Source organism: Tenrec ecaudatus, chromosome X, assembly GCF_050624435.1.
Source record: "Tenrec ecaudatus isolate mTenEca1 chromosome X, mTenEca1.hap1, whole genome shotgun sequence".
NCBI lineage: Eukaryota > Metazoa > Chordata > Mammalia > Afrosoricida > Tenrecidae > Tenrec > Tenrec ecaudatus.
The window spans coordinates 73,341,719-73,413,807 of record NC_134548.1 but is presented as its reverse complement, the minus strand read 5'-3'; the positions used below and the strand labels follow the sequence as shown (position 1 = coordinate 73,413,807).

The 72,089-nt window shown below is 38.8% G+C and overlaps 1 non-coding gene and 1 pseudogene across 1 annotated transcript; one reads left to right on the top strand and one right to left on the bottom strand.

The window, feature by feature from the left end:
- Positions 1–35,606: 35,606 nt before the first annotated feature.
- On the bottom strand, positions 35,607–37,373 carry LOC142433426 (nucleolar and spindle-associated protein 1 pseudogene; annotated as a pseudogene).
- A 1,189-nt stretch (positions 37,374–38,562) lies between these two features.
- On the top strand, positions 38,563–38,694 carry LOC142435323 (small nucleolar RNA SNORA64/SNORA10 family). Its single transcript, XR_012781399.1, has one exon. It is a non-coding gene; the product is annotated as a small nucleolar RNA SNORA64/SNORA10 family (small nucleolar RNA).
- The last annotated feature ends 33,395 nt before the right edge of the window (positions 38,695–72,089 follow it).

Sequence of the window (72,089 nt, the reverse complement as noted above, 5' to 3'; positions counted from 1 at the left end):
GGCCAGGACGTGGCACCCCACCAGACTCATCCGGAAAACACTCCTAAAGGCCAACAAACAGACCTCGAACTACTAACAGAATTTTTTTTTTGCTGTTTTTTGCTTTTTTTTTCTTGTAAATTTTGTATGTCAGTGGCTTTTTTGTCTATCAGCATGTCGGTGTTGCTGCTGTTGATGCTGGACATCCCTTGCAGAGGGGTAGTGGGGAGGAGATGAGTCACTCAGGGTTCAGTGTAGCAACAATCAGACTCAAAACCTTCTTCTAGTTCTTGAACGCTTCCTCCCCCCCCCCCCAGTTATCATGATCCCAATTCGACCTTGCGGTGCAGTGGGGATCTGGAAACTCAGGGACTCTAGGACGGATGCACTCCTCAGGACCAGTGGTGAGAGTGGGGACACTGGGAGGGAAGGGGGTGTAGAAAGGGAGAACCGATCTAGGGGATCTACATGTAACCTCCTCTCTGGGGGATGAGCAAGGGGAAGGTGGGTGAGGGGAGACACTGGGCAGTGTGATAAGATAAAATAATAATTTATAAACTATTAAGGGTTCATGGGGGAAGGGGAAGTGGGGAGGGAAGGGGAGGGAAAAAATGAAAATGAGCTGATTCCAGGAACCCAAGTGGAAGACTAATTTTGAGAATGACGAGGGCAACAGATGTATAGGGGTGCTTTACTTAATCGATGTGTGTATGGATTGTGATAAGAGTTGCATGAGCCCCAATAAAATGACTTATTAAAAATAAATAAATACCTATGCTCCCAATTACAGACACACAAAATACATCAATTAAATTGCCAAAGAGGTGAAAAGAGAAACACTAGATGAACAATAATAGTAGGAAACTTCAATACACCACTCTCAAGTTAAGATAGACCAACAGGAAGGAAACTTAATAAAGAACTTGAATAGCTGAGCAATATAATCAAGCAGCTTGAGCTCCTAAGTATTTACAGAGTACCCCAAACAACAGCAAAACATACACGTTTTTTTCTGAAATGTACATGGTTCATATTCTAAACTATGTCATGTGCAAATCTTATGTGAAAGCAAACCTTAACAAATTCAAACACATGGAGACCATTCAAACCATCTTCTCAAACCACAGTGCTATGAAACTTGAAAACAAATTAGAAAATGCAAAAACATAATGACAAGCACATAAACATTCAGCAACACACTAATCAGAAGAGAGTGGATTTAGCTCAAATAAGAGATGAATTTAGGAGGTTCCAAAAAATAAATAAAAATAATGACACAAAATAGCAAAACCTAGGAGACACAACAAAATTAATTATTAGATGTAACTTTATAGTAACTAATTCTCACATGAAGAAAGAGGAGAAAATAATGTTCAACACAACATCAGCAATAATTAGAACCAGGACAGCAGCACAAACCTTCCAACAAGGGAACAAATAATATAAATTAGAGCAGAAATGAATGAGCTTGAATACAGAAAAACGGGGGGAAATCAACAAACAAGATTGTTATTTGAAAGGACCAACAAAATTGACAAACTGCTAGCAAACATAAAGGAAAAGAAAGAGCAGATGTAAATATTTGTAATTAGAGATGAAAACAGTGGCATCACAATAGATCCAAATGAATTAATAGAATAATAACACAGTATTAGGAAAGATTTATTAAAAATCCATACTCTAGATGACATGGAAAAACCTAGAAATACACCCTCTTTCCAGATTAATGCAGAGGGACATAAAGAGTTTGAAAAGACCCATAGGAAAAGAAGAATTAAACAAGGTCATCTAGAAACTCACAGCCCCCCTCAAAAAAACCCAGGACCAGATGACTTCATAGGAGTATTCTACCATGTATTCAGAGAAGAGTTTCACCAACTCCACAATATAGAAAGGAACACCAAACCAATTCCAAGAAGCCAGAAAAACTCTGATCCCAACACCAGGCAAATATCCAACAATGATACAAAAATGCAAACCAAAATGAAAAAAACCATCAACAAAATCCTGTCCAATAGAATCCAACAACATCAAAAATGCTCCATGAGCAAGTGCTATTCATATCAGGAATGTAATGATGATTCAACATTCGAAAAGCAATTAATGTAATCCATCGTATAAACAAGATAAATTATGAACCACATGATTATATCGATTGATGCAGAAAAAGCATTTGGCAATATCCAAAACCCATTCTTAATAAAAGCACTCAAGCAAATAGGAATAGAATAGAAATTCTGCAGCACAATAAAGACCATATATGCAAAAACAACAGCCAATATCACACTCAATGAGGAAAAGCTAAAAACATTCCAGGTGAAAATGGGAACCAAAAAAGTATGCCAATTAGCACCAGTCTTATTAAATTCTGTGCTGGGAATCCTAGCCACATTGTAATTGGGCAAAGTAGAAGTGAACCTCAGCCTATTGCAGAAGGTATGATTTTATATACAGAGAATTCCAAAGTCTTCAAAATAAGATGTTGGAAACAATTTAGGAATTTCATAAAGTTGCAGGATACAAGTTTGATGAGCAGAAGTCAATTGGATTCCCATATACCAATGAAGAAAACTCTGAAAAATAGATCAAGAAAACAGTACAATTAAAAATAGCAACACAAAAGTGGAACACCTGGGACAAATATAACCAAAGAAACAAAAGATCTGTAGAAAGAAAACCACAGAATATTAATACAATAAATCAACAGAGACCTGCACAAATGGAATATTCTGGTTTCATGGATAGGAAGTCTCAATATTGTGAAAATATCAATACTAATAAAAAATCTATAAATTCAATACAATTCCAATCCCAATCCCAACATCACTCTTTAAAGAAATTGAAAAAGTAGTTATCAACTTCATATGGAGCTAAAAGAGGTCCAGGATAAGCAATGGACTTCTCAAAATGAAGAGCAGAGTACCGTATATACTCATGTATAAACTGAATTTTTCAGCACATTTTTAATGAGGTTTTTGTGGTAAAATTAGGTGCCTCAGCTGATATTCGGGTCAACTTATACTCGAGTATATATGGTAGGTGATCTTGCAATACTGACCTCAAACCCTCTTACTCAGGCACAGTTGTCAAAACAGCCTAATGATAGATATATAGACTAATGGAACAGGACAGAAAAACTAGATATAAATGTGTCTGCCAACTGCCAACTAGTTTTTTGCAAGTAAACATTAATAAATGGAGTTGGAAAAACTGGATATCCCTCTGGAGAAGGATGAAACAGGACCCATACCTCACTTCGGGCACAAAAATGCACTCAAGGTGGATTGGGGACCTAAGTCTAAAACTCAAACCTATAACAATCATTAATGAGAAAATTGGGAGGGACCTCATGGATTTCCAGATATAGCAAAGGATTCACACACAGTGGAAAACAAATAGATGACTAGGAGCTCTAACACTTATGTACATCAAAATATTTCGTGAAAGAGTAAAATAAGAACCCAGTGATTGGGGAAAATATTTAGTAATGACATAAGAGAGCAAGGACTAATTACTGAAATCTACAGAATTCTTCAACACCACCAATTATAGGGATCTACATATGACCTCTTCCCTGGGGGACAGACAACAGAAAAGTGGGTGAAGGTAGACGTCAGACGGTGTAAGATGATAATTTATAAATAATCAAAAAATAATTTATAAATTATCACGGGTTCAGGAGGGAGGCAGGAGCGGGGAATTAGGTGATAAAAATGAGAAGCTGATGCCAGGGTCTTATGTGGAAGGCAAATGTTTTCGAGAATGATGTATATATGGATTGTGATAAGAGTTGTATGAGCCTCCAGTAAAGTGATTAAAAAAGAAAAAGCAACCAACAAGAAAAAAAAATAATCCCCTTAAAGGTGGGCTAAGGATCTTAATAGAAAATGTACAAATGATGGCATTTGAATGGCCAACAAGCACATGAGGAAATTCTCTTGTTCACTAGCTATCTGGGAAACTCAAATCAAATCAAGGAAATGATACTATTTAACACCCGCAACCATAGCCCAATTTAAAAAGAGAGAGAATGCTGAGGAGGGTGAGGAGAGATTTGAGCACTTATATAGTAATGGTGGGCTTGTAAATACATGCAACCTCTCTAGAAAGCGATATGGTGATTCCTAGAACAACTGGCAATAGAAATCCCATATGACCCAGTAATACAATTGCTGGAAATATAACCCAAAGAAATAAGAGACCACGAACAGACATATGTTCTCCATGTTCATTGCAGCACAATAACAATAACAATAAGTAGGAAATAACCTATATTCTCATCAGTATATTATGGACCTTAAAACTTTGATATATACCCACAATGAAAATACTATGCATCCCCCAAAACAATGATGTAACCATGAAACACCTTATGACATGGAGAGATCTGTAAATAACTATGCTGAGTAAAGTTAGTCAATCACAAAAGGACAAATAATGTATGAATCCACTGCTGTGAGGATAAGCACCTAGATGAACGCGAACTCATGCTTTTAGGGCATGCAATTTGATAAACAAGTCTGCCAAGCAACTTTGTAGAAAGTTGGACTAGTACCCATAAACCATGCTCCATCCTCTCTATATGTATATCTTGGAAAACCCTTTGAAAGAGGAGACTTCACTTCAACCAGGACCCTATTTTGAATCAGAGAAAATGATTTCAGTTTTTCTCAATTTAACATGATATTACCTGTTGGGTTTTCGTATGTGACCTATATTATGTTGAGGAATTTCCTTTCTTTTCCTAACTTATTGTTTTTATCAGAAATGGGTATTGGATATTGTCAAATGCTTTATCTATTGATATAATAATATTGTTCTTATATTTTGTCTTATTGATATGATCGATTACATCCTTTCTTTATGATGTTAAAATACCTTACATTCTTGGTATGAATCTCACTTGATCATTATGAGTTTACATATATATGTATATATACACACTATATATATAATATATACGTTATTTGATTCTATTGGCCAGAAATTCATTGAGAATTTTTTTGCAACTATATTCATGAGAGATTTGGGTCTGTAGTTTTCTGTCTTTGTAGGGCCTTTGCTTGTTTTTTTTTTAATATATTAGTGTAATGTTTGCTTCATAAGATGAATTTTAGAGTTCTTTGTCCCTTTCTGTATTTTAGAATAGTCTGTGTAAAATTGATAATAGTGCTTCCTTCAATGGTTGGTAGAAATCCCCAAGGAAGCCACCAGGTTCTGACCTTTCGTCAATTGGATATCCTTGGAAAACTTGTTGATTTTTCTTTTGTTATAGGTGTGTTCATGTTTTCTACATCAATCTTTGTTAATTTTAATCACTGGTATTTTCCCATTTCTTCTAGATTATCAAACTTGTTGGAGTGCAGACTATCATAGTAGTGTGCTGTTATTATTCATATTATTTCATTTGGAACACTTGTGATGTTGCTTTTTTATCTCTAATTCTAGATATTTATATGTTTTCTTCTTTTTTTAACAGTCTTGTTGGTACTCAATCTACATAACACATAATTCAATAGTTCAGTCATATTGAGAAGAATTATACAATCATTACAACGATCAATTTAAGAATATTTTCTTTATTTTTCTTCTCCCGGATTAAATCGCTGTTAATACGAGTTGTGTAATCACCTTCAGTTCTAGTGCTCACTCCCCTTCGCAACTTCATTGTTCACTCCTGAAAGCCACTCACCTTTCCCATATCTCCCCTGCCCCCTACATCCTCTACAAACCCTTGCATCAGTTATTGTCTCTATGCATCCACTCCTGTGTGTCACAAACTGGTAAACTGAACTGAAACAATAAAGAACAAAAAAGAAATGAAGTGGTAAGGATAAAACGACAGTAACATAAAGATAAAAATAAAAACAGTGAGAAAGGAGGACCATCATCAATATTTTTAAAAAACTAGGGAAGAAGTTTTTCTCATGGGAAAAGTTTGAGATCATTGCACCTAGAACAAATTCACATCGGGTCTAGAGGAGGGTCAATTGACCAAGTATAAAGTTTGTGCATCTTATTTCTCTTCCTATGTTTTCCAATTTTGTCAAACTTTTCAAAACATCAAATTTGTCTTAATGAATTTTTGTTATTGTTCTCTTTCCCAGTTAATTTATTTTTGCTTTAATCTTTTGGTTTTTCTGCTGTTGTGGGAAGTTTTAGGTTGTTGTCCTTGTTTTCATTGTTGGGAATATTGTGTTAAGATATAGATTTTAGATTTATCTTATTTTTTGTGTATTTGTTTATTACTATAAATTGCCCTCTGATAACAAAACTTTATGTTTTCAAAAGTCATGATATGATGAGTTACTTTTTCCTGATTGTTTTAAGAAATTTCTTAATTTCAGTCATTATTTCATCTATGACTCAGTCGTTGTTACATAGTGGGGTGTTCAGTATCCATGTGTTTTATTTTATGTCCTTATTTTTTGCATTGTTGATTTCTAGCTTATAATACTATGATGTGAGAAAATGGATTGTAGGATTGCAATGTTCCCTCCTTAATTTATTAAAGCTTGATTTTTGGCCTAATACTTATTCTGGTGAACAATAAAGAACAAAACGAAATGAATGGCACCTCAGGGGTCTATATCCATGTGTGGGCAGATTTTCCCCCCATGGCGTTGACTCACTCTGCCCTCCTGCACACATTGCTGAGCTGCTGCATTGTGTGGCCTGGTCCTCAGGCCACATGTGCCCGAATCACCCAACTGGGACTTTGTGCCACCTGTGGCCCTGCCCACCACTCACCAAGGCTGCCGCTTCCCGACCCAATGTCCCACCTCCCACCTATCACCCACACCAAATCTGTCAGCCCACACCCAAGCACTGCACATGTCCCTCCCACCAGCGACCCAGAACACTAGCAGTTGCCTGGCTGCCTCACTCCCGCAATCCAGCACTGTGCAGCTTTATCACAACAACACCCCTTGTGGAACATTCCGTGGTCCATGGCTCCCACTTCCAGTGTGATAAGACTGCCAAGTGCTACTCCCACTCTCTGAGGCCACACTGCCTGGGAGGGCCATATAAGCTGGCCTCCAATAGATAATCCCAGTTGCTTAAGGAATGAGAGAAACCGAGTGAGATAGAGATGCAGCCTGATCCAGCAATTCAGTGAGCTCCAGGAAGTCCTTAGAATCATTCTTATAAGGCACCCAGAGATAAAGCACTTGACTCCTGGTCTTCCAGGAAAATTCATCTAAGCTCTACAAAATGACATGCAGAGAACAACCCACATCAGCACCCACTACAAGAAATCAAAAGAAACATAGTGCAATGCCATAGGAGGACCAGAACCTCGTGGTTCAGGACCTGAACATAGAAAAATCAGACTTTGAACTGCCACAGAAAGAAGCCTTCAGAATGCTGCTTAGAGTCATACAGGATATGAGGCAGTCAGTACAGAAAAATATTTTTAAAATAGAGAGAATAGAGTACACTTATCAAATTGAAATTTAAAAAAATTAAAGGGCAAAGCAGAAGAAGGAAAGCAAATGGTAAAGGACTTTACCAACAGGCTGAAAGATGTGAAGAATCATACCAACAACCTTGAAGATTTCCACGCAGAATTAAACAAATGGGAAAGGCAATCAAGCAAGATAATAAAAAAAAAGCTGAAGAAACCCAGATAGCTGTGAGCGCTGCTAAGAAGAACAATATTCAGATACTTGGGATACCAGAACAAGAAATAACAAAGACATCAATAGCCAGAATAGTGAGGGAATTCCTAGAAGGGAACATCCACAATTTAATGAAAGAGAATCAGACAGTTATCCAGGACACAGAGAAGACATCAATCAGACTGAACCCCAAGAAGAATACACCAAGGCCTATAGTAGCAAATTATCCAACTTTTAGGAAAAGAAGAAAATCATAAATGCAGCTAGAGAAAAAGGAAAAGTCATCCATAAGGATACTCAGATAAGAATATGCTCAGACTTACCGGCAGAAGAAAAGGAGAGTGTGGTGTAGCATTTTCCAAAAGTTGAAGGAGAATAATGGTAACCCAAGAATCCTCTATCCTGCCAAACTATTCGGCAAATTAGATAGAGAGGTAAGAGTTTTCCCAGAAAGGAAAAATTTAAAGATTACAGAAATAGCACTACAAAAAATTCTTTCCAACCATAATTCATGCAGTACAAACATGAGACCACCACATAGTGCAACACTATCCAGAAGTCAATGCAATGAAAGCAATGACTAAGACAGCATTGACCCAACAGTGAGAATAAGGCAAGAATAAATCTCCCCACACATATACAGCACACAAAGGAGGGAGGTAGGAAAATATCTAACACTAATGATAAGAGATAACATCAAAGAATCCATATGGATGTGTTAACTCTAAACATTGATGGTCTGAATTCACCCATTAGAAGAAAAAGGCTGGCACACTGGGTTAGGAAACAGAATCCCTCAAACTTGTCTGCAAGATCCACATATCAAGCTAGCAAACAAAAACAAGTTGTAGATCAAAGGCTAGTGAAATGTATATCAAGCTAATGGCAATTTTTCATCCTCCAGGCTTGGTGGACCAGGATGCACTCCACTCTCTCTTCCTCTCCATTCATTTGCTCCTGTGTGCTCTTATCAGGCATGTCCCTCTCCCTGAGCTCCACAATTTTTTAGGGATAGCTATAGTTCCATTGCAGCACTGGTAGCGGAGTGGTTAGTATGTAGAGCAAGGTTTTTATTTGGAAACAACCATCCTTTCCGTGGGATAAAGATGGAGCTTTCTATTACCATAAAGAGTTACATTCTCCAAAATCCACCAAGGCAGTTCTATCCTTTCCTATATGGTCACTATGAGTAAGTATTGACTAAATGGCAGTGAGTTTGGTTTTAATTTGGTAATTCCATTGAAAATATTCAAGCCATAAAGACAGAGGGACTGAAACAGTTAGACCACTGTTAATAAAAATACTAGAAATATAACATAAATTAAGATTTAGCTTGCTAAAAATCCAAAATGTAAGATCCCTCTCCCTTTCAGTGAAATTTCTTTTAAACTTAGAATCAGTAAAGATGTTCTAACTCTGGAGGTAAGCAAGGCCTTTTAGATCATCATCAATGGAACCAATTCAGATCCCACAGTGCAGGGAAAAATGTAGATATTTATTACTGGTCTGATAATTCCCTGGGGAAATGTCAATCATTTTTCTCAGAAGCTTGTTGTATTATTTAGGGTCTTAGTCATAGTAAAACTTTTTAGTTATCTCCTGGGCCTGTTGTAAAACCTGTTAATTTTTCTCTCCACCAACCCCACCTGCTTCTTGCCACATTGAGAGAAAGACAAGACTTTCTATTCCTGTAAAGAGTTACAGTCTTAGAAATCCACAGGGGTCTTTCTACCCTGTCTTATAAAGATACTATGAGTCAAAATCAACTTGATGGCAGGGAGTTTTGTGTTTAATTTGCCACATAGTTTAAGGTATATAACTTGTTTGATTTTCATTTATCTTTAAAACTGTTTGGAGGTAACAAACCCCACTCTTTCCTTCTGTCTGCATTTGCAGAAATAAATTTGAAGTTTCTTGAATCAACCTGATCTCTGTCTTTGGCTAAAACATTTCCTTGCAACAATAATATACACTCCCAAACTACACAATAGTCATGTTTTTTTTTTCTTTCAAAAGGCCTTCCAGTTTTTCTTGGTTTCATAGGAATAAGTATTAATAATTATCAGTCCCAATATCTGCTTCCTCACGTATATGTGGTTCCTCTGGATGAACTCTTAAAAGCACTAGGATTGACAGGGGATGACTTGAAGAATCAATCTGATACTATATTATGATAGAAATATAATATAGTTAGAAGAAATTTATTTAAATGTAATTTAGCTAGAAATCTCCATAGTTGTAACCCTGAGCTAAAGCCCTCTATCTTGCTTTATAGAGTATCCTGTGATAGTGTCCAGGCACAAATTTTCTCTGGTATTAGCTATGTCAGTGACTTTATTCTTATCTGAGTGTTATGAACCTTCCAGACTTTTTCTCTCTCTTCACTGAGGGTCAGGGCCTGCATACTCAGCTTCTCTCCTTGAGATTTAGTGTCCGTACGTAAATAATGGAAGCTCTCTAACACAAGCTCTTTATTAAATCAAATTTTGCTTTCCTAGCTTGTATTTGCCATTCCAAAATTTGTGTCCAAAAGAACTGTATCCAAAAGCTTGTATTTGCCATTTCAAAATTTGTGTCCAAAATAACTTAATACACACACACACACACGTGCTCATCTTCTGTGAAGACAAAGAGACAAGAGACAGGAAGACTGGCATTTGGAGGAAGGACCCTGCCCTTCTCCTTTCCCCTTCATGTGAAAATAAAACAGAATCATTCAAATCTACCTTGTTTCTGTAATCTGGGAATGGTGACTGGGTAATGCAGGCCCTTTTGATAGCCACCCCACAAAGGAATAATTGCAGGAGCCTTCTGGTAAACTGAGAAATCCCAGGTGGGAAGCTCCTGTAAATTTCCAAGACTGAGAAGGCTGGGGACAGGAGACCAGAAAACCTCTAGTAATCTTCAAAGGGACATTAACCCTTGAGAGCTCTTCAGGCAGCTGATTCTCCATCTCCTGGTTGCCTTAACCCAGTATAAAAAATTCTAAGCCTCTGGTTTGGCCACTCTTCTTAGTAAGTGAACTCACTGTATCTGGTAAGTGAGCTTCTGATTCTATAAAGACCTCAAATCTGTCACAACTGGAGGGCTGAATCTGGGTGACATCATCGGTGTCATGGCAATCTGTTTAATAAATCTCATGTGTCTGTCAATCTGAGTACTGAATAAGTTAGTAATTCTAGTTTCTGGGGACAATCTACTGATATATATAGTAGAGGATCTGCAGGTTGAGGGCTATAGGGATGTGAGTTCATTAATGGTTATGCTTTGTGAGAAGAACCTTCAGTGTGTGAATTAGTCTAATAGTAACAATCTGTTTGGAGCCAGTTACTTTCATCTGACAAGCTGGTCCTATGCTAAACACCTGTGGCATAACTATTTTAGAAATAATTCTCTCCCATATTCAGAAATTCAGTTACTGAAAGACTAGTTTATATGGGTCAGTATAAGCTTCACCTTTAGAAGCCATCGTCAATATAATCTTCACCTTTGGAAGCTACCTGAGGATTTGCCCTTTATGAATTTGCAAGCTTATCTCACTTTCTCAGTTTAGAAAAATAAATAAGGGGGTGGGGGCGGAGCGGGGCAGGAAAAGATCAACCAGTAAACCAGTAGAAAGCAAATGTTTTGAGAATTATGAGAGCAGAAACTGTACAAGTGTGCTTGACACAATGGATGGATGGATTGGGATAAAAGTTGTATGAGCCCCAATAAAATGATTTTTTAAGACAGAAAACGAAACCATGAGAAACATTTTCTGCCTTATCATAGAGGTCATTCTATGAGTTAAAATCAACTTAATAACCAGGTTTATTTTAAGTCAAAAGACAAATTCTAAAGAATATAAGGAAGCTGAATTTGGATATAAAAAAAGTTAAAACAGATTGAACAACATTTCTGTAATGTCTGGGAGTACGTAAATAATTTTAAACTCTTAATTGATTTGCTAATCTTAAAATTAAGTTAATAAATATTTGCTCTAATTAATAGTTTACATCCTAAATACTTTCTGTGCTTAAAAGTACACAGTAAATATATACATACATACATATATGTGTAAATAGTGTGTTAATTTTTTCTAACTATAAAGGGTTATTGTAAAAGGCATGCATGAATAATAGCTGAAGAACACAATGGTAAATATAACTAAAATTTTACCTGTCTGAAAGTATACCTTTAACAAATATTTTTCAGGCCATAAAGAAAGTTTATGATACTTCTTTAGAAATTTAATTCACACTTTGACTTATATGACTTCCAAGTGGAGGGTGGATTAGATTTACCAAACCACATAGGCTCAGAGTGAGCTGATGCTCCAGGAGGGGCATTTGAGGTTATTTCACCCATGTGGTCATTAAGACATACAGGAGGACTGTTAAACCATTGTGAATATTCAGCATTCTGTTTTATCTGGATGCTGGGATAAATGTATCTAGTGAGTGTCTTATAATAAGGTGTGGCTTTGATTGTTGGCTTATTTCTTTTTTTGTAAATCGTTTTATTAAGGGCTCATACAACTCTTATCACAATCCATACATACATCAATTGTGTAAAGCACATTTGTACATTCATTGCCCTCATCATTCTCAAAACATTTGCTCTCCACTTAAGCCCCTGGCTTCAGGTCCTCATTTCCCCCACCTCCCCACTCCCCCCTCCCTCATGAGCCCTTGATAATTTATAAATTATTATTTTGTCATACCTTGCCCTGTCAGATGTCTCTCTTCACCCAATTTTTTCTGTTGTCCGTCCTCTAGGGAGGAGGTCACATGTAGATCCATGCAATCGGTTCCCTCTTTCCAACCCACTCTCCCTCTACCCTCCAAGTATTGCCACTCACACCACTCCTCGTGGGATTCCCTGTGTTTGCAGTTCCTATCTGTACCAGTGTACATCCTCTGATCTAGCCAAACTTGCAAGATAGAATTCGGATCGTGATATTAGGTGGGGGGGAGGGCTGGGAGGAAGTATTTAGGAACCAGAGGAAAGTTGTATTTTTCATCATTGCTACATTGTACCCTGTCTGCTGGCTTGTTTCTTTGGGACCTACATGTTTACCTGTAGGTTTGATTGTAATTTGCCTTTTGACATGGTACTTTTTTCAGGTTAGTTTGTCTTCCTTGGTTTGAAATGTATGTATCATACTCTATTAGTACAGTATAACATTTATGGTGATAACCCCACTGAGGGAACTTAATATAACCTGAGCTGAGGAGCTGGAGAGAAGGCAGAATGACTGATAGTAAGTATTTGTATTTTGGTTGGTTTTTTTGAGAAGAAAAAAGAGAGTAGTCTTACCTTAAAACAGAATATCTGGTTGTGCCACAATGAGAAAGATAGCAAAAGTTGAGCTGAGGTTATGTAGTAAGTTGAAGAAAGAAAAGAAAATTGTAGCAAGTTCAAGTATGTAGTAAGTGATATTGTGGTAGCTACATAATTTCATGTCAACTTGAATATCTATAAAAGTGTAGGGGTGGTTTTAAACCTGTCAAACAGGCCACAGCATGATGGTGCCCCCTTGTGGGCATGGCATGCTCATAAGGAGTGTCCTAGGAACTACCCCTTCTCTCTTTACCTTTAGCTTCCACGATTGCTACCAGAGCCCACTGTCATTGCATCCACACAACTTTGCACCCATCAGCCTGTGATATTCCTGCATTCTGCATCATTGCATGTGTCTGTTTGTATCTGAAAAGGGATTTACAGACTAGTGCCGGATTTATGGGCTTAATCTGAACTGGACTGGGATGTTTGCTTGATATATAATTGCTTCTTGATATAAAGTTCTTTCTTCCACATATATGAGTATCACTGGATTTGTTTTTCTAGTCAATCTGGCCTAACACAGGTTGTAAATTTTGATTGGATGTAGAAAACAAGAGGCAAGAAAAGGATTTAAAACCTCTGTGATATTGAGTTGTTACTCTTGGAATAAAGAAAAATTACTCTTGTAATAAAGAAAGATTGAATCACCACAAAACATTGCATTGGTGATTGTAATAGTAAATGAAATTTGGCCAGTGAAAGTAAAGTTGAGAAAATATTACAAATTTCAACAATTTTGCAATCATACAACCGAGAGACAATGACAAAAATGTTTGGTAACTGAAGTATGATTATATCTGAAACTTTTAAAAATGGTTATTTTGAGATGTTTAATTGACATTGCTTGGTTTACATCAGTTTATAGATTTCCCACTGTGTCTTTAAAAACTGTATGTATTTATGTAAATATTTTGTTCTTACTTAACCATGCCTAGGACCTTGTGGTTTAGTGTTTACATGTTGCACTGTGATCCTTGTGTTCAGCAGTTTGAAATCACCAGCTCCTTTTTTGGAGAAAGAGTAGGCTTTCTACTCCTGTAAACAGTTACAGTCTCAGAAACCCACAGGGCAGTCACGCTGAGTCAGCACTGAAGTGATGGTAGTGAATCTGGTTTTTTGGTGTGTGTGTGTGTATGTGTGTGTGTGTGTGTGTGTGTGTGTGTGTGTGTGAAGCTTTGTCACTAACACATATACTTTTGATTTGTGGACCCACTGAGGTATTTAATCAAAATTCCTGGCAGACCAAAATAGACTTCAGGCTAGGAAGGAGAATTCCCGGAATTCCCCTAGGACCAGTGAGGAGATAGTCATAAAAGTTAGCAAACAGACCTGGAATTATGTATGTTTTTTTTTAAATTTTTCTTTTTAAAAATCGTTTCTTTTCTATTTGTTTTGTATATGGCATTGTTGGTATGCCTACTTACATAATACAGGCATGGAAAGGAAGCTCAAGGAGAAAGCAACTGAACCAATAGTCCCAGACGAACTTTGTGTGGAGAAGGTGGCAGGAGAAGGATGTGGTGGACAAACAATGCCATAGAAAAGGGAACAACTAGGTAATTAAAATCAATAAAGAGGATGATATAGACATCCTAGGGGTGCTGGCTCAATAGCAATCTAGCTGAGAGAAAGTACTATGAGGCAGAAGTAGGGTGAGCATGATGGTGGGGCAGAAGGAAGGTAAAAGGAAACAGAAGAATGATCTAGGAAGCAAAGCTATGCATAGAGGTGTAAGCATAGTTGTGTCCATATGTAGATACATTAATCCATAAAAATAGAGGTATTGGTCTATGTACATATATTTATTTGACAATACACTGAAGTAGTGGACGGACTTTGGGCCTCTTCTCATATCCTCCCTCGATACAAGAGCACTTTGTTCTAACAAATTGGCTATCTGAGATGTTCTCCCTTCCATTACAATCACTGAAGACAAAATGGGTGCATAAACAAATGTGGTGAAAAAGACTGAAGGTGCCCAGCTATTAAAATATATATGTGGGTCTTAAAGGCTTGAAGTGAAGCAAGTGGCCATCCATCAAAGAAACAACAAGCCCACATGGAGGAAGCACCAGCCTGTGCGATCATGAGGTGTCTTTGGGACTGGGTAACAGGCATCAGAAGACCCATAACAAACAAACAAGCCAAACCATATGGTTGAGATCAAGGGGTTCGGTTCGGAGCAAAGATCATCTGTAGACAATGGAACACCCCGCCACCCCCACAGAGAGATCACATAGAAGGGATGAGTCAACCAGTGTGCAGTAAAGCACCATGAAACACAATATTCCTCTGGTTCCTTGAGGCTTCCACACCCTCCACTACCATGACCCCAGTGATGCCTCTCATTTTGGATTAGAGCAGAGCATGTATGTAGGTATAGATAAGAGATAATAGCTCACAGCACACACAATCCAGGATCAGGAATGGGAATAGCAATACCAGAAAGGTAGGAAGAAGGGGGTGGGGAGGGGAGGAAAGGGGAAAGAATCACAATGATCAACACACAACCACACTCCCAGAACAACCGAAACCATGGGGGAAGGGAGACAGCAGTCAATGTCAGATATAAAAGGGTGGGGGGGGGGTGTAAAAAGAGGAGCTGATATCAAGGGCAAAATAGAAAGTAATTGTCTATTAAAAGAATGATGGCAACATATGTACAAATATGCCTGATACAATTGATGTATGGATTGTAATAAAAGTTGTAAGACCCCTCAAAAATCATCCCAAAAATTCCTGACAGAACACTGATGATATTGGATTTATTTAAAGGATTTAAAGTCCTGATCTATGAACAATTCAGAGTTGGAGCCCACAAGTCTAAATCAAGATTCCCAGAGTTCTAGAAGATGACGAGATTATTAATTATAGTTGATACAAACTTTACCAAGAATAGTAATAAGCTACTAACCAGAATAAATGTTTCAGTTAGTTCTATAAGTGGAAATAATTTTGAAGTTATCCTCTGTATGCAAGCAACTATTTTTCACTTCTCTTAGATTGTTTAACTTGTAGTTTTAAAGTACTATGATTTTCATATTGAAAGTTTATATCAAAAGATATATTAAATTAATAAAATAATGGTTAGAGGAGCTGATAAAGTTAGAGCCATAGGTTGTGAAATAAACTAACATTTCCAGCTAAATTTTTCCTTGTTCATATAGAACCTGAAGCTTTACAGAAGTTATCTGCTATTAGTCTTGTTTGAATCGACTATATCTTGCGGTACTTATTGTTGTCTTTACAAACATTTTGTCTAATATTGTTAGTATCTCTGTTGGGTTTCTGGTTCCTTGTAAGTTAAAATAATCAATATGTGTACACTAAAATGTTTTCTTTGAAATTTTTCTTTGAGTCTTAAAAGCATACCAACAATTAGCGCTTGAAAGTCATTTAGAAATTTAATGATATTCCAGGAACACCAGTAAAGCCTTTTGCTCAGAGTATTGTGCCCTTTTGAAGGTTTCAGCCTGTCTAAACAAACAGACTCCAGAAAAGGAAAATTAGACTAGTTGTTGGAGTTTAGGACAGGTATATCATCCTTTAATGTGGTCTCTCAAGCAGTGTTATAAGGTGTCTGTCTAATGCTTATGGTTCATTTAACACACCCATATTTTTGCTCCTAGAATCAGTTCTTCAGAATAAAGGTCAGTTTTTATTTCATTGAAAGTACAGAAATCTATGACCAGAAAAGAAAGGATTAACTTCTGAAGAGCTTGATCTCAGGTTCGTTAGTAAACAAAGCCTAGAAGAAATGCTTAACTTGGCCTGTTCTCAATAAGAGTTCCCAATGAGAGAATCTTCCCTGCATGTTACTAATCATGCATTTCTGACAGAATTTGTTCCCTACCTTTAAGTCATATAGAAGGGGGTATTTTAAAAATGCATTTCCCCCAGAGTTATGTATTTAAATTCCCCCATACTTTTATTGTGGGTTCTTACAGCTCTTATCACAATCAATACATTCACCAGTGTGTCAAGCACATTTTCACATATGTCACCATTATCAGTTTCAAAGCATTCTCGTCCCACTTCAGGCCCTGATATGAGCTCCCCATTTGATAAGTTATAGATTATTATTTCCATATCTAGCATCGTCCTCCTTTGCCCCTCACCCACTTTTCCATTATTCACCCTCTGGGAGGGGGGTTCTAGGTTGATCCTTGTGATCAATTCCCCTTTCTCCTACCATCCTCCCCTAATCCTCCTGGTATCTCTACTCTGATTGTTGGCCCTGAGGGGTTTATCTATCCTGGTTTCCCTGTGTTGCACGCTTGTATCCATAGCAGTGTGCATGTTCTGGTCTAATCCGATTTGTAAGGTAGAATTGAGGTCATGATAGTGGGGGGAAGGAAGCACCAAAGAACTAGATGAAAGTTGTATGCTTCATCGGTGCTATACCACACCCTGACCGGCTCATCTATTCCCTGAGACCCCTCTGTGAGGGTATGTCCAATTGTCTACAGATGGGCATTGGGTTTCCACTCCACGCACCCCGCCATTCACCTTGGGTATGGTTTTATACTGGGCCTTAGATGCCTGATACCTGATTGCATCAACACCTCATGATCACACAGGCTGGTGTGCTTCTTCCATGTGGGTTTTGTTGCTTCTGAGCTAGATGGCTGCTTGTTTATCTTCAAGTCTTTAAGACTCCAGATGCTATATCTTTTAGCAGCTGGGCACCATCAGCTTTCTTCACCATATTTGCTTAAGCACCCTTTTTGTCTTCGATCGTTCGGGGAAGGTGAGTATTACAAAATGCCAGCTTGTTAGAACAAAGTGTTCTTGTGTTGAGGGAATACTTGAGTCGAGGCCCAATATCCATCTGCAACCTTAATTTTTAATATATAGATATGAGTACATAGTTCTATTCCTCTCTCATTATATATATAATGCCTGCATATGTATTATATATACATATGTATATATATGCCTGTATTTAGACCTTCATAAATGTCCCTTGCCTCCTGGTTCTTTCCTCTATTTAATTTTACTTTTCTCTTGTCCCACCATCATGTTCAACCTTCATTCGGAATTAGTAATTCCTTGCTGCTACATTGCCCTAGATTAATCCCCACTAGGCATCCTACGACCTTCTTTCCATTGATTTTAGTTCACTTGTTGTTCTCTTTTCCCTGGGTTGGTCCCCACCCACCAGCTTCCTTTCTCCCACCTCCCCTTCTCCCATATCCTCCTGGAAACATTGGTTCCATTCTTTTCGTCTCCAAATTAATTTCCCACCTATCTTATCTAGATAGATATGCAGATACATTACTAAGTACAAAAACCAGGCCCTTGTAGGCCTCATGTGGTAGGCTGCCTGGATGTTGGAATTCATTTTTTGGAGGTGGGGGGGATGCAGTTTTTTTTTCCCACATATCCTATTAAAGAGATTCATTTTGAGAATCTTATTGCGCGAACTGGACTTTGTCTTAAACATACCTGATGCAGATAAAAAGAAACTGAAACACTCCTTAGTATGAGAAGAAGTAGAGGGCTACTATCCCCAGGTTGTGGACTTTGAACTCATTGAACTTTGAGTCACATCTCTATTGCCTTGAGATTACCCAATGACTGACAATTTCAGACCACCATATATTTGTTGTTTTCTTTGATGTCTGTGACATGTGTAAGTTCTGCAGAAAAATTGTTTTGTCCTTTGTTTTGTGTAAGACCCTTATTGTTTTCTTAAATAGTGATTCTTCAATTTAATAAATAAAATATTTTTCATCTATTTTAATCTTAACGGCTTTACAGGCCGTGTTAGGATGGGTAGACTAGAGAAACAAATCCATAGACACTCATATGTGTATAAGAAAGAGCTTTAGATACAAGAGCTGTTGAATATTGAGTAAACATCCTAGCCCAGTCCAGATCAGGGCCTTAAGTCTGATATTAGCCCATGTGTCTGATGCCAATCTATAAAGTCCTCTTCAGACTCATGAAACACATGCAAGGATGTTGAATGCATGAAGATCACAGGCCAGTGGGTAGGAAATCTGGTGGATCCAGTGATGTAAACATCGCAGCACAAGCAAGGGTCTCCACATGGTGTCATAAGGGTCTCCAGTTCTCTGGCTACAGAGGTCTGGCTCCATCAGCCTCTCTTCATGTATCTTCTCCAAAGGGAGTAAACAAAGAGAGTGTCTCCTGCCTCCAGGGAGGAATACAGGAGTTCTCAGAATCCTCACGAGAAGGTCAGGCCCACACAGAGGCCTCATTGGGTATTACCTGATTGACAGGCTAGACTCCACCCCTTCACTCTGAAACCTCAAATTGACACCAGATTATGTAATTACCACATAGGCATTTCGATCTATCCCATTGGCTAAATTAATATTGTTCTCAAAATTACCAAATGTTCCATAGATGTTTATTTACATTATTTCACAAGTTGATAATGCTGTCTCTAAAATTTACCATAAATATACGTATGACTAGATCTTGAACTTATATTTGGTCTAAGCCCTAACATATGAACATCAATTTGTTCATATTATGTGACCCTGCTCAATACTTAATACCTTGTGCATTGACCACTAAAGATGTAAATGCTTGACAAAGTATGGTGAAGAGATCAGATGCTGCCCAGCTATCAAAAAGAATAGTATCGGGGGTCTTAAAGGCTTGGTCAAAGACAAGTGGCCATCTAATTAAGTGTCAGCTAACTCCACACAGAAGAAGTACATCAGCCTGTGTGGTCAGAAGATAGCATAATACATAATCAGAGGAAATAAGGGTATTCCAGCTCAAAATTCTCACTGCTTTTAATGTTATAACAGTGAGGCACAAGATTCATTACAAAGTTCTCACATAAACTGAGTTCCTACTGAGTTTCTTGTGATCATTAACCATGAATATGCCCATTCTAAACATGTCTCTTAAATAATGAGAAAATTAAGATGAAAAGTGAGGATACTAGGGAGTGACTTGGAGAGTCAATTCCCTATTATTTATTATGGGAATATAATATAGTTAGGAGAATTAGGTACTTTATTTAGATGTAACTTAGCTAGAAATCCTCCATAACTGTGACCCTAAGCCAAACCCCTCTATCTTGTCTCACAGACAAGATTGTGTCCAGACACAATTCTTGTTGGTAAGCTAGCTGAGTCAATGACCCTATTCTTGTCTGGGTGTTAAGAATCTTTCAGGCTTCCTCCTTCCCCTTACTGAGTGCTAGGAACTGCATTTTTGGCCTACCTCCTTGACATTTAAGGTCCCTAAGTAATGGAAGCTCTATAACACAACATCTTTGTTAAAACAGAACTTTTTTTTCCTAGCTTGTAATTGTCATTTCAAAATCTGTGTCTGAAAGAACTGTTTCACTCAGCTTGTATGTATACCCTGGGAGAACAACGGGATGGGGAGATCAGCATTTGAATGAAGGATCTTCACTTCTCCCTTGCCCCTGTTCTCTTTTCCCATGCATATGAAAATAAGACATAGAATTTTAAGCCACTTGGTTTGTGTAATCTGGCAACAATGATCCAGCAATTTGAGCCCTCTTGGTGCCCACGCTAGAGCAGGATCATTAAACAAACCTAAGGGACTTAGCTAGTTGTCATAAGGGGAAACAAGTTTTAGAGATGGATTTACCTCCAACTAAGGGAGGGAGACAGATCAAAAGTCCAAATCTGGCACTATTGGTAACCCTTATTACTGTCAAGAATTGTAATTGTAAGACCACTGAAGCCACGTGCTTCTAAAACACACAGTTAATTTCAACTTTCTAAAGATTTTTTTGTCTAGACTCAGGCATTTGAGACCCAGGGGATCTTTATTGAGGTATTACTCTGGTTAGTGTAACATGTCTCCATTCTGAGTCAACAAAGTGCCAGTTGAATTATATTTATGCCCATGGTGTCAGGCATAGAAAATGTACCAGAGAATTGACTGGATTTTTTCCTACCAGACATAGTAGTCATTTCAAGCTAGTATTATTTAGGGACATTAAAAGGATTTATTTGACTTTTAGCTACTTCTGCTGTCTGTGATGAATTGAATTGTGCTCCCCAATCTTGCAAATATATTTCAACATGACTTGATCTTGATTCTCAGTATTATGTAATTATATTCCATTTCATGACCTAATGGAGTTCTCCATTAGTGGCACAATACCACAAGGCTCTTATGTTGAGTATTTCTGTTATTGTCAAAGAAAACAACCACCACAACAAACCCACAGCCATTGAGTCAATTCTGATGCACAGTGATCCTATAGGACAGGATTAAACTTCCCCCTGTGGATTTCTGAGAAAGTAAATGTTTACAGGAATGAAATATTTGTCTTTCTCTAGGGGAGCAGCTGATGACTTCAAACTTCTGACCTCGTGATTAGTAGCCCAACTCATAACCACTATACCACCATAGCTCCTTCTGTTGTAGAAACTCACTCTGACTCACTGCCAGCAAATTGATGACAACTCATAATGATGTATAGGACAGGGTAGAACTGTCCTTGTTGTTTTCTGAGACTGCAGAAAAATCTGTCTTTCTCCTGCAGAGTGTCTGGTCATTTCGAATTTCTGACCTTCTGGATTGTAAACCAAATTGTAACCACTACACCACCAGCATCCCATTTTTCCAGTACCACAATGTTACCAGCACCTCACTTTTCAGGTACCAAATTATACCATAATAATCTAGTGTTGCTGTTATAGCTTCTATAGTGTTGTTATAGCAGCGCTAGGTTTTTTAAGATAAAATTTGGTACCAGAAAATTTAGGCGTCAACTAAGTCCACATGGAAGAAGCACACGAAGCTGTGTGATTTAAGGTTGATAAATAACATATTTCAAATCTAAAGAAGGGAGTAGTATCAGAGCTTAAATTGTGAACACCTGGTTTGCAGAAGGCTATGGGTGACAGTGAAAGTCCATAATCCATTTGCAGCATCCACACATAGATAAGCCTCTGGTGCATTCCCTGCAGTCATAGTTGAGGGATGTGAATAGCCCTGTTATCAGAGAGAGAGCATAGTAAAGTTGATTGTGGCAGAAACCATTAGGTCAAAATGTAGTATCATTTGATCTCCCTTTTGACCCATTTTAAAGTTGTTTCAGTTTAAAAACAATGAAGGATAAATAAATTTGGATTAAGCCCCTGGTGAATCTTGTCTGACCAAAGACCAGGTACATGAATAGCCTTACTCTTATGCAGAAGGCATTGGAAACAGGGTTATTGCAGATGCAGTTCAGTTAAAATTAGGACTTTATCATTTGATCTTCCTTTTGACCCATTTAAAATTATTCTATTTTTAAAATATTGTCTGCCTTCTTTTCCATTGAGATTTTTATGTTTTACTTGTTATTGTTTTTTTAAAACAGTTTTCTGTATATGAAATCCAGGACAGATAATTTCATAGAGACAGTAACAGGATTAATGGTTCCTTGGGGAGTATGTCAGGGGAGATTGGGGGGAAATATGGAGCTAATAACAATGAGTACAGAATGAAGATATTTTAAAAATGATTGTGGTGGTGACTGTACAATTCTTCTTGATGTGATTGAAGTATTGATTGGATGATATGTGAATTATATGTCAATAAATCTATTAAAATATATTTGGCACTGTAAAAGTAGGCTGCTTAGCTAACAGATGCTTAAAATGTGGATGCAATTGATAACTAAGAGACTAAGTTTCTCTCTGTACTACCTGGTCTCAGGGGTTAAAACTCAGAGTTCTGTCACAAGTGTATAAATGCTCTCTAACTGTGAATAGTTTATCTGCCACTATAGAAGTATTTTCCTTTCTTTAAGAGAGAGATCATCTCTATGCTGATACTTCCATATATTTCATGTGACCCCTGCTCTTGCAGAACTTTTTCCCCAATAAGGTGCTCCTTCTGGGTGGCTTCTCCCGCTTTCCTAGCAGGCACTAAAAGGTGTTAGTTCTGGCTGTTTGCTGCATTCCACACTTCTTGAAGGTATGGGAATCAGAAAAGGGAGATGGCAGGGTCAACAGACTCCCTTCACTATTTACTCCTCCAAACCGGTTTCACTCCCTATCACCCAACCCTGCATTCCCTATAACACTTGTGTCAGTTATTCTCATTATGTATCCAATCCTCCTATGCTTCACTGCTAGGAAACACAACAGAAAACAATAAAAAACAAAATCATACTAAGGTGGCAAGGTTAAAATCATAATAGCCTGAAGACAAAAATACAAAAAAAAAACTGTGTAAGAAGGAAAAGACCCCCATCAACATTCAAAAGGATAGGGAGAACATTTCTGTCATGGAACAAGTAAGAAATACAAGACCCTAGTACAAATTCAGTTGGTGTGGGATTGCGGGAAGCACTAGAATTGCACAACTCATGTTAATATGTCCAAAGGGGGGTATTCTAAGATTTATGTGGCAATGACTGTTCAAAGACCCTTGATATAATTGAATGGTTGAACTCTTTTATTGTATGATATGTAAATTATGTGCCAATAAATTTGTTGGGAAAACAGAGAGAGAGAGATTCCATCCACTTCTTTCATGACTTCTGGAATTTATAAAATTTGTCAACCCAGTAAAGAGGTTTGGAAGAATTTTCATAAAATGGATAAAGTGAATCTTTTGGGTTCTATCTGTTCTAAAGTTGGTGGGGGGAAAGTAGCCTAATATATAATCCCACATCTCTTTCGTGATGTCTCCGATTACTGCCATCAAGTTGATTTGAACTTGCAGCCTCTCTATAAGGAAAAGAAGACTTGTAAATCTTCAAGGGAACAGAAAATCACGTCATACTCTCACAGAGAGGCTAGTGATCCTGAACTGCTGACCTCTGGGTTAACAGCTCAACTCACTAAGTCACCAGGGTTCCTTGCATCCGTTTAAAGAGACAAACACCACAACAGATCTCTGCAGTCTTTTGAGGGCGTAATATCTTTGAGTCAATGCTGACCCACTGTGGGTTTCTGAGACTGTGACTGCTTATGGGAACAGAAAGCCCAGTCTTTCTCCTGTGGAGCTACTGGTGATTTAGAACTTCAATCCATATATATTTCAGCCCAACTCATAACCACTGCTCTAACAGGGCTTCATCCTTTGAGTTTGGGTTGGTCTTAAATGTATGGAAAATCCCTGAGTATTTCTTCACCCACAACCGGACAAAATAAACAGATGTTGCATATATATCTACAGAGTGGGAAAATTGCACATACAGCTGTTTTAGGCCAGGATAAGTAGAGAAGTGCTATGGTAATGGTTGGATCACTGCCCAAACTCACTCTCTCCCCCACCCCCCACTATACCTGCATGTCTCAGAGACAGAAGAGCTAATGATATCATGGGGTGGGTTAGTGTGCTATTTATGGGCAAGACTGGCAGAAGATTTCACTCCTTTAACATTATTAACCTCTTACACATCTGGGGATATACTGGACATTTAATACACCAAGAATGACCCAAGGACACTCAGCAGACCACCCCCGTTTAGTGCCTCCCCTCAAGATTTGTTTGGTTAAGTTATAGTATCTTTCATGGGGTACTCTATGAGATGCCTTCATTTTGAAGTTCACCTTTGACACCCCTGATGAATGTCAAGATAACTGGACCTAGGGGAGGAGGAACTTCTTTATTCTTTTGAGTCTGGAAAGCCTGGAGACTCACACAGGTATACCTTCTGTTCCTGAACATGCCTCTGCTTCCAAATTCTCCCCACTGTACTGCTCAAAGGTTTGAGAGAAAATCAAAAATATGAGAAGGTAGAAGAGAGATCATAGAGTAGATTCATTCCCAAGGAAATTTTCACTCACTGTAATCACCAGATGTTTATCAGGAAGAGACTCAAAGAGTATAGAACCTCTTTGCTCTCAATTCTTGTCCCACTCATAAGAGAGACTTCAGGCAAGGCCCAACATTCTCACCAGAATAAAGGGAAATGCTTAAAAAGAAAGAGTGAGTTTATTGAAGGATTGCTTTAGTATAGAACTCCAAAGGGCTCTCAGCTAGTCCTAGGGCATGATAGAATGTAAAGTTAGTCCTTTTATTCTGCTAATGGAAGACCAGTTTTCCTGGCAACAAAACTAGGCTGCAGCATGCCACACTGTGTCTCAACATTTTACTGAGGCTTCCTGTACTATGCACTCCTTCTGTTTTAATCTTGAGATCCTGTGATAATTAATGATGAACTGACAACAATTTGCTGTTTCTCTTTATAAGTTAATATTAATTTATCTCCATCTGAAGGGCAGCATGCAGCTGACTACCTGCAGTTAGAAGGGAAATCACACCTTCAAGTATAAGGAACAACCTGAGAACTAAATGACCTATCTCACAGGCCAAATAACTCCAGAAACCCCTTCCTTCATGTCCTAACTATAAAACACTCCCTAACCTGTTGCTTGGGGAAGCATATTTCGATTAACAGAGTCCAGTCTGTCTTCCTGGTTGCTAAAAAACTCACTCTGGAAGATGGCAACTGAGGGACCCATACCAGGCGGACTCCACAGAATTCAGCTCAGGAGAGTTGCTTGGAGGGAAATTCAACGCTGCTGGGTCACAGGAGGTGCATCATAAAGATAAGTAGGCAAAGACCCACGGGGTTTTGAGTGGCCGGGGTCTTTTGGCTTACCGCCGTGGAAGCCGGCTGGGGCCTGACCTTAGCCCAGCCACTGTATCTTCCAGAGCTGGGACCATTTGGAGCATGTAGCAGGGCTTGGTCTCAAAACAGCCACAGTTTTCCCCTGCCTGCCTCAGGGCAGGGACAGGACCCTTGCAGCTTCACCAGGGATCAGGGTTCAGCTAAATTGTTACTTCTGTTTACATCTCTGCTCTCTAATCCTACACAGCCCAGGCTTGTGGGTGCTTTTTTTACAGCACAGACACAGTTTGCCGTGCCGAGTATAAGCAGGGACTTAACCCTACCAGCTCCACGGGCAGGGATCAGGGTTCAGCTACATTGCTGCTTCTGTTAACACCTTTGCTCTCTGTCCCCCCACTTCTCTAAGGGCTGCTCAGCGTCTTACTTGCGACTCTTCTTGCAGCTCAGTTGATGCGTGCTGCTGGGGATTGGGGCAAGGAATAAATCCATGCAGCTCCACAGGCAGGGGGTGGGACTCAGCTATATAGTTGCTCTTGCTTCCCTTGCTTCCCTATACCCCTGCAGAGTCTAAACTGTCTTACTTTTTAATTTTTCTCCTCCTCCTTGTGTCTGTCCTGTTTTCTCACACTCCACTGCTGACCTACAGAACACTCCCTTTGCCCTAGGGCATTTATGCCTGTGCCACACCCAGGTAGGTGAGCTCCACCCTGCATAGCTAGCCCAAGACTAGGGAAAGTTCTGCTTTCTCTCCAGGGGATACTCTGCCCAATTTCTCACCAGGGAATTCCTGCCTGTGTTCCTGGGGGCATAAGGCAACTCAGCCAACACTTATCAACATTCCAAGCAATTGCAGGAACTTCAGCCCAACCTCAGCAACACCAAGGCAGGAAACCTAGTAGCCTTCTGGGGAACTCCCCTGATTGGGAAGCCACAGGAGGATAAAGTGGTAGATTAATCCCATAGTAAAATCAGCTGTAGGCAGTTCGAAGAAGCATTCCTATAAGTATCCCAGAGAGAGCCTGGAAAATGGCACCTGGTCCCTCTAAAACAACTCAAGGCAAACAACCATCAGCCCCAACCACCTCAACGAAAAACACAGGAGAAACAAAAGGCAAAGGCAGAAGATATTCTGAACATAACAACATACATAGAAGAAGCAGACATTGAAATGCCACACAAAGAAATTCTCAGCATGCTGCTTGGAGTCATACAGGATATGAGGGAAACAATACAAAAAAAAGGATGAAACGATAGAGGAGATAAAAGCCACACAACAAAGGGAAATACAGGAGTTTAGGGAGAAGATAACAAAAAACAGGATAATCACGGTCCTTGAGAATTGATTGGAGGAGTCAGAGAACCGCATCAATTACTTGGAGGACAGCCAAGCAGACTTTAATAAACGTGAACAAGACTCTAATAAGATCATCAGAGAAGCTTAATGAAACCTAAGAGCTATGTCTGATGCTATGAAGCAGAACTACATTAGAATTATTGGCTTACCGAAGGAAGACACAACAAAGAAGTCATCTGCAACAACAGCGAGAGAATTCTTTAAGTAAAACTTCCCCAGCCTAATGAATGAAAACCAGGCAACCATTGAGGAGGCTGAAAGAACACCAGCAAGATTGAACCCCAAGAAGAAGTCACCAAGGCACATAATAGTCAAACTATCCAACTTTGAGGAAAAGGAGAAAATCATGAGAGCAGCTAGGGAAAAACAAGGAATCACACATAAAGGTTCCCACATAAGAATATGCTCAGACCTATCAGCAGAAACTATGAAAAAGAGGAGAGAGTCGAGTAACATATTCCAAAAATTGAAGGAAAACAACGCAAATCCAAGAATACTCTACCCAGCCGAATAATCGCTCAAGATCGATGGAGAAGTAAAAGTCTTCCCAGACAAGGAAAAACTCAAAAAATACATTAGATCAAACCAAGCTTTACAAAAGATACACACCGACTCAGTATGGGCAGAAGAACAACACTCACCAAGCATAAATAAGAGACCGTCACATAGAACAACCTCACCCAGAGGGCAACAAAGAGAAAACAGACCCCAAGATAGCAATGGCTTAAGGATGGAAAGAAGTCAAGAATGATAGGGAGAGAGAGAGAGAGAGAGAGAGAGAGAGAGAGAGAGAGAGAGAGAGAGAGAGAGAAACACACTAATGAGAAAGGAAAGTAGGAAAACTCCCAACGCAAAAGGTATAAGATGACATCACAGTGTCTGCAGATGGAGATAATAAACCTGAATTCAATGGCTTGAACTCAGGCATTAAAAGACTGAGACAAACAGACTGGCTTAGAAAACACAACCCATCAATCTGCTGCCTACATGAGACACATCTCAATGCTACAGACAAAAATAGGCTGAGAATCAAAGGCTGGAGAAGGACTTACCAAGCAATACAAAAAAAGCAGGGGTTGCAATCCTAATGTCGGATAAAATTGACCTCAAAGTGCAAACCATAAAAAGAGATAAGGAGGGTCACTATATAATGCTCAAGGGCATTGTAAACATATATTCCCCGAATCAGAGACTAGCTCAATACACCAACCAAACACTCTAAAAGATTAAGAAAGAAATCATAAACTCGGCAATTATAGTGGGTGACTTCAAAACACCACTCACTGAGAAAGATAGATCGCAGGGAAAGAAACTCAGGAAGGAGACTATAGAGCTAAACCCCACAATTAGACAATGTGACCTGATAGAAATTTACAGAGCTTTTCATCCAAATACAAAAAAGTTCACATTATTTTCAAGTCCCCATGACACATATTCGAAGATAGACCACATAAGGCAAATCTACATAAATTTAAGCACATTGAAATAATACAGACCACTCTCTCTGACCACTGTTCCATAAGTCTGGAAATCAATAAAAGGAAGACAAAGAAAATTAAAGCAAACAATTGGAGGATGAATAACTCTCTACTGCAAAAGGAGTATGTACTGGTGCAGATCAGAGATGAAATTAGGAAATTTCTAGAAACCAATGAAAATGAGCACATGACATACCAAAACTTATGAGACACAGCAAAGGCAGTCATCAGAGGAAGTTTCATAACAATATATGCACACCTCAGAAAGGAAGAGAGACTCATGATTGATACGCTGGCACAAAATTTACAAAAACTAGAGCAGAGTCAGCAGGACAATCCTTTTAATAGCAAAAGAAAATAAATTATAAAAATCAGGCCTGAGATATAGGAGAGGCAAAATAAGAAAACTATGGAAAAAATTAATATCGCTAAAAGTTGGTTCTTTGAAAGGATAAACAGGATCGATAGACCATTGGCAAACCTAACCAAAGAAAGGAGGGAACAAATCTCAATAGCAAGAATAAGGGATAAAAGAGGGGTCATTACAACAGACCCTAATGAAAGCAAAAGGATAGTTGCACAGTACTATGAATGATTGTACTCCAATGAATTCAACAATTTGGAAGACATGGACAAATTCCTAGAAAAACAATCCCTCCCTAGACTATCCTCGGTGGACATCAAGAATCTCAACAGACTCATAGCAATAAAAGAAATAGAAAAGGTTATCAAGGGATTGCCAACAAAAAAATCCCCCGGACCACACGGCTACGCTGGAGAATTCTACCAAACATTTAAGGAACAACTAACACCATTCCTAAACAAACTTTTCCAGAACATAGAAAAAGATGGCAAACTCCTGAACTCCTTCTATGAAGCTAGTATAACTCTGATACCCAAACCTGGCAAGGATCCCACAAGAATCGAGAACTACAGTCCAATATCCTTAATGAACATTGATGCAAAAATCCTTGACAAAATATTAGCCAACAGAATACCAAAGTATATAAAACAAATAATTCACCATGACCAAGTGGGATTCATACCAGGGATACAGGGATGGTTTAACATAAGAAAAACCATTAGTATTATTCGGCACAATGACATGAAAAAACTGTAAGAACCACGTGATAATATGAATAGACGCATAAAAAGCATTCGACAAGTTCCAGCACCAATTCCTGTTTAAGACACTAGCGAAGATAGGAATGAAAGGAAAGTTTCTAAAGACAATAAAAGCTATATATGAAAAACCAACAGCCAAAGTGATAGTCAATGGAGAAAAGACTAACACAATCCCACTGAAAAAGGGAACCAGACATGGATTCCCCTTGCCCCACTCTTATTTAATATCATGCTGGAGGTTTTACCTAACAGCATAAGGCAAAGAAGAGACATCAAAGGTATTCGTCTGGGGAAGGAAGAGGTGAAATTATCGTTATGTGCAGATAATATGATTTTATATATGAAAAATCCCAAAAGTTCCACAAGGGGAGTACTGGAAGCAATACAGGAGTTTGGGAGAGTGGCAGGATACAAGATCAACAAACAGAAGTCCATCGGACTAGTATACAGATCTGATAAGACCACAGAAGAGATCAAAAAGGTGGTACCCTTCACAATAGCCAAATACAAATTGAAATATCTAGGGATATACATGACTGAAAAAAACAAAAGATCTATATCTAAACTATCGAACACTATTACAAGAAACCAAGAGTGACCTCAACAAATGGAAGAATATCCCATGCTCTAGGATTGGAAGACTCAATATAGTTAAGATGTCAGTTCGGCCAAAAGCACTATATAAGTTCAATGCCATCCGGATACAATTACCCTCATCTTTCTTCAAAGAAATGGAAAAACTGATTACCAACTTCATATGGAAAGGGAAGAAGTCCAGAATTAGCAGAGCTCTTCAAGAAGAAGGACACCATGGGAGGGCTTGCTTTACTTGACTTTGGCACAAACTATACAGCCACAGTTCTCAAAACTGCATGCTATTTGGTACAATAACAGATACTCAGACCAATAGAAAAGAACTGAAAACCCAGAAATAAAGTCATCAGCATACAGACAGTTGTTCTTTGATAAGGGCCCCAAAAATATCAAATGGGAAGCAGATGCCCTCTTTAACAAGTGGTGCTGGAAAAATTGGATATTTACCTGCAGAAAAATTAAGCAAGACCTTATCTCACTCCATACACAGGAATAAACTCAATGTGGATCACAGACCTTAAAGTTAAACCCCAAACTATTAGGGCCATCAATGAGGGAATTGGGACCAACTTGAAAACTTTGGCACAGGGAATATTCAGGCTATCAGAAATAGGGAAGGACACACACACACAGAGGAGGCACAAATTGACAAATGGGATATACTGAAGATAAAACACTTGTGTACATCGAAAGAATTCACCAAGAGAGTAATAAGAGAGTCCACAGACTGGGAAAACATCTTTAGCAATGACACATCAGACAAAGGCCTTATTACTAAAATTTATAACACTCTGCTAGCTTCCAAAAAGAAAAAAAAAACTAATAACCCATTTGAGAGGTGGGCAAAGGACTTGAACAGAAGTTTCACAGGGGCATAAATCCGAATGGCCAACAAACATATGAGAAAATGTTCCCGATCTTTAGCCATAAGAGAAATGAAAATTAAAACAACAATGAGGTACCACCTGACACACTCAAAGGTAGCCTAATTCAAAAAATCAAAAAGTAACAAGTGTTGCAGGGGCTGTGGGGAGACAGGAACTCTCATCCAGTGCTGGTGGACCTATAAGTATGTACAACCAATATGGAAATCAAACTGGCAATATCTAAAGCAGATGAAAATAGAGTTACCATATGACCCAGCCATCCCCCTACTGGACATTTACCCAGAAGTGGCAAGAAACAAACCAAGGCCAGACATCTGTGTTCCAATGTTCATTGCGGCACAGTTCACAATTATAAAGAGCTGGAAGCAACCCAAATTTCCATCAACTGAAGAATGGATTAAAAACTGTGGTATATACGTGCAATGGAGTACTATGCATCACTAAAAAGCAGTGGTGAACGTATAAGCACATATCAGCATGGGAAGAACTGGAGGAAATCATGCTCAGCGAAGTAAGTCAGGCACAAAAGGACAAGTACTACATGAGTCCGCTGAGGTAAGTATTAAAAAAAAAAAAAGCAAAAGGGGCCTAGGGAAAAAGCTACTGTATACAAACATTTTTGGGGTGAGGACAGTGTAGTATGGCAGAGATCAGATCAAATCCAGGGATGCACATGGTAGACAACTGGGGAGGGGGTGGGGAAAGAAAAATAAAAGGATGAATACAAGGGAGAAAAGGGGAGCGGGGATATGGGGCACTCACCCACCCAAGGGCAGGGTATTGTTTATATCTCCACAGGGAAAGAGGGACCAGACTTCAACCCAGTGCTGCAAGGTGTGAGTGGAACATTCCGGCGTGGAGTAGGGAACCAGTGGAGAGGTCTCGGAGGCTGGCCCCAGCACCAAAAATTAAGTAGATTCCTGCCCCTCCCCCAGAAAAATTTGTTTCAAAGGACGACATTGATTCTGCAGTTCCGGGAGAGGGACATAACTGATCAGAGCACAAGGGAGCAGATGAAGGGGGAGGAGGAGAGAGTGGAGCACAGCCAGCCCCACCAGGCTGCGAGGATGATGTTCCTGATTAGAGCAGCCAGTCCACAGAGAGGACAGCATGGCTGGCACCACTATGAGACATGATGCCCCTCAATGTCCAATGGCGCTACAGGGGACAGCAATGGAACACACTGTGGGAATTGCACCTAACCTGATCCCACCACATCGAGGCAAAGCACTGGAGGAGTGCAGCAGAACAGCAAGGGAATGGAGGGGCAAGGTCCCTAGGGAATGCTGAAAGTGGACTTTGGGGCCAGGACATGGTGCCCCAACAGACTGGACTGGAAAACACTCCTAAAGACAAACAAACTATCCTTGACCTAACTACAAGCTTTTCTTTCGTGATGTGTTTTGTTTTGTTCTTTGTCAGTGGTGTGTTTTTGTTGTCTGGTTGTATACTGTTGCTTTGTTTTCCTCTGTCTTGTTTTTGTGCATGTTATTATCTCCACAGGTCTGTCTAAATAAGATAGGCTGGATGAACTCTCTGGAGGAAAACCAACAGGACTGACAGTTCTGTGGGGACTTGGGATAGGGGCAGGTGGGGGGGAGGGTAAGGAAGTGGTGTTAACTAACCCAGGGACAAGGGAACAACATGGGATCCAAATTTGTTGTGAGCAGGAGTGGCAGGCCTGGTAGGGAATGATCAAGGGTAAGATAATGTAAAAAAGAGGTATAGCTGTAACCCACGTAGGGACGCAACATGATAGCAGGGCAGGAGGGAAGACAAGGGAAATAGAGGAAAGAGCTAAGAGCTAAAGGCCATTTATAGAGTTCTAGACAAAGACATGTACATGCAAATATATATATGAGGATGGGGAAATAGATGTGTGTGTCTATATTTATAGGTCTAGTATCAAAGTGGGGGAAGGACCTTGGACCTCTACTCAAGCACTCCCTCAATGCATGAACACTTTCTTTTATTAAATTGGCATTCTGTGATTCTCACCCTCCCGACACAACTGCTGAAGCCAAAGCGGGTGAACAAGAAAATGTGGTGAAGAAAGCTGATGGTGCCAGGCTATCAAAAGAGATAGTGTCTGGGGTCTTAAAGGCTTGAACATAAAGAAGCGGCTATCTAGCTCAGAAGCAACAAAGCCCACATGGAAGAACACATCAGCCTGTGTGATCACGTGGTTCCGAAGGGATCAGGCATCAAAGAACAAAAAAATCATATCATTGCATGCACATCTCCATGATATGATTGCTGAGGACAACCGGGTGCATAAGCAAATGTGGCGAAGAAAGCTGATGGTGCCCGGCTATTAAAAGAGATAGCGCCCCGGGTCTTAAAGGCTTGAAGGTGAACAAGTGGCCATCTAGCTCAGAAGCAGCAAAGCCCACATGGAAGAAGCACACTAGGTGTCAAAGGGATCAGGTATAAGGCATCATCCAAAAAAAACCCCTTACCTTAGTGAATGAAGGGGGAAGTGCAGAGTGGAGACCTAAAGCCCATTTGTCGGCCACTCAAGATCCCCTCCCAGAGGGGTCTGGAGGAGGAGATGAGTCAGTCAGGGTGCGACGTAGCACCGATGATGAATACAGCTTTCCTCCAGTTCCTAAATGCTTCCCCTCACCCCACCCCACCCCACCCCCATTACCACGATCCGAATTCTATCTTGCAAGTCTGGATAGAGCAGAGGTTGTACACTGGTGCATAAAGGAGAGGGAACACAGGGAATCCAGGGTGGATGATACCTTCAGGACCAGGGGTGTGAGAGTAGAGGGTGAGTGGGTTGGAAAGGGGGAACCGATTACAAGAATCACATGTGACCTCCTCCCTGGGGGATGGACAGGAGAAAAGGGGGTGAAGGGAGATGCTGGATAGGGCAAGATATGACAAAATAATAATTTATAAATTATCAAGGGCTCATGAGGGAGGGAGGAGCGGGGAGTGAGGAGAAAAAAGAGGACTTGATGCAAAGGGCTTAAGTGGAGAAGCAAATGCTTTGAAAATGATTAGGGCAAAGAATGTACAGATGTGCTTTATACAATTGATGTATGTATATGTATGGATTGTGATAAGAGTTGTATGAGTCCCTAATAAAATGTTTTAAAAAAAACACCTCACTCCACAGAGTCAATTCCAAATCATTACAATCCTATAGGACAGGCTAGAACTGCCCCTGTGGGTTTCTGACACTGTAACTCTTTACAGGAATAGGGAACCTCCGCGTTCACCTGTGAAGTGGCTGTATATTTCTAACAGTTGACCTTATGGTAAGAAATCCAATGAGTAACAGCTACACCACCAGGGCTTCTCCCCGGGTACTAGTTTCGCTCTGACTTCATGAATTGTCTTACTTTCAACTGACTACCCAAGTCGCAGGTTGCATGAGCACTCCGTCCACTGACTTTCAAATAAATCAAAAGAAAGTGGATAAAGACATATAACCAGTGAAAGGAGATGTTGGACAGTGTAAGATATGACAAAATAATAATTTATAAATTATCAAGGGTTCATGAGGGGAGGGGGAGCTGCGAGGGAGGGGAGAAATGAGGACCTGATGCCAAGGACTTAAGCAGAGAGCAAATGTTTTGAGAATGATGAGGGCAATGAATGTACAAATGTGCTTTACACAATTAATCTATGTATGGATTGTGATAGGAGTTGTATGAACCCCCAATAAAAATGATATTTAAAAAGAAAGAAAAAAAAACAAGTTAATGAATGCCAAAATATGACTTTGGATATATCCCATCTGAAAAAAAGACACATAACCAGATATTTTTAATATGAAGGGTGTAGGCTGGAATGGGGCTTAATTCCCATCCATTACCTTCACTTCTTTCCTCCAGATTCCAGCCACCACTGCCCACCCCACCATCTTAGTCAGATCTAGAGTTTCAGAGTTTCCCATTGTCCAATTTTTGAGAAAATATTTATTTATGAAAATCTTAAGCAGTACAAAACTCTAAAGCCCCATTAAAGTACAACAAAGGTGGGTATGATACTAAGCAACTCTAGTCCTTCCCAAATATTCAATATGATGCTAGTTTGACAGGACGCAAATCATTTAAGCAGCAATCCTCAAATTTTCATATAACCCTGTATCATTTATTTTAAAATAAGCAAGTCTCGAATGAGTTATAATTTTGTTTCTAAGAATATAATGAGTGATGGGTGGCAATTACATGAAGTGATCCTAAGAAAGGTGCTTATGAGTTTAAGCAAAACCATCATCACATAGATCAAATATGGCTGTCATAATGCATCTTTCATTAAGTGTACTGGATTTTCTATACTAGTCCTTGAAGGCATAACCTACCTTTCCAGCTTCTGCCCATTCTTAACCTGTTATCTTTAGCTGAGTGGGATAATTTTTTTCAGAGATGCAATAGATGAAGTGGCCACAGGCATTACATATAAATAGAGTTAAAGGTAAACAAAGATCTTCTGTTGTAAATGAAGAAGTCATAAAAATACTTACAGAACCAGGGGGGAAAGGGTTCAAAATAACAGAATATTTACAGAGTTTTGAATATTGTTTGGAATGTGGTGGGCTGCACTCTACATGGTCGCCTGGATTTCTGATAATGATGACTGTCCACTTCCAGGAGAAACCGGACTCCTCTAAGTACAGCAATATTATTAATCTGCTACTATAGGGAGGCCTCTTTGAGTTCCCCAAACCTTTGCTTTCTTCTGTCACTTTTCCTCATGTTTATCCCATTTCTCTTCCTTGGTCTGGAAATGAGGTTGTTTATAAGTTTTCTTATAGAAGCTCATTCTGTTCACAAATTCAGTCAGAGAAGGATTTTCTTTAGATTGCCCTTCAGCTTTCCTTTGCATGACACGTAGGTGAGGGGGCATGACAAACTTGCTTTGAAATCGAACACTGGTCTCCTGCTGTCAGCTTGAAGGGGGGAATAACAGCAACAGGATCAGCCTTAGTGTTTTTGGTACTCCCAGCGATGGTGACATGTGGAGACTTTCTGGCTGGATTCTTGGTCAGTGATCCTTTATGCTCATTATCTTCAGTAGCAGCTGAAAAGCCGACATTCATTTTGGTTGCTGAGAGCGTGGAGGGTCTGACTAATCGCGTTGGACACAAGGTGCTCTGACTTGCTTTGCACTGAGGTAGATGTTGTGAGCACCGCTGACTGGTGGAAATATAAACCAAGAAGACTGCCTTCTGAGTAGAACTGGAGTCACCATCAGAGTCATGATGACTCCCTGCTTCTTCAATTCATTATGTGAATTGTTGTGCACATCAGAATGTTTGTTTTTTTCTCTCTCAACAGATATTGACTAATGAATTCCATTTCCTTAAAATAAGCCTCATGAAGCTTCTTAAAGTTGGGAATAGTGCTTCCAGATTTTTTTTTCAAGCTTTTGAGGCACCATATGTGTAGAAATACTGTCTTCTTTCTAAAATTATCTTTAAATCTTCATTACTGTGTTTTCTGCCTTTTTGCATGGAAACTGCATTCTTTGCTCCTTGGCTCTCATTTGGTGAAGAAGGAACATCTGCAACAGTTTTAAGATCCTGGTTTTCCTGATTTTGAAATTCAGTAGGATCACTTTTATCCCATTCTGAATGATCCTGTTGGGAGTCAGGGGTTCCTTTTCCTTCGCAGCACCTTTTCTTTAGGTTGCACAGTTGACCTTCTGCTGTTTGTACCCAACTTGTAATCTGTACCCGATTCTCATCACAAGAGGAATGCAAAGGTTGACTTTTTTATTAGTCTGGGTACTTTAGAGAAATAAATCCACAGAAACTCATGTAAGAGTTTTATATAAAGGTTAAGTGCACATCAAGAAAACATCCCAACCCAGTGGTGCCCAAGTCCACAAGTCCAACATCAATCCATATGTCCAGCACCAAATCCACAAAGTCCTCCTCCATCTCACAAAACAGAGGCAGTGATGCCAACTGCAGGAGGAAAGCTGAGTCAGTGAATGTATAAGCATCTCAGCACTGGCAGGGATCTCTACACGGGTGCTCCAGCACCCAGTGCTGCATCGGAGTAGGTCCATGTGGCTTCTCTTTGGGGATGTCTTGCAGGAAGTTAGCCTTGCCAGCTGAAGCAGGGAATGTCTTAGCAGCTGCACCCTTGTCTGACCATCACAAAGCAAGAGACCCAAGAACTAGAAAGGTGAGGTTCACTGAGCCATTTATCCCTCTGCCCTTTAATTAATCCTACATGTGTTTATCAGCCAGGTTGGCACAATAAACTAACTCAACTTTCATCCTGATTTTCATGTTCTTTTCTTGCTTCCTGTTGAATGTGAGCATTCAAGGCTTTTAAAAATTTGTCTGTCCTTAGGTAAGACTGGAGGTCTAGGGTCTTAACCAAGTTCTGCAGGTTGCTGTACTTGACTGAGTCCAGTTTCTCCTGTAAGTGGACAGTCATTGCAATCAGCAGTCCAGGCGACCACATAGAGCTCAGTCCACAATGTTCCAAATGCCATTCACAACTGGCGCCACTGTAAGCATTCTGTCCTTTTCTCTTTTCCTTTAGTAATACTGTCCTTTTTCCTCATTTTAGCCCAAACCTGATCCCTTGAGAAAACTTTAGGCTCTTAACTTCCTGGAAAAAAGTGGGGAGAGTGATGTTTTTTGGAAATCATATTATTGGGGGTCCTTACAGCTCTAATCACATCCATTGTGTCAAGCACATTTGTACATATGTTGCCACATCATTTTCAAAACATTTTATTTATACGTGAGCCATAAGTATTAGCTCTCCCACCCTCATGATCCCTTGATAATTTATAAATTTTTATTGTTTCATGTCTCTTACACCAACTGCTGCCTCCATTCCCCCACTTTTCTGTTGCCAGTCCCCCTGTGAGGGGGTTATATGTAGATCATTGTGATAGGTTTCCCCTTTCTCCCCCCACCTTTCCCTTACCCTCCTGGTACCGCTCTCTCATTTTTGTTCCTGAGAGGTTTTCTGTCTATATCTAAACATCTTTTATCCCAAAGTGGAAAATTCTGTCTTTAGGTGGGAACACACAAAAATATAGTGTATGGAGATTTCAGATTTTCCAGAAATTTGAGGTTCACATGTTTGCTCCTATAAGTATATGAATATTTATCAGACTGTTCTATTCCAGGTTCAGAAGAGGATAAATGATAACTTGCTTTAATACCCCTCCTTCCTTTTAAAACAAATTATAAACATAGATTGGCTGGGAATCTTCACATCTGTTCAGCCTCATCTCCCACTTCTACCTGCCTGGTGTTTCCTTTTTATCCCTTTTATCCTTCAAATATTATCTCAAATATCCTCTTTGAAACTGTAGCTGTTCTTGGCAAAAATCTGATTATTCTTTCTGTTTTGTCACTATAACAAACATATTCATGTACTATATTATATATTACCCTTGCATATACTACAGGATGAGTACATTGGACTAATTGAAGCACTGTTGATTTTGGTGTACAGAATGCAAAAACAAAACCTTGCTGCTATCGCATCAATGATGACTCATAATAATCCCCTGTGTGTTCCTGATACTGTAACTGTTTACTGGAGTAGAAAGCCAAGTCTTTATCCCGCATTTATTTTGATATATTTCTCATTAAATCAAGAAATCTTAACATAATTACCTGGCTCAAAGTGAGTACTCATCTGATTTTTAAAAGAATGTAGCAGCTCTCCCTGCTCTGCATGGTTACATCTGCCACAACATGTGTGACTTTCATAAAGAGGAGAGAGAGAAAGGGTGCTCTCAGGACCTCAGCAAGGCCTCCTGTGGCCTGTCCCTCCCGGGAGGCACAACAGGCCCGGGGGTGGGAAGAATGTAACAAAAAATAGGAAACGGAAATGGAAAAGGGTGATGATGTCTGTGTCTTCCCACAATCCAAAATAGTCAACATAATTTCTGTGAGTAATATGATTCAATGAGCATAAGATAAGCCCCATACATGGGTAATATAACTCAGTCTGGGCTTATAGCCTGTTAACTAGTGTAGTAAGTGATCTGAGCTAAGCTGTTTCTATGACTAAACTCTAAGGAGACCAGTGATATTGTAAGGTTAATCTAAGTCCCAGAAGGTATAAGTAAAGAGGAGAGCAACATGGTATGACATAAGTTCCCAGGTAGTCCAGGTGACATGCTGAGGGCCTCAGAGAACCTATTTCCGCCTATCTCCATTTACACCACAGGAAAGTTGTAGAGATGCTGGAAGATCAGGACATTGCCACAGTGATGAGGAAATGCCCGCTTTGAAGTTACCACACAGGGGTTTTGAAGAAGCAGCATTAGAATTGAGTGTGTGTACGTGAGCGAGTATAGAATGTTACAGAGTGAATGGTGCAAAATATAACTGTCATTCTTGTGCAACTGGAAGTACTGTTGCTGCTCATACTTCCCTTCCTTAATGACTGTGCAGTCTAGAAGCTGGGGAAGCAGTTACAAAGGTCACCGCAGACCAAGGCTGGGCTAAGGGTGGTGGCAGATAAGCCACCCAACCATGAGTTCCCTCCCCATTATACTTCTCCCTTTCACATCTGTTATTACATCAGATCTAACAACAGTCCTCTAATGTAGACAAGATTATGATTACAACTTCTCTTTTACACTTGAGAATATCAAGGCCTAAAGAAGTGGAGGAACTTGCCCAGGTCCCAGAGTCAGTTCCAAGTTCCAATCTTATGGCTCAGGTTTGAATTTTAAAAGGTCTGTTTGATTCTATACCCAGTGCCTTTTCTCCTCTTTCAAATTCCAGAGTTCAGTACTGACAGGACACAGAACCAAGTGAGTGAATGTCTATGAGGAAGCTTTATCCCCTACTCAACTGCTCAATTGCATTACCCTTATGGATGAGCATGATTCTTGCTCCTCAACCTTTCCATCACTTCAATGTTTCCCTTTCAACCTAATAATAACATTGACTGTCAATGTAAATTCTTCCATCTTGAATTACATTCTCCCAGAGGCTCCAGTCACTTAATACTTATTTAATATCTCTTATGATGTATCAAGTACGACAAATATCTTCTAGTTTACCCAATATATTGGGAAACAAGAGACCAAAACCAAAATTATTATAAATGTTAAGAAGAAAATCAGCAAGGTGTCAAGTATGTAGGGGCAAAGGAGGTCAGTGAGCTACTTTAGTTAAGTTTGACAGGGAAACCTTTCATTGGAAAGGATAGTTGAAGTTGAAAGCTGAAGGAGTGAGCCCTAAATTGACCTGGGGTGGGAGGGCAAAGAACTTATCAAATAGAAGGGACGTTCAAAGATCTTGAGGTAGCAAAGAAACACAGGTCCACATAGTCAAGCAAATTAGGATTGATAAACATCTGGAGACACTTTTGTATGCAGTAATGACACTGCATAAAACTAGAAATTCCCTTGGTTTCAGATCCACCCTTGATAAGAGTTCTTTCAATGGAACAGAAGAGGACCTTAACCCAAATTATTTCACTTAATGTAGTTAGAAAATTGCCACCACCCTATAAAATACAGTTAGCCCAAGGTATTTTAGTTACTGCAGTCACTACGGAATTTTTATAACTCACTACATTACTCAAAAGCTAAATAGGTTGGATTCAAATGTCATCTTAAAGGTACAGATAATACTGAGAGTCTTGTTTACCTGACTTAGTAATTAAACACTAGACTGTGTTATCTAGTTAATCAACAAAGACATCTTGAGACTGGTCTAAGAGTTAATGAACCTTATTATTCTGTTTGCTTGCTCAGGGTCAACAGTTGTTTCCCGCAGTTACCCTGAAACCTGAGTTAATGTAGACATGTAAACATATTCAAAGATTACAGTAATAAAATTAAATTTGACAAAGGGGAAAGTATCAGAGCTAAAATTATGAACACCTAATTGGTAAAAGACTATGGAAGACAGTGGAAGCCCAAAACCTATCTGCAGAATTAACTAGTTAGGTTAAGCAGCTGGTAGACACCCCATTAGCCATAAACAAAGGTCTCAAGCAGCCTTAATAGCAGACAGAGATCATTGTAATTTTGATTATGCTGAATCGAACTTGATACTTGATCAGCTGACATCCCTATTGACTCAACCTGAATTTGTTCTACGTGCAAGTCTCTTGCTCATTCCATGACAAAATTTCTTAGCCGGCTTTCCAAATATTTATGGTGGTCTTTTCTTTCTTACTTACTATTAGTATTTTTATTTTTATATTATTATGATTTTATCCTTACAACTTTATTTTATTTTGTTTTTTATTGTTTCTGTTGGGTTTCCAAGTTTGCAAAGCACAGTAGAAATGGATATATAGAGATAATAACTGATGCAATGGTTTATAGGGGATGTAAGTATGGGGGGTGGGAGTTAGGAAGGGTGGGAGGATTTGGGAGTAAACAATGAAGGAGGGGGGAGTGAGCACTAGAACTGCTTGTGAGTATACAAATTTTAAAAGCAATTTAACCATGGGGTGGGAGGATGGACCAAATTGATTGTGGTAATGATTGTACAATTCTTCTTGATATGACTGAAAGGTTGAACTATTGAACTGTATGATATGTGGATTAGGTGCCAATAACTATGTAAAAAATACATCTATATAAAGGACTCCCAAAGTATAAATTACAAAGTAAAAGGTAGATTTTCTCTGTGTATTCTGAATTCAAACAGTAAACCATAAAGACTGTCTGTTTTGCACTGCTGCGGTATCTTCACTAGTATACCTTCTAATAAAAACTTATATTTCTTCCTCTACCTTGCAACTTTCAAGAATAAAATACATGTACCTCAGGTAACAGAAAAGTTATGTACTGTGTATCTATTATGTTCCAGAAATAACTATTCCTTTTTTGACATGTATTTTTAACCTCTCTCAGCTTCAGAATTCTCATCTACAGAGCAGAGACTATATTGTCCCTCAAAGTTTCCACTGAAGAACATTCTGGATGTTGTTATTATAGTTTGAATGAAGCAATCTATCAGAAACCATGAAAACCAGAGCACTAATATCCCTGAAACTGAAGACTCCTTGTTAGGCCCATGCTATTCAGATAAGCAGAGGGAACATTAGGCACTGTAGAAGGACACTTGAGGAGTGCCTGTTCAGCTAAAATGTGTCTATTTTTTTTACCATTGTGATGTTTTTTCCATAAAATTATATTTTCCCTTTAAAAGAACCCCAAACAGTGGTTATCAAGCTCCTGAAAGCACACGCTCAAAAAATAAAGTGTATCTGAAAACAAACTATATCTCTCAGCTTTTCCCAAACCCTTTTACTGGGGGAGAGAACAACACTCGTTTTGCATAAGAGCAAAAGCAAAGAATTGTTACCCAGAGGCAAATCAAGGTTTCAAGTCTCTCCACTACTTGGTCTTTTCCTGGTCACAAGAAAGATTTAATTTGAGTTAGGTCAACATTCAAATAGTTTCTGATGACAAAGTGGTCCAGAGCTGCCTATCCCTGTTCAAAGACAGAGACCAGGTTGGTTCCAAATATACCAGGTTTATTTTTGCTACTGATAGAAGGAAACAGTGGGATTTGCTACTTTCAAACAGCTTCAAAGATTCAGTGAAAATCATACACGCTATATACTTTAAACTACATGGCAGATTCAGGGGGAAATAATTAACAGATTTTAAGGATGCTCAGAGGTTCCATGAAACAGTGAAACAAATTAAGCAAGATTCACAGGGAAACAATTTCCATTGGATTATTAGACCCCAAATTGATATCATCATGACTCGAGGGGCCTTCAAACCAGTACCCCCTGAGTTTCAGACACCATTGCTTATCTATATGGGTTTGCTAGCCCTCTTCCTGATTAAAGCATCCTTACTGATTAAATTTAAAAGGAATTTTTACTATACAGGAGGGGCTGTTACTACTTGGGCTCCTCTTAACAAACTAAATCTCAATTTCCTAAATTCCAAAAGATATTACATTTCCATTACTTGATTAACAGTTTGCTAACTGTCGCCCCCTCTATTAAGACCAGAGATGGTAAAAACGTGAACAAAGTGAGTTAATTGAAGAGGATACTTTGGAAAATAACTCGAAAGGACCCTCTTGCTTAGACCCAATTGTGGGGGAAATACTGGAAAAGTATTCTGGTGGAATTTAGAGTTGAACTATTTTTCTGCTAATGGACGACCACCCACCATTGGCTGGCTTTCCCACATGTCTTCTGCTACTGGCTAGTTCTCTGTACTTTACCTCCTCTTGCCAGGTATGTGCATCCCTGCACCCCAGATATGCCCTTCTCTTCAGACTCCAAATCCAAGAGTCTATTTAGCTATTGGGGGGGGGGATGTGAGAACATCCTGGCTTTCCCTACCCAAGCTTTACACTACCTCTAGTTGCCTCCATTGATAAGGACATGTGTCTTGTATGCCCTTTGTCTGAGGAAATATGTCTCCACTTCTCTTTTTTTTTAGGGTTCCTGTCATCATCACCTCTTTTTCCTTTGTCCTCTTTTGTCTAGTTAACAGTATTGATCCTCCCAATGCCAAAGCAAAAGGGGCCCTCATATTTCACAGAGTAAAATTGTTAGGTAGCTAGATTTAGGGATGGGGTTGGGTGGGAGAGTAGTCCCTCCAATGCCTGCAAAGTCCCCATAGAGGAAGTTGGAAAGAAATCAGGCAACCATTAGAAACCTATGGGAAGACCCCAAACTGAGCATGCACAGACACAAGTCCCCTAGGTTCAGGTAAAACCAATACCTTGGACACACCCCATTAGGTACATCATAGGTGGACCTAATTCAGCCAATGGAGTCAACCAATACCATCAAACATGCCTCCCTAGCCAAATGTTTGAAATACCTCTTACCCTGCTCCTGGTCCGAAAGTGAGGTCTCCCTCCCCGACAAGGACACACATGCACTTGCTCCGGGCCTACTCAGGGTCGACAGCCTCTTGGCCACATGATCTTAGCCTCTAGAATTCTTGGGGCTTCGGGTATCACTCCCCAGTTCCACACATGTGGGTGATCTTTTCCACGTGATTGTTTGCGCCCAGTTGTGCAACCCAGTGTGGCTTCTGCATGGCTAGGCATGCTTTCCAGAAATACTGTATACCCCTTTTTTTTAACATTTTATTAGGGGCTCATACAACTCTTATCACAATCCATACATATACATACATCAATTGTATAAAGCACATCTGTACATTCCCTGCCCTAATCATTTTTGAAGCATTTGCTCTCCACTTAAGCCCTTTGCATCAGGTCCTCTTTTTTCCCCTCCCTCCCCGCTTCTCCCCTCCCTCATGAGCCCTTGATAATTTATAAATTATTATTTTGTCATATATTTCCCTATTCGGCGTCTCCCTTCACCCCCTTTACTGTTGTCCGTCCCCCAGGGAGGAGGTCACATGTAGATCCTTGTAATCGGTTCCCCCTTTCCAACCCACTCACCCTCTACTCTCCTAGTATTGCCCCTCACACCCCTGGTCCTGAAGGTATCATCCACCTTGGATTCCCTGTGCCTCCAGCTCCGATATGCACCAGTGTACAACCTCTGCTCTATCCAGACTTGCAAGATAGAATTCGGATCATGGTAGTGGGGGGACGGGGGGTGGCGGAGGAAGCATTTAGGAACTGGAGGAAAGTTGTATTCTTCATTGATGCGACATCGCACCCTGACTGACTCATCTCCTCCTCTAAATCCCTCTGTGAGGGGATCTCAGTGGCTGACAAATGGCTTTGGGTCTCCACTCTGCACATCCCCCATCATTCACTATGGTAAGATTTATTTTTGATGATGCCTTATACCTGATCCCTTAGACACCTCGTGATTGCACAGGCTGGTGTGTACCCTTTTGAGACTGTAAAACCTGAAACTTGTCCTGCCCTTCATCAAAATTCACTTGGATTATACAACGTGCTTCAGTGTGAATTCTTTCAGCATGCAAAGCAAAAGAACAAGGTAAAACCCACTTCAGGAATCTAACAAAATCACCATATATTAGGAGATTCGCCATCTGGAGAGTCTTTAAAGGAACTGGATGTTTCATTAATCTAAGTAGGAAAAACAGAAACCAGAACTATAACTACAATGGGATATCAAGAGGTCTGAAGTTGCAGAAGTCTCAACAGAATTATCACATCTGGAGAAATAACACCAAAAAAAGTGAGAATCCATATAGATTCTATATGGGGAAAAAACAACACCAAGAGTTCAATGTTATCATTATGTCTATTAAAAAAGAAGGTCTAAAAGGCAAGAAAGTGACAACCCTAACCTTTCCCTTAACCCCATTTTAGTCGAGAGGATTTGGGAAGTCAAGAAATTTGTTAAACTCATCCAATCCCCTTTGAACTATCTGTTTACTCCTCAAATAACTTTCTGATTAATTTGGTGGTAAGCCTAAATTTTCCGACCAGGAGAAAAATTGCTGTTCAGTCAACATTAGCATTTCTGGCTAATTGAGTTTTATATTTACTCTGAAATTTTTTTTAAAAGCTATTCTATGTTTGCTTCCTGTGAAGTTGGACCTGCATAAGTCATTTTCATGAAGTATGATAGATCAACTTCAGATGTTATCTTAAAATGGAGTTTGTTGACATTGGCTTCCATTCTATCTTTACTTTAGAATTCATTACTTTTTTCTCCTACCAGAAATATTTTTCATTTGATTTCTTCTCATTGCCCTTTATTTTGTAGTGACTTTTTAGATTCTTCCTTTGAAAGGTATGTTAGTAAGTGTAAAATTAAGGAGCATTTATTAAAACTCCCTGAATTCATTACTAAGCCAGGGGTTTAGGACCAGTATTTGCGATAAGAAACTTCCAGGAAATGCTGCTATTCTCCACACCGAGTGCTCTGCTAGGCCTGAACCTGAGAAGCATCTCTGCTCTGGTTTTGAAAATGTACATCAGTGAACATAGTTGTATTATTTCCAGACCATATCCCAAGCTAGCTAATCTTTCAGTTTCAGGAAACTAGATAAATGTCTCTTGTTTTTAAATGTTAGACACTATAGCAAAGCTCTATAACTCTTGTTCATGAATTTCAACTTATTTTTGGCTGCATATTCATCCAGGAAGTACCTTGTTTTAATATTGATATGACTGATCAAAGTGTTTGTGTCTCTTTTGGTAGAAAGGCACTGCAAGACATGACATCCTTGTGTATTTCTAGAAATATAGAGTCACACACACATACAAACACACACACAAGGAGTTTAAGGATCATGTAAAACTGAACACTATGTCCTGTGGTAAGAGACATATGATTGAGAAGGAAGCCCATATTCTCCTCATATTGATAGAGGAGGTGAAAGGGTTTCCCTGATGTTAACAAAAATATTAAACATGTAACATAATTAAAAATTTAGTTGTTGGGCACCAAAAGTATAACACCTCTTGCATTACAATAAAGATTGTTTTTAAATTTAATCATTAGGGGTCATATTCTAATTCCAGAAGCCTGTAAACAAGGTCATTAAAATAAGTGAGGTCTAGATACTATGGCAAGTGCGAAATCCAACCCAGGGATATGTACGACAGCCAACTAATGAAGAGGGGGGTGAAAAGAGAGAGAGAGGTAGCAGGAAACAAGGAACTAACCCACCCAAGGGGAAGGCGTTGTTTATATCTCCATAGGAGAGGGAGGGAGGGACCTGACTTCAACTAAGCTCCCCAAGACATGAATGCAAAATATAGGCATGAATCAGGAAACCAAAAGAGGTCTGCGGGGTTGGCCCCAATCCCAACTATGTGGGAACCCCCCAGCCCCCACCCCAGAGGAATTCATTTCAGAGGACAGCACTGAAGCTGCAGTTAAGGAAGTGGGGTGTTTCCAATCAGGAGCAAATGAAGAGGAAAGGAGAGAGTGGAACACAACCCGCTCCCCCAAGCCCTGAGGACAACATTCTGGCTCAGAGCAGCTAATGCACAGAGAGGAAACACAGGGCTGACCCCAACATGAGACACCACAACCCTCACTGACACATAGGGCTAAGAGGAATATTTTTATTTTTCAATTTTTATTTTATTGGGGACTCTTATAGCTCTTATCAAAATCCATGCATATATCCATGGTGTCAAACACATCTGTACATATGGTGTCATCATCTTTTTCAAAACATTTTCTTTCTACTTGAGTTCTTGGTATCAGCTCCTCATTTTCTCCCACCCTCCCCCACGTCCCCTTGATCATTTATAAATCTTCTTTTCCCATGTACTACACCGACAACTGTCTCCTTTCACCCAATTTTCTGCTGCCTACCCCACTTGGAGAGGGGCTATACAATAATTATTGTTATCGGTTTCCCCTTACTCGCCCACGCCCACATTCCCTTATCCTCCGCTTTTAAAATGTATATACACACACAAACCAGAATTTGGAGACCAGTGTTGTTAGGTGTCAGATAGTTGACACTGCACAGCCTTTCACCATCCTCACAATTGTTCCTATGCCTGAGCCCATTGTTGTAGCCACTGTATCAATCCATCTCTTTGGGTGCCATCCTCTTTTTCACCACCCTTCCACTTTACCAAACATGATGTCATTCTCCTGGGACTGGTCTCTCCAGACAGTATGTCCAAGGTATGCAAGACAAAGTCTTACCATCCTTGCTTCTAAGTAGCATTCTGGCATTACTTCTTCCAATACGAATCACTTTATCCTTTTAGCAGTCCATGTAACTTTCAATATTCTTCTACAGCAACACAATTTAAATGCATTGATTCTTCTCTGTTCATCCATATTCAGTGCCCAACTTTCATATGCACATGAGACAATTGAAAATACCATGCATTGGGTCACACACATCTAACTCCTCAAAGTAACATGCTTGCTTTTCAATACACTGAAGTGTTCTTTTGCAGCAGATTTAGTTAATGGGATGCCTTTTTTGATCTTTTGACTGCTGCTTCCATGAGCATTAATTTTGGATCCAAGCAAGACAAAAGCCTAGACACTTTCAATCTTTTGTCCATTATAATGATGTTACCTATTGGCCAAGTTGTGAAGATTTTGGTCTTCTTCACCTTGAGTTGTAATCCATACCGAGGACTAAAATCTTCATTGTCATGTGCTTCAAGTTCTCCTCACTTTCAGCAAGCAAGGTTATGTTATTTGCATACTTCTGATTCTTAATAAGCTTTTCTCCAATCCTGATGCCACATTTTTCTTCATGTAATGATGATTTGCTCAAATTACAGATTGAACAAGTACCTTAAGAGAGTACAACACTGACATACAACTTTCGGACATTTAAAGTGATTTACTGATATTACAATTGAGTTAATAAATGTTTATTGTAATTAGTTCACATTTTAGAAGATAGATGCTAAATAGTATGTTAATTTTTCCTAATTTTAGAGTTATTATAAAATGTATACAAGAACAATGGTTGAAGAATTCATTGTTTGATATAACCAAATCTTTACCTGTCTGACTGAAAATTCAATGTTGCAGGCTGGGAAAAAAGAGGGACCTATATTGCCCAGTAACCATTGTTAGATTGAAGGAACCAGGTAGATTAGAAAGATTCAAAATTTTATTTTTACATGAATTGTAAAGGAGGACAGTGGGATCTTTCTCTATCACCTGTCTCCCTGTTCCTTTGTCCTCGCAGGCTGAACAAAAAAAGTTTTTTTTCAGACAGACATAAATCTTGGAATGACAGGCATAAACTGGGCAAATAAAGTTTGATTTTAAAAAGATTGTTAAAGAGCTTGCATTTCTAGAGGAATGCATTTCTCAAGGAGACTGGCTGGGTATGCAGGTGCTGGCTATTAATGAGTGCAACATTTTGGTGCAAAAAAACCCTTTTCTTTGTTTTTTCTTATAACAATGGTTCCATTAAATATTTATCCATATAAATTGAGTAACTTTGTTAACTATATTATTCTCTATATTTGTCCATTTCTTGTGGTCTTTAAGAACGTCATAATTTTTTTTATTGATGCGTAGCATTCCACTGTATGAATGTACCAGAGTTTGTTTTTCCATTACTGTATAATCAGACGTTTTGGTTGTTTCCATGTTTTTACTATTATGGAAATTACTGCAATAAGCAAAGGTGTGCATACATGTTTGTGTTACATTCTTTAAGGTATACATCCATTAGAGACCTTGCAGGATCATATGGTAATCATATTTGCATTTGTTTAAGGATACCTCATACTGATTTCCATAGTGGTTGTACAATTCAACAGTCCCACCAGCAATTTATGAATGATCCAATCTCTCTGCATTCTCTCCAGCATTTATTATTTTCTCTCTTAAAAAATTACTAAAAGTGTCAGTGTCAAGTGATATCTCATTGTTTTAATTAGTTTTTAGTGATTAACCCTATCTAATGTAATATTACCAAATATTTTCCCAATCTGTAGGATATATTTTAATTATTTTGATAAAGTGCTTTGATGTGCATAAATTCCAAATTTTAGAAGGTTCCAGTGCTTCATTTTGTCTCCTGTAGGACTACGATGTCACAGACAGCAAAGAAAACATGATGATGGCAAATATGTGGCAGTTTCATACTGTCAACCTCAAAGCATTAGAGAGTTAAACAAAATGTAAACAACTTCAAATGCCATGAACCAGGAACACTAGCCCTCTGCTTCTTCTCAACTGGGGTATTTCAATTTAAAATCCAATGGAGTACTTTAGCTTCTTTTAGTTTGAATCAGATGTGTTCAAAGTAAAGTCCAATTCACTCAATGAGGTTCTCAAAATTAGTCTTCTTGATAGGAACTGTGAAGAAAACTGTACACCTCTAAAATACAAATTCCAAAATCCAGGTAGCCTACTACAAGGGGTCTAGATCACTAAAATGCAGGAAACAAATTCCATCAGAAATGAATGATTAGTACCATGCATGGCATGTCTCTAATTGGGAACTTAAATAAGCCATGTTAAGCATATTCCCAAAGGCTGACTGCTCTCTTCAGAGCTGGAGTTAACACTTCCGTTTCTGGTCATGGATTTCTATGCTCTTTTTTTTTTTAAATGAAAACTGGATCCTACTGAGGTGAGGAACTCTGAAGAATTGGTTTTCACTCACTAACTCACCCAGTCACTGACGTTGAGTTTGATGCCAACTCATAACAAATCTATAGAACAGGGTAGAAGCTCCCCCTGCAAGTTTCAAAGACTATAACTCTATACGGATCAGCAAGCCTCATCTTTCTACCATAGAATGATTAACCAGCTTAACTAGACAGACACCTTATAATATTGCACAGTAAGTAATACATGACCTGCCCTACACTCAAATGTCCAGTTTGGTTACCATTTTCTGGAGTCTGTTACTTTAAACAGACTGAATTATTCAAGAGTAAACAACGCTCCAAGCAAAACAGTCCATTAGTTTTCTTGGACTGCCATTTAACTTCAAAATGGCTTTCAGGAACCAATTTTTTTTCTGGAACATTTTTAAAAGTCAAAGAAAAATCTTAAAACATATATTTTAGAGAAAATGGTTCAGACCTGGATCATTTAGCTTCTAAGACAAAGCTTTCTACTGTGAAGAGATACAAACTCAGAAGCTCAGAGAGGAAATTCTACCCTCTTATAGCATCTCTGAGTTGGCACGGACTTGATGGCAGTGAGTTTGGTTGGTTTGGGGAGGAAGCCTTAGGCAGTACAGAAACACTAACAATATTAGGCTAGATGTTTGAAAATAGAATAATTATCATGACACATATGACTATATTCAAACAACACTAATAGCTACCTTCTGTTGAAACTTCAGGTTCTATATGAACAAGGAACTTAGCAAGAAACTGTATTGTTATTCTGTTTTAAAATCTATAGATTTAACTTTACCAGCTTCTCTAAGCATTATTTTATTAATTTGGTAAATCTGCTAATAGACACTTTCTATCTGAAAGTCACAATATTCTAAACCCACACATTAAATAATCTAAAGCAAAATGAGAAAAGTAGTCACTTATATACAGAAGACATTCTTAAAATTCTCACAATATTTGCACATATACAACTTTGAGGTATCTAGTTTATTGTGCCAAACTGGCCGATTAACACATGTGGGGTTAATTGAAGGACGGAGGGATAAATGGCTCAGTGAGCCTCACCTATCTAACTCTTGGGTCTCTTGCTTTCTGATGGTCAGACCAGGGTGCAGCTGCCTTAGCCAGTTCCCTGCTTTAGCTGGCTAGGCTCACTTCCTGCAAGGCATCCCTGAGGAGAAGCCACATGGACCTATCCCAATGCAGCCCTGGGTGCTGGAGCACCTGTGTGGAGACCCACCCTTCCAGCGCTGAGATGCTTACACATTCACTGACTCGGCTTTCCTCCTGCAGTCAGCATCATTGTATCTGTTTTATGAGATGGAGGAGGACTTTGTGGATATATGGGTTAATGTTGGACTTGTGGGCTTGGGTAGCACTGAGTTGGGATGTTTCCTTGATGCACACTTAACTTTTATATAAAACTCTCTCTTATACATGTTTCTGTGGATTTGTTTCTTGGAAGTATCCAGACTAACACATTATGGTACCTTAGGAGTGGAGTACTGGAGAAACAAAGCATAAGATGGAGAGGAGATGTTTGTTTGACCTCTCCCTCATGGTAGTTTTTCTTCTTTGTCTAGCCAGGGCTCAGATAAAGCCACACTTTACTCATTTGCTTTCTGGGGAAAAAGAAGATGGGAAGTATGAAAATAGAAAATTTGTATGACCACTTGCTTTCAGCCATTAAAATTTGGACTTTAGATGGGTTTAGGCTATGCCTGAAAAGAAAGCTTTGAAAATATATGTCCCCCCCAGTGCTTTGGAGTACTCAGGAACCAGTAGTCTTCGTCAAAAGCTGGAAAAATTTGGAACCATGAAGAAAACTCCTCTCTGGAACTGAATGGAGTCTGTGAGCAGTCTGAAATGCTTGCTAGGTGACCACCTGGATCTACTTGTTGAATGGAAGTGGGAGAAATGCAGCAATAAAGAGACGGGTTGAGTTTGGCCAGTGACACCTGTAGACTTGGTTTACAAGGGATAAAGGAGAAGATGAGAGCGGGTTGATTGGTCTAAAGCTCATGACCTAGCATGAGGGGGCTAGGCTTGTTGAGTATTGGTGAGAGACCATGGTCTAAAGGCAAGGCAACCAATGGGCACCCAGTGGAGGCTGAGTGAGGCAGCCGACATAGAATTTACCGGAACCCAACCAGATGGAGATTTTTGAACCTGTGAACTGGTGCATATTGTTGCTGAGTTTATGGATGGCCTGTCCAGATTTGACTTTGCTTATGGATGCAGACTTCACAGGTTCCAACTGGAATGAAGACTCTTCATGTTGAAACATGTGATTTTCTTCTCAGAGAACTGGGTTGATGTAAGTGGACAGTATATAAATTAGATACTCAAAATTGGGGGATAAAGGCATGAAGTGGTTGGCTTACAAACTTTCATAGATGGGGGAACATATTCACAGGATTATAGGATTAAGCTGTAGGTGTTACTTAATTGCAATCGTGAAGCTAAAGAATTATGTACAAGTGCCAAGTTGGCAGGGGGTATATTGAGGTAGTTAGTTTATTGTGCCAATCTGGCCGATTAGCACATGTGGGGTTAATTGAAGGGTGGAGAGATAAATGGCTCAGTGAGCCTCGCCTTTCTAGTTCTCGGGTCTCTTGCTTTATGATGACCAGACCATGGTGCCGCTGCCTTAGCCAGTTCCCTGATTTAGCTGGCAAGGCTCACTTCCTGCAAGGCATCCCTGAGGAGAAGCCATATGAACCTACCCCAATGCAGCCCCGGGTGCTGGAGCACCTGTGTGGAGACCCCTTCTAGTGCTGAGTGGGTTATACATTCACTGACTCGGCTTTCCTCCTGCAGTCAGTATCATGGTATCTGTTTTGTGAGATGGAGGAGGACTTTGTGGATATATGGGTTAATGTTGGACTTGTGGGCTTGGGCAGCACTGAGTTGGGATGTTTCCTTGATGCGTACTTAACCTTTATATAAAACTCCTCTTACACATGTTTCTGTGGATTTGTTCCTTTAAAGTACCCAGCCTAACACAAACATAAAGAAGCATTTAATCTGTTAAAAGCTTTATTCCTATTTTTGGCAATCTTCAAATCCGATATAACTTATAAACCTCATCACCTTCCAGAGTTCTAGGAATATTGATTTAGACTTGTGGGCTCTCAGGATATTAGCTATTTTAATGAGTCCAGTATAGTTCATTCTCCTCTGGGAATTTTTGTTATGTGTCAGTGGATTCACAAACAAAATTTATCTATAAGTGACAGAGCTCAACATGGCCATGGTTAAGTCACAGTAAAATATACACATAAATTCATATAATTTTCTTTAGTAAATAAGTTGGAAACCTGCAAACTAAACTGAGTTAATTAATAAAAGAAAACATCTTAAAATACCATGATCAAAAGTTCCCCATATAACCAAACTTAAGTTACCAAACTTTTCTTTCATTTTCCATCTGCTGTGTATGATTGAAAAATTGTTAGAGCAATCTTTTCTCAATTTTACTCCCGCTGGCCAAACACATCCAAGATGATAATTTACACATACGATTAGAATATGCAATCACTCATGCAATATTTTGTGGTGATTCAAAAGATTTTCCTTTTTTCTTATTTAATTTAATGGTTTTATTGGCACATAATCTGCATATAATACCATTCAATAGTTCAACCATATCAAGAGAATTATGCAATCATTACCACAATAAATTGAACTGCTTTTCTTTATTCAAAATATAAAGCCCTTTTCAACTTTCAGCAAACAAGGTTGTATCATTTGCATATTGCAGGTGGTTAATGAGCCTTCCTCCAATTCTGATACTGCGTTCTGCTTTATGTAATCTAGCTTCTCTGATTATTTGCTCATCATAGAGATTGAGTAAGCATGATGAGAAGATATGACCGTGAAGTACACCTTTTCTGATTTGAAACCATGCTGTTTTCCATTGTTGTGTTCACACACAACCTCTTGATCCCTGTAGAAGTTCTGCATGAGCATAATGAATTCTTCTGAACTTCCCATTATTCTCAAGATAATCCCTAGTTTGTTATAATCCACACAGTCAAATGCCTTATCACAGTCAATAAAACACCAGTAAACATATTTCTGGTATACTCTACTTTCAGCCAAAACCCATCTGACTGCCGCAATGATATCCCTTATTCCAAGTCCCCTTCTGAATTTGGCTTGAACCACTTACAGCCCTCTGTCAACATCTTGTTACAACCATTGTTGGATAATCTTCTGCAAAACTTTATTTCCATGTGTTTTCACTAATATTGTATACAATTTGAGCTTTCTGTTGGGTCACCTTTCTTTGGAATAGATACAAATATGAGTCTCTTTCAATCAGTTGGCCAAATTTCCTGGTGTAGATAAGTGAGTGTTATCAATACTTCACTAACTTGATGAATCATTTTAATTAGTATTCCATCAATTCCAGGAGTCTTGTTTTTTGACTAATGCTTTTAGTGCAGCTTGAACTTCTTCCTTCAGTACCATTGGTTCTTGCTCGTATGCCACTTCCTGAAATGATTGATTATTGACTGGCACATTGGTACAGTGGCTGTGTATTCTTCCCATCTTATTTTGATGCTTCCTGCATAAAATATTCAACATTTTTTCCCATAGAATCTTTAAATATTGAACTTGAGGCTTGACTTTTTTCTTGAGTTGTTTCCTTTGTAGATATGCTGAGTGTGTTCTATTTTTTTTTCTAACCCTAGGTCTTTGCAAATTTCATTGAAATTTTTTACTTTGGTCTCTCAAGCTGTCCTTTGAAATTTTCTATTCAGGTCATTGACTTCATTATTTCTTCCATTTACTTTAATCTTATGATTAAGAGCAAGTGTCAGAGTCTCTTCTAATATGTACTCTTTTCTCTTTTTTTCCTCTCCTTTTGAGGTATTTGGCTTTCTTCGCGAATGATGTTCATTACTTCTAGATTTTTTAATTTATTGGAATACAATTTTTCATAACATTGTATATTTTAAATATAATTTGGTTTTTTGTAATGTCACTCATTTCGTCTTATTTGTATAATTTGCTTCTTTTCATTATTTTCCATTGTTGGGATTGGCAGTGGTTTCTCAATTTTGTTAATTTTTCAAAGCACCCATTTCTCAATATGCTGTTTTTTTTCTATAGATCTTTTTTTGAAATTCAATTGTCTAGTTTATTTTTTCTGCCCTAATCTTTATTATACTCTAATTTGTTTTCTTATAATATCTGATTTATTTTCTTATAATACCTAATTAGTTTTCTTATAATATCTGAGGATTTGTTTTGCTGGTCTTTTTCCATGTATTATATTTTTTGTGTTTGTGTTTAATTCTTTCTGTATTTTTGATGTGTGCAGTTATTGCTGTAAACCATACTTCATACTTACTACTGCTTTCGTTGTGTCCCAAAGACTTTGATATATTGTATTTTCATTCTTGTTTGCTTCATGGAATATTTTGATTATGTTCTTTATTTCTTCCATTACCCAGTGGTTTTTAAATAAAATGTTGTTCAATTACCATATACTTGATTTGGAGGAGGGGAGTAATTATCCTGTGGTTGATTTCTAAATTTACAGCATTGTGATAAAAAAAAAGGTGTGGTAGTTACATAATCTGTTGTCAATTTAGCATTTAGGAGTGAAGAGGTGGAGTCTAGCCTGTCAATCAGGTCACCGCTTGATGACATTATTTGGAGGTGCAAAGGAGATAAATAACTCGCTGGAGGTGGGATACATGCTCACTCCCTGCGAACATCCCTGTGGAGAAGATACATGGGGAGAGGCTGATGAAGACAGACCTCTGGAGCCGGAGCAGCCACATAGAGACCCCTGACAGTGCTGAGATTCTTATACTGCCAATGAATCCACAAGCCCTTCCACCCACTGGCCTGTGATCTTCCTGCATTTGGCATCATTACATGTGTTTCATGAATATGAAGAGGACTTTATAGATTGATATCAGACATATGCGCTAATATCAGACTTATGGACTTGATATGGACAGGGCTAGGATGTTTTCTCAATATTCAACTGCTTTGTGCATGAAGCCCTTTCTTATACACATGATTCTCCCTGGATTTGTTTCTCTAGTCTACCTGGACTAACACAAATGGTTTGTAATATTTTGATGGTTTTGAATATATTGATACTTGCTTTATGAGCAAAAATATTATCTATTCTTGAGTAGGTACCAGGAGTTATAGAAAAAAAGTAAATTTCTGTCAAGTTGATTGATTGTGTTGTTTTTCTGTATCTTTCCTGTGTTTCTTTATTTTTCTGTATTTCTCCTGTATCTCTGTTGATTTTATTTCTAGTTGATTGATCTTTGGTTAAAAGTGATGTATGGAAGTCTCCTTTCAATATGGTCTATTTGTCTGTTTATTTTGTAAGGCTTCCATTAATGTAATTTGAAAGTCTTTAGTTTGGTGTGTACCAAATATTAATCATGTTAATTATGGTTGTGCTTTCTTAGTCAATTAAAATTTTCATGATTATACCACGACCTTATTTGTCTCTCATTACATATTTCACATTGATGTCTATTTTGTCAGAGGTTAATATTATTACTTCTGCTTTATTTTGACTGCCTTTAGCTTGATATTTTTTCCAACCTGTGAATTTTAGTTCATATCTAATGTGCATTTATTCTAAGCAGCATGTTAAAGATTCATGTTTTCTTATTCATTCTGTTATTCTAGGAGCATTTACTGTGGATTGAACACTGGCTGCTGTTTCCATGAGCACTGATTTTGGATCAAACAAGATGAAATTCTGCACAATTTTAATCTTTTCTTCATTTATCATGATGTTACTCATTGGTCAGGTTGTGAGGATTGGGGTTTTCTTTACATAGCTACAATCTATATTCAAGGCTGTAATCATTGATCTTCATCAGCAAGTGCTTCAATTTCTCATTTTTGTCAAGCAAAGTTGTATCATCTGCATATCACAAATTGTTAATAAGCTTTCCTTCACTCCTCATGCTTCCTTCTGCTTCATATAATCTAGCTTCTCTGATTATTTGCTCCACACGCATATTGAAATAGTACGGTGAGAAGGTAAAATCCTGATGCACCCGTCCTAATTTTAAACCATGCAGTATTTACTTTTTCTCTTTTCATAGCTGCCTCTTGATCCTTGTGCAGGTTCCACGTGAACACAATAAAATGTTCTGAAATTCCCATTCTTCTTAAAGTTATCTATAGTTTCTTAGTCAATAAAACACAAATAAACATCTTTCTGGTATTCTCTTCATTCAGCTAATATCCATCTGAAATCAGAAATTATGTCACTATTTGACATTCACTGAATGCAGCCCAAGCCTCTGGCAGCTCCCTGTATTACTGCAACCATTGATGGATGGTCTTCAGCAAAATTTTACTTGCATGATAGAGTTCTATAATTTGAGCATTCTGTTGGGTCACCTTTGTTTGTAATGGGAACAAATATGGATCTCCTCCACTTAATTGTATAAGTTGCTATCTTCCAAATTTCCTGGAATAGACAAGTGAGTGCTCCTAGTGCTTCATCAGATTGTTGAAACGTATCAATCTGTATTCTATAAATTCCTGGAAACTTGTTTTTAAGCTAATGCTTTCAATGCAGCTTGAACTTCTTTCTTATGTCCCATTGGTTCTTGCTCATATGATATCACCTGAAGTGGTGGAATGTTGACTAGTTATTTTTGGCATTGTGACACTGGGTATTCTTTCCAGCTTCTTTGGATGCTCAGTCCACCATTCAATATTTTATTCATAGAATCTTCGAATATCGCAACTTGAGGTTTGAATTTTTTCTGGAGTCCTTTCCTTTTCAGATATGCTGAATGTGCTCTTCCTTTTTGGTTTTCTATCTATAGTTCTTTGCACATTTCATTATATTTTACTTTGTTTTCTCTAGCTGCCCTTTAATTTTTTCTTTTCAGGTCTTTGGTTTCATCATTTCTTTGATTTGCCTTAGTTACTTAAGAGAAAATTCAGTGTCTTTTCTGATATCCACTTTGATCTTTTCTCTTTTTTTCTTGTATTTATAAGGACCTTTTACTCATCAGATCTTCAAACCACTAGTGTTCAATACAGCAAATCTATTATGGAGATATTCTCAAAATTCAGGTGAGATAGAATCAAGGTCCTATTTTTGCTGTCATGGATGTCTTTTAATTTTCTTCAACTTCAACCTGAATTTACATATGAACAATTGATTGATTATTTGCTCCATATTAGGCTTTGTTATTGTCTCTTCCACAAATATAGTTAATTTGGCTTCTGTGCATTCTCTCTGTAGAGGTCCGGGTGTATATTTGCTATTTGTGTTGTTGCAAAAAGATATTTGCTTTGAACAAATCATTGATCTTGTAAAATTCCATCATGTGATCTCTAGTTTTGTTTCTGTCACCAAGACCATATTTTCGAATATGATTCTTCCCTGGTCTTTCTTATTTGTTTCTGATTTTTTCAATCCAATCTCGTCATTATGAATGCATCTTTATTGCATATCTGATCAATTTCAGATTGAAGCCTTTTGTAGGATTCTTAAATTTCTTCATCACTAGTTTTAACAGTTGATGCATAAATTTTAAAAAAGTTGTGTTCATTGGATTTCCTTGAAGTTAAATAGATAGAATCACATCACAGACAGCATTGTACTTCAAGATAGTACTTGAAATGTCCTTTATGACAATGTATGCTATTCCATCTGATTTGCCATTCCCAGAATAGTAACCCATATGATTTTCTGATTCAAATGGTAAATACCAGTCCACTTCAGTTCACTAAAGCCTAGGATATTGAGCTTTATGCATTTCATTTTTGACAACTTCTAATTTTCTTAGATTCATACTTTGTACATTCCAAATATGATTATTACTAAACTTTTACAGCTCTTTCTTTTCATTTTGAGTTATGAACCCCATCAGCAAATGAAGATCTCTAAGACTCCACTCTCACTGGCTTAACTCCATTCCCATTATTATGGTCAACTCTACTTTGAAAATACAGCTCTTCTCAGTCACATCTTGAGTGTCTTCCAACCCAAGGGGAGCATTGGTGGTTTAGTGGTTGTCTTGGACTGTGATATGCAAGGTTGGCAGTTCAAAACCACCAGCTGCTCCTCAGGCAAAAGATGGGTTTTTTTACTCCTAAACAGTTACAGTCTCAGAAACTCACAAGGATATATCTACCCTGTCCTAGGTCATTATAGTCAGTATTGACTCAATGGCAGTGAATTGCTTTTTTTGTCTTGTTTTTCCTACCCGAGGGACCCATCCTCTGTTATTACCTCTGAAAACATCATGCTTCCATTAATTAGACCTTCAGTATCTCACACTGTTATGCTTTGCATAAATTTTTCACAGACAACTTCCTCAGGAGTGTGCAGCTTGATCCATCTTCATAAACTGTTATTAGTCTGAAAACTCTTCTCAAACCTGTACACTTTGGGTGACCTTGTTGGCATTTGAAATGCCAGTGACATCGCTGCCAGCATCACAGCTTCACACAGGCCAACACTATATAGAAAACTGGTAGACAAGTGGTATATTCTTTCAATATTACTAAATAGTTAGACCTAAAGAATTTCCTAAATAGTTAGGCCTGTTAATAAGCCAGGGACTGGGAAGATTGTTGCCAGAAGGCACAGAGACCATTTTCCACCTTGCCCCTCACCCCCACCTCTCATAACAGGGCAAACAGATTAAAGAGTTCCCTTGGAATGGAAGAATTTTGACAAATTTGAATCATTGATTTTGTGTTAAAAGCTCAGTCAATTTAGTCACTCATGAAGATGACAGAGGCTACATTGGATTGACCCTATTTGCTAGCAAGCACTTAGAAAATCTAAAACAAAATCAAAGCCCCTCCAGAGACTTCCAGAGCCAGGAAAAGCTTTTATTTTTATGTTAAAAAAGGATAGAAGGATGAAGGAGTCCAAAGAGGTTATCGTGAAGATACCCCAACACCTACCCTCCTGAGAACTTGGACTCTGTTTCAAATATCTAGTCCTCTGTCTCAGGGTAGTTGTAGCAATTAACATAACTGCCAAAGAAGCTTTAAAAAACTTACTCTGTGACATAACATTATTGTATTTATCCAATGCTGTGGTTATCAAATGCTGTCAGGCTAAAACAAAAAGTTATTTGTGACTGATCTCTAACCGACAGCTCACATGCAAGAGCCCAGCCTGAGAGGCCTGAATATGGCCCTAACACCAGTGGCAAGAATGAAATAACAGAGTTTCCTTAGCCATAGCAGTTATCTGCTCAGAACAATCCAGGGCTATGCAGCCACATTATGCTCTTCTTACAGATTAAAGTGCTAGAAGAGTGGTGGCTCTTAGCACAGCCTTCCCTCACACTTATCAACACATTGACAAAGAAACCATACATAAATTGACATATGAAATATTTTCAAGTGTTTGTTGATTTATTTTCAGAATGGACTAAAACATTTCCTTATAGAAATGATGACACAGTTGTTTGAGAAATTCTGTTTAGAACATTTTGCCAAGAAATTGTTTATCAGATTGTGTCAAGGAACAAAGTTGCCATGGACCATTCTTTTGACTTAAGCTTTATTGAAAGTTCTTACAGCCTCTAGGGAGAAATAGAAATCATTCCATTTTTTGAACTAATATTACTCAATTTCCTACCCTACGTACCCTCTACCCAGTTTTAAAATGTACTTATGATGAGTTATTTGCTCTCTATAATCTCTTTTCTTTGCAACTTTCACAAGGTAGTGCAGGTAAAACAGAAGTTCTTACTGAAAGGCACTGCACATCATCTGTAAAATTGGGTGCTCCTCTGGACCTCAAAGGACTTCCCCTTCAACAAAAGTGAAGGATATCTTTCACAGAACTCCTGATCACCAACACTGTGGTGAAGTGTGAAGGAATGAAACCTCAAATTTATCACACCAGAATCAAGCCGTACCAGATTACAGCTGAGATCCCCAGGGCAGTGGCTAAGGTCTTTAGCATCCTCAGCACTTTAAGTATATGTTTATGTGAATACCAGATGATTCTTTCTATGGTGTCTTGGATTTTCCTTCCACACAAGACTCATTGGGCAAATTTTTTACATCCTCTTTCTCAAATACGAATGGTCTTCTTTAAAATCTGAGTATTAATTAAGTAATTGAAGTTTTAATGATAGACTCCCTTCTAGTGGCACTCATATTAAGCTTCCTCTAAGTTGTTTTTTTATTTTTTTAGCACCATGGCATACTTCTATATATCGGGAAACTCTAAAAGGAGGGCTATAGTTCTATTACCTAGCTACAGAAGCCCTTTAATTTTTGACTTTTCATAGAACAAGTTAACCAAAGACTGTAATAATAATCTGAATCTTCTTAGAAAAGTTGAATTTGTTCCCTACCATCTTTCTGGTCAGTGTCCTAAGATTGACATACCAGGCCCACTGAGATTAATGCATAGTCTGCACTGCTGAAAAAACTATAAATGTCACCTCACAGTTGTTAAATGCCATTAGCCATAGGGTAGGTCAAGTCAGGGAAGTAGTTTTAGAAACTCAAACTGCTCTGGAAGATGAATTCCTAAAACATAATTATGGATGTGAGGAAATAAATGAAAATTGTTGCTTCAACCTTTTGGACAATTTGTTTGAAAATAGACCCAGCACATCTCTGAAGAAGCCAAGAAAATCCATTTCAATGAAGGAATTTTCACTTAGACTTTGTTCCCCCAATTGTTTTATTGAAATATAATTAACATATCATACACTTTCATAACTCAATCATGTTTTTAAAAAGTTGTATATATATCACCACAATCAGTTCTAGAATATCCTCCCCACTTTTGTATTCATTATTTCCTCCCACCCTCCCCTACATCCCTGCTAAGCCATTACACCAGTTATTGTCTCTATTCCTCTGCCCATCCTATGCCTCATATACTGAAAACCATTTTAAATCCAAAAACAATAAAACAACAAATGCATCTTTTAAAAAGAGAAAGGACCAACGACAGTATTAAAATAAATAAAATAAAAAGAGAAAGAACCACTGTCAAGAAAAAATCTGGAAATATTTAAAACTAGAACAAATTCAAAATGGGACAAGAGGATATTAAAAGACCAAGCACCACCTTATATCTTAATTCCATTTGGCATAATCAAGTTCACAATAGTCTTTGATAGCAAGTTTACTCATATCCCTCAGACCCTGTAGATGGATTTTGTGCTCCCACGATAATCCAAATTGGGTGTTCACAATTCAACTTGTCTGCTTTCTTATTTGGATTTTGTTAGTTATCATCCTTGGATTACATGGGCTGGTGTGATTCCTAGGTAATGCCTCTTTTAAATGGCTGCTTGTCTGAAGACAAGATTTTAAGACCCCCAGACCATAATCTTTTTGATGGTCAGGCACCATCTGCTTTCTACATCACACTTTGCTGTAGCATCCATATCTTCAGTAATCTTTTCGTGAGGGAATGGCTTAGATGTTTAATGTCTCATACATGGACCCCCAATTTCTTACTGTATAACTCTTCTACTCAGCAAGAGTTCTCTAGAGAAGCAAAACCAGGACACTTGTGAGTACATGGAATGGCACTGCAGGGTGAGGCAGCTCACACGTGGCTTGGAAAGGTAACATGGCACATGTGATGACAGGCAGGGCAGCTGGATTAGGCAGCACACCAATCCGACCAAAAAGGAGCAAGGGAGAGAGAGAAGCCGGCCTCTACAGATTCATTCTATATCTAGGCCACACCTTCAAGGGACATCAACAGGCTGCAAATTGATCAACGAGCTAAACTCCACCCATAGCTTCTTACAGGTGCCAAGTTGGCACAAAAAAACTATAATAAGTCTTTATATAAAGAAATGATCTTGCTCATGTATTTAAGCACTTCGTTGATGTTTCTGGTGTGCCCCCATATCAATATAAGCCTCGGGCTCCACTAACAAAAGCTAGACGGTAAGTAAATGACAACTTTTTTTAACATGAGGTATATAATTCAACTGATTCCTGAAACTTATAAAAATTAAATTGTTAATTTTAGCTTCAAAGGGGAAAATATGTAACCCACATTATTTTACTTAAAGTACTTAGAAAAATCCCCTTTACAAAGTACAATTAGCCTAAAGTACTTTATGTAATGCAGTCTTCATGAAATCTTTCTCTTTAACAGTTTTACTGACATAAAATTCACATATCATACAATTCAGTAGTTTAATCATATGAGGAAGAGTTCTGCAATCATCACCATAATCAATTTTGGAACATTTTTTTCTTTCTCGTAATCATGGTTGTTAGCTCTTCATTTCCCCACAACCTTCCTTTGTCATTCACCTAAGCAATTATTAATCCAGTTATTTTCTTTATAGATATATCTACCCTGGATTTCATACAAAACTAAACAAAAAGCTCAAGAACAACAACAAAATAAAACATTAAAAGCCTCAATTGAAAAGAAAGCTGAAAATTTAAAAAAACTGGGCTCACATTAAATTCTATCCCTAAGCTAGGCTGGTCCTGATGGGATCTGAAGGTCAAGCACTGTGACATGATCCACCACCATCAATCTCAAGCAATGTACACACCAGCAATGTGGCAAAGCAGTTCTTAAAGGAGCCTCAAGCTCTAGCAAAATGACCCACGGGTTTGCTTGACCCACAGGTAGTGTAGCACACAGGTTGAGGCAGAGAACTAGCTATAGCAGCAGCACGCTGGTCCAATCACCAAGGAGCAAGAGGGAGATGGGTTACCAGTTGTCTTATTTATCTGTGCAGGCAGAAGTTGGACAATGAACAAGGAAGACCACAAAAGAATGGATGTACTTGAATTATGGTGACTTTGATAGTTGGGTTTATTGTGCCAACTAACTCAATAAGAACATTTGGGCAGAATTTGACCAGGTTGCAGCTTGATTGGAGGATGACTCAAATAAATAAAATGTAACATTTTATCATTTTGTAACCAGACTAAATGTCTGGTCATTGGTTGCTGCAGTCAGACACAGACATGGTGAGCATCAGCATGACTTTATTAGCAGATATGGAAGGTCAGTGGGATAAAAGCTCCAAAACTCCTTCATGCAGTCCAGGTTTTTATACTTATTTGGATGCCAGCACATTTGTCTCCTTACAAACTTTCTCAGAAACTAATTGCTTTCCCATCCAGCAATACAATCTGCATTTTCTCAGGGTGTTAGAACATTTCTTAAGCTACATTACTTTCTTTGGAGTATAATTGCTTTCCCAACTGGGAGCACAATTGTATTATAGGATTTACATCTAAAGACATGACTGTTCCTGCATTCTTTTGGTCTAGATTTATATTCTGAAGGGAAATTTCTTTCTCAGGTCACCTCCACAGAATCTGTGTTCCTGCATTTTTGTTTGTTTGTTTTAATCATTTTATTAGGGGGCTCATACAACTTTTATCACGATCCATAATGCATCAATTGTGTCAAGCACATTTGTACATATGTTGCCATCATCATTCTCAAAATACCTGCTTTCTACTTGAGTTCTTGGAATAATCTCCTCATTTTCCCCTCCCTCCCCGCTCCCCCATGAACCCTCGATAATTTATAAATTATTATTATTTTGTCATATCTTACACTATACGACGTCTCCCCTCACGCACTTCTCCACTGTCCATCCCCCAGGGAAGAGGTTATATGTAGACCTTGTAATCTCTCCCCCTTTCTCCCTCACCTTCCCTCCACCCTACAGGTATCACAACTCTCACCACTGGTCCTGAGGGGTTCGTCTGTCCTGGATTCCCTGTATTTCCAGTTCCTATCTGTGTCAGTGTACATCCTCCGATCCAGCCGGATATGTAAGGCAGAATTGGGATCATGATAGTGGGGGGGAGAAAGCATTCAAGGACTAGAGGAAAATTGTATATTTCATCATTGCTACACTGCACCCTGACTGGCTCATCTCCTCCCCGCAGCCCTTCTGCATGGGGATGTCCAATTTCCCACAGATGGGCCCTGGGTCCCCACTCCACACTCCCCCTCATTCAAAATGCTATGATGTTTTTCCTTTTTCTTGGGTCTTTGATGCTTGATACCTGATCCAAACTACAACTTGTGATCTCACAGGCTGGTGTGCTTCTTCCATGTGGGCTTTGTTGTTTCTTGGCTAGATGGCCGCCTGTTTACCTTCAGGTCTTTAAGACCCCAGATGCTATATCTTTTGATAGCTGGGCACCATCAGCTTTTGTCCCCACTTTTGCTGATGCACCCACTTTTTCCTCAGCGATTGAGTTGGGACAGGCTGGTAGGCTTCTTTTGTGTGGGTTTTGTTTTTCCTCAGTTAGATGACTGCTTGTTTATCTTCATGACTTTAAGACTTCAGATGCTATATCTTTTTTCCAAACACATCTGAATGTTTTATTGTTATCAGAAAACTTGAAAGAATAGATGATTAATGATGAAACAAAATTCTTTGAACGTTAAAGTTCTATATGGTTCAAACTAAATAGATTTGAGAAGCAAGTCTTATTTAATGTTTCATATAACATCAATTATATCAAGCATATGTGTACATATGTTGCCACCATTATTTTCTAAACATTTACTTTCTATTGAGACCTTGGTATCAGCTCCTTCCCTCACCCCACCCTTGTTACCCATTGATAAATTATAAATGATTATTTTCATATCTTACACTGACTGCTGTCTCCCTTCCCCTGCAGTTTCTTTTCCCCTCCTCTTCCCACCTTCCCTCTATCCTCCTGGTATCGCTATTTTCATTCTTGTTCCTGGATTCCATGTGGCATATTTCTTACTGGTCTAGCCAGCAGGACTGGGGTCATGATAGTGGAGGGTGAGGAAGTCTTAAGGAATCAGAGGGATATTGTGTTTCATCGGTGCTATACTGCATCCTGGTTGACTCATTCCTTCCTTGTGACCCTTCTGTGAGATGTTCCATTGTCTACAGATGGGTTTGGGGTCTTTGCTTTGACCCCCCATCGTTCTCAGAAATATGGTTTGTTGTTTGTTTGTTTGCGTGAGTGTGCTCTTCTGATGCCTGTTAGTTACCCTTTCCCATCAACACCTCATGATCTCACAGGCTGGTGTGCTTCTTCCATGTGGGCTTATTGCTTCTCTGCCAGATGGCTGCCTGTTTAACTTCAAGCCTTTGATAGCCAAGCACCATTCACTTTCTTCACCACATTTTCTTATGTACTTTTGGTTTCTAAAAGGGCTGGTTCTTTCATTATGAGTCAGAGCTAACTATACAATAACACAGACTAAATCACTTAACTTATATATTTATCTCCAAAATTAGACTTAACCAAAATATAGCACTAAATTTAGTCATCCTGCATATTCTGAGTGTACATTCACAGAAGTTAGTCAGGGAAATAAGCAATTGAAAGCTTTCCACTTAATATCTACTGTATTGTTATAGTGCAGGATCAAATCCAGAATTCATTGAAGTCCCTCTCATTCCCGACTGCTATTAGTCCAGCCTCATTCTGTAAGACATGTTTCATTCAAAAGTAGTTGCTGACTTTTCCCATGTATGAATCTGCAAATGGATTTTGGACTTTTACTTATAGCTTTTTCTCAAACAGGTCCTTAGAATTTACATTTCAATAAAAATTCCCCCATGTGATGAATTATATTATTGATAGTCTTTTGATAACACAGGTTGACTTGCTTCTTTGTGGGCTTAGCTGAGACTTCACTCAGACAGCTGATTATTAAGACAAGCTTTTAGAATTCTAGATGCTACTCTTTCTGATAGCCAGCTACAATCTTCTTTCTGTCTTTCCCCCCTGTATTGTTATACAAACACACACACACACACACACACACACAAATCATTTTATTGGGGGATCTTACATCTCTATAACAATCCATGAACCAATTGTATCAAGCACATTTGTACATATGTTGTCATCATCATTTTCAAAGCATTTGCTTTCTATGTGAGTCCTTGCTATCACCTCCTCTTTTTTCCTTCTCTCCCTCACTCTCTCACTTCATGATCTCTTGATAAATTTTAAATTATTATTATTTTCATATCTTACACTGTACACTGTCTCCATTCACCCACATTTCTGTTGTTCATCCCCCTTGGGGGCAGGGTTATAAGTCAATCATTGAGATCTGTTCCCCTTTTCTCCTCCGTCTCCCCCCAACGTTCCTCCTCTTCTCATGATATTGCTACTCCCATTATTGTTCCTGAGGGTTTTATTGCACTTGGATTCAGTGAGATCTTATCTTTACCAGTGTACATGCTCCAGTCTAGCCGGATTTGTAAGGTAGAACTGGGGTCATGATAGTGGGGGAGATGGAAGAATTAAAGAACTAGAGGAATATTGTGTATTCCATCGGTGCTGTACTACACTCTGGCTTACAAGTCTCTTCCTTGTGACCCTTCTGTGAGGGAATGTCCTATTGTTGATAGATGGGCGTTGGGTCTCCACTCCGACTCCCCTCATTCGCATTGATATGATTGTTTGTTTCAGGTTTTTCTGATGCTTGATACCTAATCCAGTCAACACCTCGTGATTACACAGGCTACTGTGCTTCTTCCATGTGGGCTTTGTTGCCTCCCTGCTAGAGGGATGCTTGCTTAACTTCAAGCCTTTAAGTCTCCAGGTCTAATAGCCAGGCACCATCAGCTTTCCTTACTATATTTGTTCATACACTCATTTTAACTTCAGAGATCGTGTTGGGAGTTTGAGCATCACAGAATGCCAGTTTATTAGAATAAAGTGTTCCTGTGTTGAGGGAGCACTTGAGTAGAAGCCTAATGTCAGTCTGCTACCTTGATATTTAACATATTAATTATATCCCTATCATTATATGTTAATATATTACATATATACATGCCTGTATTTATACCTCTATAAAGGTCTTTTGACTCCTACTTCTTTCCCGTATTCCCTTTTACTTTCCTCTTGTCCCCCTATCATGTTCAACCTTCATTTGGCTCTCAGTAATTCCTCTCAGCTACATAACACTTGATCAAACCCCACCAGACATTCTACACCCTCCTCACCATCAATTTTAGACCCTAGTAACTGGGTTTGTTGGCTCCCTCCTCCATTCCCCTACCTCCCCCTCTCTCTTGTAACCCTGGGACTGTTGGTTCTGTTGTTTTCTCCTTAAGATTGTTTATCTTGCTTATCTTATATAGATAGACATGAAAAAAAGAGAGAGAAGAAAGAAAAAAATGGGTCTTAAATAATTCAGGTCTGTCTGCTGACCCTTATATATGTTTTCCAATCAAGTCTGATGAAGTGCAAACCCTGCTCTCTGAGTCTGAAGTCTAATTTTGGCATTCCTCAGGGAATTCGCAGCTTTGCTCCCCTTGCTGCTTTGTTTTGCTCCCTTTGTGTTTCACCCAGCATATGTGGGACAAGGCAGGGAGAGGGTTCAGACTGGGCACAATTACTGCACTGTGTCTCCAGTGCTGTTTCTTGCATGGCTGTGGGTCAGTGATGGGATGTTATGTCTCATGGTGGAGTCAGCCCTACAGTCCTCTCTGTGCCTTGGTTGCTCTGAGCAGGAGTGATATCCTCCAGGCTAGGTGGGCCAGGAGCAGTCCACTCTCTTTTTCCCTCTTAGTTTGCTCCCATGTCGTCTGGGCAGACTTGCCACTCTCCCCAGGCTGTATCTTCAGTGCTGTCTTCTGTAATGCAATCTCCTGGCAGAAGGTCGACATAACTGGGATTGGAGAGCAGAGCTCTTTGTTAGTTAGCTGCTTCATGACGATATGTTGCCCTCAAGGTTTGACATACCAGGCTGAAGTCTTGTCCCTCTCTCCCTTTCCTGTAGAGACATAAAGAATAGCCACCCTGTGGATGGGTTAGTGCCCTATCACCTCACAATCCACATCCTCTTTTTTTCCCTTTCCCCCTCCTTTTTAGTTGACTGCCATGTGGGTTGGGTGTGACCCCTGCCAGAGTTCCTGGGCCTCACCCTGGGAATTTATGCATTTAGTGACTTTTCCTCTATGCCCCTTGTTATTTTTAAGCTTACCTATGTGGACTCATGTTGTCCTTGTCTTTTTGTGCCATTCTTACTTCGCTTAGCATAATTTCCTACAACTCTTCCCATGTGAGGTGTGCTTCATGCATTCATCACTGCTTTTTAAGGATATGTAGTACTCCATTGCATGTATTTACCAGTGATTTTTAGTCTGTTCATCTGTTGATGGAAATTTAGGTTGTGTCCAGCTTTTTATTAATTATATTCCATGATGAATATTGGAGTGAAGATGTCTTTCTATTATTTGTTTCTTACCTTTTTTGGGTATATGCTCAAGAAAGGGATTGCTGGGCAATATGGTAGCTCGATTTTCATTTATTTTAAATGAAATCGCCAAATCGATTTCCATAATGGCTGCACAAACCTACAGGTCCACCTACAGTGGATGAGAATTCCTACCTATCTCACTACACTCCCTCTAACTGTTGTTGCTTTCTGATTTTTTGAATTGAACTAACTTTGAGGGTGTTAGGTGGTTTCTCATAGTTGTTTTAATTTGCATTTCCCTCATGGCTAAATGATCATGAGCATTATCTCATATGTTTATTGGCCCTACAGATTTTCACCTTTGTAAAACTTTTGTTCAGGTCCTTTGGCCACCTCCTCGATGGTTTATTTGTTTTTGATTTGTTTTTCCTTATTGTAGGCATATTTTAGTAGTAAGGCCTTTGTCTAGTATGTCATTGCTAAAGATGTTTTCCCACTCTTTGGGCTCTCTTATTACTCTCTTGGTGAATTCTTTTGATGTACACTGGTACTTTATCTTCAGTATATCCCACTTCCTAATTTGTGCTTCCTCTGTGTTTATGTCCTTCCCAATTTGTGGGAAGCTAACAATGACAGAAATATGATGAGGACTATATTCCCTAAGTTATAACTGAGGAAATTTGGAAAGCTGGTATTCCACAGTAGGAAAGCCTCCATTTTGGTAAGTTAGAGGTGAAGTCCAAGTACATTATCCTGCTTTCAAAATCGTGCCCATGTGGTTTCCTCTTAATAGCTATGCTTCCTTAATGTGAGCACATGGTTGATTATATCTCGCTATAAAAACAGACATTATCCTTTTGCTTTCTTTTCCCACCATGACACCCAACCTCCCTGAACCTTCCCCCAATGCAAGTATTAGTTTTCCTCACCTGTGAGCTCAGGGACATAATGTAGATACCACCCACTTTGTTGTTGGAGACTAGTTTCCTCTGACACCAATTTCCAATAGTCTATGTACCAATGTTCTTAGATTTATCCCAATTACCTCATTAAAAGCGTTAATAATTTGGGATTTTACCTCAAGGTTTGTGATCCTCTTTAAGTTTATTCTTGTGCATGGAATGAAGTAAGGGTCTTGCTTCAGTTTTCTACAGGTAGATATCTATTTTTCCCATCACCACTTGTTGAAAAGGACATCCACTTCCCATTTGATATTTTTGGAACCCTTATCAAAAATAAGTTGACTGTATGCTGATCTCTTTGGGGATTTTTGGTTCTTTTCCATTTGTCTGGATATCTCATTATACCGGTACAATGCTGTTTTGACCACTGTGGCATTATAATAGCTTCTAAAATCAGGTAAAGCAAGCCCTCCTACTTTACCCTTTGTCTTGAGGGGTTCTCTCTAATTCTGGGATTCTTCCCTCTCCATATGAAGTTGGTAGTCAGTTTTTCCAATTTTTTGAAGAAAGACATTGGGATTTGTATCAGAATTGCATTAAACTTATATAGTGCCTTGGGCAGAACTGACATTTTTACTGTATTGAGTCTTTCTGTCCACGATCATAGGATATTCTTCCATTTGTTGAGTTGACTCTTGGTTTCTTGTAATAGTGGTCTGTAGTTTTCCTCATATAAATCTTTTGTTCTTTTAGTCAGGTATATCCCTAGATATTTCAATTTGTGCTTAGCTATTGTGAAGGGTGCCACCTTTTTTTTGTCCTTTTCTGTGGTCTTATCTGCTGTGGTCTTGTCCTATGTGTATAGCAGTCTGATAGACTTCTGTTTGTTGATCTTGAATCCTACAACTCGGCCATATTCCTCTATTGCTTCCAGCACTATTTCTGTGAATCTTTTGGGGGTTTCCATCTATAAAATTATATCATCTGTGAATTACGATAATTACACCTCTTCTTTCTGCAGACGAATAAAATTGATGTCTTTCCATTGCCTTATGTTGTTTATGTTGTTAGCTAGGTCCTCCAGTACAATGTTAAATAAAAGTGGGGATACAGGACATGCTAGTATGGTCCCCTTTTTCAAGTAGGATTGTTTTCATTTTTTTCTCCATTGACTATTATATTGGCTGTTGACTTTTCATAAGTAGCTTGAATTAACGTGAGAAATTTTCTTTCCATTGCTATCTTCATGAGAGTCTTAATTAGGAAATGTCTGTTGTATGTTGTCAAATGCTTTTTCATCATCTGTTGATATTATAGTGTGACTTTTATACTTTTTCTTATCAATGTGGTATATAAAATTGATTAATTTTCAGGTGTTAAGCTATCCCTGCATCCCTTGGATGAATCTCACCTGATCATGGTGGATGATATGTTTTATATACTTTTGTGTTCTATTTGACAATATTTTGTTAAGGATTTTTATATCCATGTTCATTAGACACAACAGTCTATAGTTCTCTATTCCTGTTGGAGCCTTTCCCTGTTTGGGTATCAAAAGCTATACTGGCTTCGTGGAATGGGTTTGGGAGTTGCCATCATTTTTTATGCTCTGAGATTATTTGTGGAGGATCAGTGTCAGCTCTTTTATGAATGCTTGGGAGAATTCTCCTGTGACGCCTTCTGGTCCGGAAGCCTTTTGTGTTAGAGTTTCTTGATAACCATATCTATTTCTTCCTTTTCTATGGGTCTGGTAATGTTCTTGACCTCTATCTGGGATAATCTAGGGAGGAATTGTTTTTCCAAGTATTTGTCCATTTTGTCCACGTTGTTGAATTCATTAGAATACAGACTTTAATAATAATTTGTGATTGACTTTTTAATCTCATTGGGGTCTGTTGTGATTTTGTCTATTCATCCCACATCCTGGTTATTGGTGTTTGCTCTGTCCTTCCCTTGGTAAACTTTGCCAGCTGTCAGTCTATTCTGTTGATCCTTTCAAAGAACCATCTTTTTATTGTATAGATTTTTTGCACAGTTCTCTTGTCTTCCCACTGGTTAAACTCTACCCTGGTTTTTATAATTTCTTTGTTTATGCTATTGGAGTGGTTGTTCTGTTGTCTCTATTCTAATTGCTGGAGGTTTTGTGATAGCATATAAGTCATAACTCTCTCCTCCTTTTTCAT